This window comes from Muntiacus reevesi, chromosome 2 (assembly GCF_963930625.1).
Source record: "Muntiacus reevesi chromosome 2, mMunRee1.1, whole genome shotgun sequence".
Classification (NCBI taxonomy): Eukaryota; Metazoa; Chordata; class Mammalia; order Artiodactyla; family Cervidae; genus Muntiacus; species Muntiacus reevesi.
In genome coordinates this window covers 170,526,627-170,590,754 of record NC_089250.1, presented here as the reverse complement: position 1 = coordinate 170,590,754, position 64,128 = coordinate 170,526,627, and the positions used below count along the sequence as shown (strand labels likewise).

General features: G+C 50.0%; 1 protein-coding gene across 3 annotated transcripts; it reads left to right on the top strand.

The window, feature by feature from the left end:
• Positions 1 to 8,064: 8,064 nt before the first annotated feature.
• C2H10orf143 (chromosome 2 C10orf143 homolog) lies at positions 8,065 to 36,394 on the top strand. 3 transcript variants are annotated; one of them, XM_065923558.1, is made up of 5 exons: positions 8,065 to 8,354; positions 25,353 to 25,535; positions 25,631 to 25,693; positions 30,391 to 30,473; positions 36,008 to 36,394. In XM_065923558.1, exons 1-5 carry the CDS (start codon positions 8,286 to 8,288, stop codon positions 36,276 to 36,278), a joined length of 669 nt encoding a protein of 222 aa, XP_065779630.1. In that variant the 5' UTR covers positions 8,065 to 8,285; the 3' UTR covers positions 36,279 to 36,394. The 3 variants fall into 3 exon arrangements, with proteins under 3 accessions (XP_065779630.1, XP_065779631.1, XP_065779634.1); XM_065923559.1 differs by lacking the exon at positions 30,391 to 30,473 and having other exon boundaries at positions 36,008 to 36,181; XM_065923562.1 differs by lacking the exon at positions 30,391 to 30,473 and having other exon boundaries at positions 25,631 to 25,747; positions 36,008 to 36,143.
• The last annotated feature ends 27,734 nt before the right edge of the window (positions 36,395 to 64,128 follow it).

Genomic DNA, 64,128 nt, shown 5'->3' with positions numbered 1-64,128 from the left:
CCCCTCCTCATGAGACATACACAGACACACAAGACATGTATGTATGCACACAACCTCCCACCCATTAGAAAGGCTGTAAATGGCATGCTATCAAAGGCAACCCACAGCTACTCCATGAAGCCCTGACATCCCTGAGAGGCTTTACTCCCATTTTACAGACGAGGAGACTGAGGCTGGGGACAAACACTCCTCTCAGCACACCTCACTAGTTAAGCAGAATCTTCCTGGACTCCAAATGATCGAGTGCTTGGCTAGGAAAGACTACGGTGAACTGCAAACGTGCCAAGTACCGCACGTCATGCTGGGCACTATACAGGGTCTCACAGTAAACTCGGAGCGCCCACTACAGAAGGGAGAGCGCACACACACACTCACACACACACACACACACACACACACACACACACACGGTTGCTATGGTTCGGTCACTAAGTCATGTCTGACTCTTTGTGACCTCACAGACTGCAGCACGCCAGGCTCCTCTGTCCTCCACTATCTCCCAGAATTTGCTCAGATTCACGTCCATTGAGTCAGTGATGCCATCCAACCATCTTATCCTCTGTCGCCGCTTCTCCTCCTGCCTTCAGTCTTTCCCAGCATCAGGGTCTTTTCCAACAAGTCGGTTCTTCACATCATGTGGCCAAAGTATTAGAACTTCTGCTTGAGCATCAGTCCCTCCAATGAATATTCAGGGTTGATTTCCTTTAGGATTGACTGGTTTGATCTCCTTGGTGTTCAAGAGACTCTGAAGAGTCTTTTTCAGCACAATTCAAAAGCATCAATTCATTGGCACTCAGCCTTCTTTGCTTCCCTTGTGGCTCAGCTGGTAAAGAATCCGCCTGCAAGGCAGGAGACCTGGGTTGCATCCCTGGGTTGGGAAGATCCCCTGGAGAAGTGAAAAGCTACCCACTCCAGTATTCTGGCCTGGAGAATTCCATGGACTATATAGTTCATGAGGTTGCAAAGAGTTGGACATAACTGAGCGACTTCCACTTGGCTTCAGCTTTCTTTATGGTCCAACTCTCACATTCATATATGACTACTGGAAAAACCATAGCTTTGACTATATGGACATTTTTCAACAAAGTGATGTCTCTGCTTTTTAACCCACTGTCTAGATTTGTCATAGCTTTCCTTCCAAGGAGCAAGCATCTTTTAATTTCATGGCTGCAATCAACATCCACAGTGATTTTGCAGCCCAAGAAAAGAATATCTGTCACTGCTTCCACTTTTTCCCCTTCTATTTGCCGTGCACTGGCAAACACAGACACTCACAGACACACACACACTGCTGCTGCTGCTGCTAAGTCGCTTCAGTCATGTCCAACTCCATGCGACCCCATAGACAGCAGCCCACCAGGCTCCGCTGTCCCTGAGATTCTCCAGGCAAGAACATGGAGTGGGTTGCCATTTCCTTCTCCAATGCATGAAAGTGAAAAGTGAAAGGGAAGTCATTCAGTTGTGTCCGACTCTTAGCGACCCCATGGACTACAGCCTACCAGTCTCCTCTGTCCGTGGGATTTTCCAGGCAAGAGTACTGGAGTGGGGTGCCATTGCCCTTTCCGGACACACACACACACATGCATAAACTGAAGAGTTGATTCGTTGGAAAAGACCCTGATACTGGGAAAGACTGAAGGCAGGAGGAGAAAGGGAGGACAGAGGATGAGATGGTTGGATGGCATCACCGACTTTATGGACATGAGTTTGAGCAAACTCCAGGTCATAGTGGAGGACAGTGAAGCCTGGCGAGTGCAGTCCATGGGGTCGCAAAGAGTCAACACAACTGAGCGACTGAACTGAACTGACACTCTGCCCATTAAACTCTTCATCCCCCTCCCCTGGCCCGAAGAAGCCACCACACTGCTGTCTCTGGGAGTCTGACTACTCTACTACTTCACAGAAGTAGAATTCTTTTGCACTTGACCTTTTGTGATCCACTTATTTCATTTTGCATGATGTCCTTAGGGTTCATTCATGCTGTAACTGGTGCTGGAATTCCTTTCTTTGAAGACTGAATAATATTCCATTGCATGGATGGATCCCATTTGCTCCTGCCTTCACCCACCTGTGGACACCTGGGTTGCTTCCACCCCTTGGCCACTGTGAATAGCACTGCTCCCTGCTTTTCATTATTCAGTGTAGGTACTCAGAAATGGAGTTGCAGGATATGATCATTTTATCTTTCACTTTTTGAGGAAATACTATACTATTTTTAATAGTGTCCGCACCATTTTACATTCTAGCCAACACCTGTTAGTCTATACTAGTCCTCCTAATGGGTATGGAGAGGTAGCTCATTGTGGCTTGGATGTGCATTTTCCGTAGTGATTAGTGGCGTTGAGTATCTTCTCATGACCGTTTGTATATTATCTTCAGAGAAATGTCTATTCCTGTCCTTTGTCCTTTTTTTAATCAAGATGTCTGAGTTGTAGGAGTTCTTTATGTGTTCTGGATATTAACTCCTTATCAAATATATAATTTGCAAATATTTACTCCATTTTGTGGGTTGCCTTTCACTGTGCTAATACCATTTTTTCACAAAAGTTTTACATTTTTATAGAGTTCAATTTACCTAATTTTTCTTTTATTGGCTGCATTTCTGGCATCATATGCAAGAATCCAATGTCACGAAGCTTTCTCCTTTTTAACTCTGTTACTGTATATAATACATTAGGATAATGAATATTCGAACTATCACTATCACTTTATATTATTTTAAAGTCTTAAATTTTAAGATACTAAGAATTTAAATATACTAGGTAAATAACATGAGAGGTTTAATATACCTCTTGTGGTTGGTACCCAAGTGGCCAATGTTTGGGGTAGTGTGCTACACGGAACTGTATCGTTCTAAATATACCAATTGTATTAAAGAAAAAAAGAATCATGACACTTGTTAGAGAATAAGGCAGCCTTAATGCAGGGGAACCAGTGGGACAGGTATAGGGACTGCGGAAATGGAATTCTGAGAGAGCAGAAAGAGTGGGTTCAACTCTAAGTACAAGGGAAAGTGGGAATTTAATGCCAAGGAGCACAGTAGGGAGAGTGGGGTTGGTGGATGGAAAATTTCTAAGAGGAAACATCATGTATAAGGGGAGATTCTGGCTAAATTAACCTAGCAGGATTCTTGCTGAAAGCAGATCACCACAATCAGACATCCCCTGGGGGATGGTGGAGGATGAGGAGCCCCATCAGATACCAAGGGCGAAGGCTTCCGGCTAAGTGGACTCAGCAGAATTTGTGCCGAAACTGGAAAATGCAGGGGTGAACCTGGGAGCCTGAAGGTCACAGCCAAGTTGATAAGAGAATTCAGAGAAGCCTGGCTAGAATTTGGTCAAGGAGACCACCTGTTCCTTCCTCAGGGACTAAGTTTTTGTGCCCCTATTAGCCAATGTTTGGATCAAGCATCTGAGAAAACAGCCCTAGGTACAAAGAGCAGTGAAATTGAAATGGACGACGAAGCAGGTCATTTAATCTCAACTGCAAGACACACATACAAAGCTTTCAAGTACAGGTAGTAATACAGGTCTGCCATAGTACTTTATTTCCAATTCTGAAACACAAAATGTTCTAAGACTTAGGAGTTTTCCCCTAAGTGAAATTGAAGTGAAAGTCGCTTAGACGTGTCCGACTCCTTCCGACCCCATGAACTATACAGTCCATGGAATTCTCCAGGCCAGAATACTGGAGTGGGTTGCCTTTCCCTTCTCCAGGAGATCTTCCCAACCCAGGGATCAAACCCAGGTCTCCTGCATTGCAGGCAGATTCTTCACCAGCTGAGCCACCAGGGAAGCACTAAGTTTGGAGCAGACTCATCTGATCTAACATGAGCTGAGACTGACACTATCTATAGCTTTTATATATCCCACTTCTGGGTAATATTTGTCACTATTGACACATTACTGCTACAGAAATAGTGTCTTTGATTACAAGTCGTTCCAGACCCCACTGAAGGTTTCTTCTAGTATATATACTGCCCTTTCAAACAGAACCCAAAACTTCTGGATTCCAAAACCACATCTGGCCCCAAGGTCCCCCACACTCATATTTGCTGAGCTCTAACTCACATTTATCGTTCTCTTAGTTTACTGTGTACAATGCAATGATTTTGCATACTGCAAAATGATTACTAGATTAAGGTATGTTAACACATCCAGTACCTCACATAGTTACACTTTGTGTGTGTGTGGTGTGAAATGTTTTAAAACCTACTCTTAAGCGTCTTTCAAATATATAATACAGCACTATTAACTATATAATCACCATGCTTTATATTACAAGCCCAGAGCTTAGTTACCTTGCCACTGAAAGGTCCCAACGGTTTTTGATGCAGGATTAACTAGGAGTCCTACAAATATTACCAGTAGTATTGAGTATTTAGATTGCATCAGTCACTGTTCTAAGTACTTTATGTAAGTACCTCATTTAATCCTCCCAACACCATGTGAAAGCGAAAGTGTGAGTGGCTCAGTCGTGCCCAGCTCTTTTCGATTTCATGGACTGCAGCCCACCAGGCTTCTCTGTCCATGGGATTTTCCAGGCAAGGATACTGGGGTGGTTTGCCACTTCTTTCTTCAAGGGATCTTCCCAACCCAGGGATCAAACCTGGGTCTCCTGAACTGCAGGCAGATCCTTTACCGACTCAGCTACCAGAGAAGCCCATCCTCTTTTATAAATGAGAAAATTGAGGTAATTAGCTATTTAATCTGCTGAATATCATGTAGCAAGTAGCCCAGCTGAGTAGGGCTTCATGCATTTCACCACAATGGGTAAGGAAAGGTCTTTGTAACAAAACAGCTTCCAACTTCAGAATAGTACACTTAACAGTGGCTCAAATATCAGAGATGAGGCAAGAAGCCTGAAGATTGGTGGGCTGCGGGTTTTGGTTGGTTCAGAAGCTGCTTTTGAACTATTAAGAAAGCTGAGCGCTGAAGAATTGATGTTTTGAACTGTGATGTTGTAGAAGACTCTTGAGAGTCCCTCAGACTGCAAGGAGATCCAACCAGTCCATCCTAAAGGAAATCAGTCCTGAATATTCATTGGAAGGACTGATGTTGAAGCTGAAACGCCAATACTTTGGCCCCCTGATGTGAAGAACAGACTCATTGGAAAAGACCCTGATGCTGGGAAAGACTGAAGGCAGGAGAAGGGGACGACAGAGGACGAGATGTTTGGATGGCATCACTGACTCAATGGAAAACAGTTTGAGTAAATGCTGGGAGTTGGTGATGGACAGGGAGCCCTGGTGAGCTGCGGTTCATGGGGTCGCAAAGAGTCAGACACGACTGAGTGACTGAACTGAACTGATGGGACCAGATGCCATGATCTTAGTTTTCTGAATGTTGAGTTTTAAGCCAGCTTTTTCACTCTCCTCTTTCACCTTCATCAGTTCAGTTCAGTCACTCAGTCGTGTCTGACTCTTTGCGACCCCATGAGCTGCAGCACACCAGGCCTCCCTGTCCATCACCAACTTCCAGAGTCCACCCAAACCCACGAGTTTTAAGACAGCTTTTTCACTCTCCTCTTTCACTTTCATCAAGAGTCTCTAAATTTAGCTCTTCTTCACTTTCTGCCTATCTGAGGTTATCAATATTTCTCCCAGTAATCTTGATTCCAGCTTGTGCTTCATCCAGCCCAGCGTTTCTCATGATATACTCTGCATATAAGTTAAATAAGCAGGGTGACAATATACAGTCTTGAAGTACTCCTTTCTCAATTTTGAACCAGTCCACTGTTCTATGTCTGGTTCTAACTGTTGCTTCTTGACCTGCATACAGATTTCTCAGGAGGCAGGTCAGGTGGTCTGGTATTCCCATCTCTTGATGAATTTCCCATAGTTTATTGTGATCTACACAGTCAAAGACTTTACGTAATCAATAAAGCAGAAGTAGATGTTTTTCTGGAATTCTCTTGCTTTTTCTATGACCCAACGGATGTTGGCAAGTTGATCTCTGATTCCTCTTCCTTCTCTACATCCAGCTTGAACAACTGGAAGTTCATGGTTCACGTATTGTTGAAGCCTGGCTTGGAGCATTTTGAGCATTACTCTGCTAGCGTGTGAGATGAGTGCAATTGTGTGGTAGTTTGAGCATTCTTTGGCATTGCCTTTCTTTGGGATTGGAATGAAAACTGACCCTTTCCAGTCCTGTGGCCACTGTTGAGTTCTCCAAATTTGCTGACATATTGAGTGTAGCACTTTCACATCATCTTTTAGGATTTGAAATGGCTCAACTGGAATTCTATCACCTCCACTAGCTTTGCTCATAGTGATGCTTCCCAAGACCCACTTGACTTCACACTCCAGGATGTCTGGCTCTAAGTGAGTGAACACACCATTGTGATTATCTGGGTTGTGAAGATTTTTTTTGTACAGTTTTTCTGTGTGTTCTTGCCACCTTTTCTTAATATCTTCTACTTCTGTTAGGTCCATACCATTTCTGTCCTTTATTGTGCCCATCTTTGCATGAAATGTTCCCTTGGTATCTCTAATTTTCTTGAAGAGATCTCTAGTCTTTCCCATTCTATGTTGTCCTCTATTTCTTCGCATTGGTCACTGAGGAAGACTTTCTTATCTCTCCTTGCCATTCTTTGGAACTCTGAACTCAAATGGGTATATCTTTCCTTTTCTCCTTTGCCTTTTGCTTCTCTTCTTTTCACAGTTATTTGTAAGGCCTCCTCAGACAACCATTTTGCCTTTTTTCATTTCTTTTTCTTGGGGGTGGTCTTGATCCCTGCCTCCTGTACAATGTCACAAACCTCTGTCCATAGTTCTTCAGGCACTATCTATCAGATCTAATCCCTTGAATCTATTTCTCACTTCCACTGTGTAATCATAAGGGATTTGATTTAGGTCATACCTGAATGGTCTAGTGGTTTTCCCTACTTTCTTCACTTTAAGTCTGAATTTGGCAATAAAGAGTTCATGATCTGTGCCACACTAAGCTCTCGGTCCTTACAAGGTGATTAAGGTCTGGGTTTTTAATATACAGCATGGTGATTATAGTTAACATTGCCGTATTGTGATTTGAAAGATGCTTAAAAGTAGGTACTAAACCGTTTCACACCACACACACACACACACACACACACACACACAAAATGTAACTATGTGAGGTGTTGGATATGTTAACTGTACCTCATTCTAGTGATCATTTTGCAGTATATACATATATCAGATCATTGCATTGTACACAGTAAACTAACAGAACAGTAAAAGTTAGTTAGAGCTCAGTACATACGACTGTGGGGGACCTTGGCGTACATCCCTCTTTATACAGTAAGGAACATTTGCCCCAGAGACAGCGGTGCCCTAACAGACCCATCAGCCCATCACTGTCAACTTTACCTTGTTACCAACTTTAATTAAGCAGAAAGGATCTTGGGCTTGGCACTTTGGTGCAGAACGGAGCGGGGGCTCCGCGGTGGGGTGCACGGTCCAGCCTGGACTGATTGGTGGACTCTTGAGGCTCGGCCCCCTGAGAAGAGGGCGGCGAAGCTCGGCGCAGGGCTGGGCCGGGGAGCGACGCCAGGGTTCCGGGGGTGGGACGGCAGACGACGCGAATCCCACACCGCCAGACGGCCGCGGGCAGCACGACCTCGCTTGCCCCTTCCGCACGCCCCGAGGGCCGGGCAGCTCAGAGCTGCGGCTTCAGAAAACCGAGGGTGCTCCCAGCGCCTCTGGACGAGAAGACACCACGCACCGGGCAACACCAGGCTGAAGGACACCACGCGCCGGGGCGTGGCTCCCGCCCGGCAGCGAGGCGGACTCTCAAGGAATACAACTCCCAGAGACGCCAGCGCTCCTCCCCTCTGATAGGCCCGCTGCGCCACCTACCAGCCAACCAGAGACGGCAGACGGGCTCAGCGACCAATCACAAGAGGGGAGGCGGGCGCTCCTCCAGCCGACCGCAGGTCCCAAGGCGAATCGTGGCGAAACACTTAACAGGAGATTCTCTGGAGCCCCAAGGCCGACGCAGTGACCGAAGAAGTGACAGAATCAACGACCTAAGGGAGTGACAGTGACTAGAGAAGTGACAGAACTAACGACCTCGGGGGGAAATCCCCTCATGTCTTCAAGGGTCTGGCCTCCGCTACTCCAGCCTGTGGTAGAGCCAGCCAGAGCTCACGGGTTCCCGGCGGCGCCCCGCCCCCAGCCCCTTATTGGCTCCCTTGGGGCACGTGAGATAAGAGGGCGTGGCCTCGGCGGCGCGGGCTGGGCGGGAGGGCGGCACCTGGCCGCGAGAGGGGGCTGAGAGGCCCGGCCGCCTGGGGCCTGTGGCCGCATGGACAGCCTGGCGCTGGGCCGATGGCGACGGCGGAGGCCTGAGGATCTGCAGGTCCCGGGGGACGCGGTGAGTCCCCCGGAGCCCGGGCCCTGCGAAGGGGAAGGCGGCAGCGCTGGGCGCACGCCCACCGGGTCTGGCGACTCCTGGAGCCTGAAGTGGGAGGAGGCCGGGCCGGGGCGGGCGGCGCGCGCCCGCTTGGGCTGAGCGTAGTGGGCGGGGCCTGGGTGGAGCAGGCCGCCCCTCAGGCCGCGCCTGCGCAGAGATGCGGGCCCGGGCGGGCCGAGCACGCCCACTTGGGCGGAGCACAGTGGACGGGGCCTCTGTGAGGCGGACCGCCCCTCAGACCGCGCCTGCGCAGAGATGCGAGTCCAGGCGGGCGGTATGCGCCCGCTTGGGCGGAGCACAGTGGGCGGGGCCTGGATGGGGCGGCCACCCCCTCAGGCTGCGCCTGCGCAGAGATGCGGGGTCCTGGAAACCCAGGGTTGGTCCCATGTGCTTAGGGCTGTTGCGGAGGCCTCGGAGGTTCTGTGTCCAAAGTCAAGGGCTGTCCCACCTTCTGCGCGCAGCTGTTCCTGAGTCAGACCGCCACGTGCAGGCACTGGGCTGGATATGATATGGGTGCCAGGCCAGCAGACACTCCAGTCGTTTGCTGCGAGAGCGCAGGGTAAGAGGTGATGGGTAATGGGAGGGCCCCTAATCAAGTTCGGGGTGGGTGCGTCGTCGAGCCTATGCGAGGCTTGAAGGGAAAATTACTGTGGGCAGGAAGTGCGTAGGTTTTCAGGGAACCGACAGAAGCCCTGTGCGATGGGGAACAGAAGGGCAGAGCCTCTGAGCTGCGCTCTTGTCCAACACCTCTGCCTGCAAATCTCTGGTTCTCACTTCATGTTGTTTACTCCATGGTTCCTTCTAAGAGCAGCAGCCATCGCCGCTGTACCGAGCAACAGACTTATTTATATGCTTCTTCTACACCTCCCGACTCTGTAAGCATGGCGTGTTCCTTTCCAGTCAGTGCAGGCAACGTTTTTCTCCAGTGTTTTGCACAGCCTACGAGGAGTGAGGAGCTTTCTCCCCTGAAGCCTCTTTCCTCGCCACCCACTGCCTCACCATGAGCTAGTGTCACTTATGTTCTTGATGCAGTGCTCATCTCCCTGGTACCACTTCACAGGGCACAGGCTTAGCTTCTGTAACAGGGAGACTTCAGACCACCCTGGCTCAAACCTGAGGGAAGTTTGGTTCTGTGCATAGTAGTACAAAGGTGAGCCCAGGGCAGTGGAACAGTTCAGCTCAGTCGCTCAGTCATGTCCAACTCTTTGTGACCCCATGAACTGCAGCACTCCAGGCCTCCCTGTCCATCACCAACTCCTGGAGTTTACTCAAACTCATATCCATCGAGTAGGTGATGCCATCCAGCCATCTCATCCTCTGTCGTCCCCGTCTCCTTGCACCTTCTAGTGGTACCCAGGTCAGAGACATCCATGCACCCAGTCTCGTTCTGTCCGTGGCTTCAGCAGCCCCTTGTCCTCCAGACACGTGTGTGTTCAACCCCTCAGCTGTGTCTGCTTCTTTGCAAACCTATGCATTGTGACCCGCCAGGCTCCTCTGTCTGTGGGATTTTCCAGGCAAGAGTACTGGAGTAGGTTGCCTGCTTCAGAGGATCTTCCTGACCTAGGGATCGAACCCACGTCTCCCGTGTCTCCTTCGTTGTCTGGTGGATTCTTTACCACTGAGCCACCTGGGAAGCCCCATTCTCTAGACAGTGGAAGTAAATAGGAAAGTGACATGATCATCCTGACATTTAAAGGGCTACGCTTTTCCACAGAGCAGCTTTGTGGGAAATGAAAGGGATGGTGGTCAGAGGGGAGGCACAATATATAGATGGTGAGAGGTGATGGAGGCTCAGACTGAGGGGAGTGGGATGGTGACAGTACACAGACTGTGTGTTTTGGAGGAAAAACTGACTGATCTTGCTGGTGGGGCGGGTGTGGAAGGGAAGGTAGAGGGAGGAGTCCAGATGACCCCAGGCTTGTGACTGGAGCACCTGGGTGTGCAGTGGTGATGTCGCTGCTGGAGAGGACGTCTTGGAGGCATTTCGCTGAGGTGTGGCAGCGTCTGCCAGTCCTCAAGTGGCCACCATGTGGATTACCAATTTCACAACTACCTGCTATGATGCCCATATTACCAGTGAGGAAACCGAAGTGCAGAGAGACAAACCAACTGGCAAGTGGTGGCAGTAGGTCCTAAACCCTTCCAACGCCCTCCAGAACTTGTGTTCTTAACCATTGGGCTCTACAGCTTCCTAAGGGGGCTTGTGGAACTAAAACATGAGACTTCAAAACAGAGTCCTTAGTTGGCCATAAACTGATGAAAGGTGTGATGCGCTGCACTGTCAGGGATGGGGAGCCATAGGCCACTGTTGATCAGAGAGAACAGGAAAGACTTAATAGAAGAAACCTTGAGTGTCTTTCAGATTGGAGTTGGTGGGATGAAGTGCCCAGGCCGAGGCTCCAGCACTCCCAAACTGTTACCAGACACGGATGAGGCTGTGTAGTGCTGGGGGTGTCCTGTCTCCTGATCTGATAAAGTTCTTGTTTACGTCATATTGTGTCCTAGTTTTTGATCTGGTATTCTGGACTGAGCTTCATGAAGGAGCCAAGTTCTTCCTGCCACTTTCCACTCTCTCATTCTCTGTCTGTCTCTCACACACCCATTCAGAATTCGGTTACTCGGGAAGCGGGAGTCCCTTCGTACCTCGATGACAGCCCAGTGGCTCTGCACCCTGTGTGTTAAAACCAGCGGAAGAGACTAGGGGCTGGCGCCACCAGGACCATCTCTGGAATGAGGGTGCTCATGAGTCAGGTCAGAGTCTCTCCTGTCCGCTTGTGAGTGTCCTGCTCGCGGTCAGGCCAGTGAGTGTGCTGGCAGTTAAATAGCTAACACGCAGCAGCGGAATAGCAGTAGCGCTTATCGTTTCTGTGGCAGAGACTTTTTAAAATTATTTCTGCTGAGCACCTGTTGTGGACCAACACTGCTCTAGGCTCTGGACGGAGAGAAGCGAGGCCCTGCTGAGCTTGACCCCATGACTGGGCATCCAGTGCCTGGCTTCTTGCAGTCCACAGCCACCGCACTCACCACACCTTTCAGAATGGAGGTGTCAACCCAGAACGCCCGAAAATTCATGCCTACGCCTCAGCCTTTCATCTCCCTGAAGACTCTTTTCCCAAAAAAGCTCTGTAAAGAGCAGGCCCTCTGGCCAGAGTACAGAGATTTCAGTAACAAGAACAAAAGCCTACTGTTTGCCCACAGAGTTACCATTTCCAGTGCACTTCAGTCTTTTGTATATTCTTATTTCCATCTGGTTTTATTTTTTGGTTTTCTTCCTGAAGGAATACCTTTAACACATTCCCTGGTGGCTCAGATCTGCCTGCAATGCAGGAGACATGAGTTTGATCTCTGTGTTGGGAAGTTCCCCTGGAGAAGAGAATGGTAACCTACTCCAGTATTCTTGCCTGGAGAACTTCCTGGATGTAGGAGCCTGGCGGGCTACGGTTAATGGGCTTGCAGAGTCGGACGCGCGTGAGCGACTGACACGTTCAGTGTTCATGTAGGCTGTGCACTGCAGCGGCAGTGTCGCTGCTGAGTAAAGCCACCAACAGGTCAACACTTCACCACGGAATTTGGCTCATCAGCCCTGATGTGGTTTTGTTTAGCTGTGCTGTGTAGGTTCTTCTGCAGGTCTGGAAGTGGCTAGGTGCACGTTCTTTCGGCAGACATGTTTTTCCTTACGGGTACACTGGTACACAGGTCACGCCTTCAGTTCCAGGGTGAGCACACTTGAGCTTTGCGGGAGGGCAGGTAATTGAGTTGCAATCTGGAATGTTTTTGATTCAGCTGTTGAAATTTAGATGTGAGTAAATTGTAAAATTCCTACCATTTTCACCAATCCTTGATGTTATGAATAGCTGCCCTTAAATTAGAGGGCTGATGATATTTTATATCCACTTTCTCTGGATAACTTATAGATCCATTTTTGCTAACACTTGAAAGGTTGTCCAGTAAAGCTAGGTGTTCTTGTCACCAAAACCACTCAGATGTATTGATGTCTCTAACTCCATCCAAGTAACCTTATGGGGTCTAACTTACAAAGTGAGAAATTCAGAGTTAAATTTGCTTGTTCTGCCTCATAGGACATAGGTTTTCTTGCTCATCTGCTCAGTGAGATCCCCACTGTGAAAAACCTAGTGAATAGTAGCTGATGGTGTGGATCCCTGATGAAACCATTTGGCTCTGTCTTTTGGTGACCACTCTTTTAATTCTAAATAATTGCAACCCACTTTTCAAGAAACTATATATTTCTCTCACCTGTTGTTTTAGTTTAGAAATTATCCATTGAGCTACTTTGTATTGGCTGGTCTACTCAGTTTAATTGTACTCAGCTATCAAAAGCAGAGTCATTACTTTGCCAGCAAAGGTCCGTATGGTCAAAGCTGTAGTTTTTCCAGTAGTCATGTATGGATATGAGAGTTGTACCATAAAGAAGGCTGAGCGCCAAAGAATTGATGCTTTTAAACTGTGGTGCAGGAGAAGACTCTTGAGAATCCCTTGGACTGCATGGAGATCCAACCAGTCAATCTTAAAGGAAATCAATCCTGAATATTCATTGGAAGGACTGATGCTGAAGCTGAAGCTCCAATACTTTTGCCACCTGATGAGAAGAGTAGACTCATTGGAAAAGACCCTAATGCTGGGAAAGATTGAGGGCAGCAGGAGAAGAGGACGACAGAGGATGAGATGGTTGGATGGCCTCACCGACTTGATGGACATGAGTTTGAGCAAGCTCCGGGAGATGGTGAGGGACAGGGAAGCCTGGCGTGCTGCAGTCCATGGGGTCACAAAGAGTCTGACATGACTGAGCAACTGAAGAACAATCCTCCCATCTAGAAAAAAGGAAATTTGTCAATCACTTCATCTTCATTTGTAACTCTAGTCAGATATTCATGCTGCCAGCTACAGCCTTGATCATTTAGTTTTTAGCAGATTTCTCTGTACATGACACAGAAGAGTCAAAATGAGGTTAGGTCAGTTAGGAGGCAGTCCTCCATGGTGTGGGCCCTTTTAGGTGTCTGGTGAGCTCAGCAGTGACCCATGGAGGACTGTGACTAGGCGCCCAGACCAAGCAAGGCACACCAGAGGTGTTCAGCACCTACTCTGTGATCGCTTACCGTGAAGAGTGTGTGTGTGTGTGTTTAACTGAAAAGAAATGGTGGAAGACTCACACTGATGCATAAAATCATTGGTATCTTTTAAGTATATGTCATTTATCTAGGGAAAGTTATAGATTACGTGGTATAGTGTGCCCCTTCAGGTCAGTCCCCATGGCTATGAGTTCTCAGATTTCCCTTTCACACTTACCATCAAGACCACGTGGATTAAAGTTTTAAAATTTTAAGTGTACAGTGAAGTGATTTTTCATGAATTTAGCCGTGCAGCGATCACCATAGTGAAGACTGCTTTCTTCAAAAAGATCGCTTGTGGCCATTCGCAACCCCAGATCCAGTCAATCACCATCTCTACTTTCTGTTTCTCTAGATTTGCCTTTTCCGGACATTTTGTGTAAACAGAAGTATATAATGTGTGATTTTGCCTCTGACTTCTCTCACTTTTATTATGTTTTTGAGATTCATCCACAATGAAGCATATATTAGTAGTTTTTTTATTGTTAAATAATATTCCATTGTATAGATATACCACGTTTTGTTTATTCATTCATCAGTGGATGAACATTGGGGCTGTTTTTCCTTTTTGGCTGTTATAAATAGTGCTGAAAACTCTGAAGGATCACATAGAGGTCATTGTGTGGACATAAGTTTTCATTACTTCTGGATGGACACCCCTACTGGAATGACTGGTTCCAATGTTAAATTTATGTCTAACTTACTAAAAACTGCCAAACTGCTGTTTAAAGTGGTGGCAGCATTTTACACCCCTTTGTTGCTGTTCAGTCACTCAGTCATGTCCGGCTCTCTGACCCCATGGCCTGCAGCACGCCAGGCTTCCCTGTCCATCACCATCTCCCAGAGTTTGCTCAAACTCCTGTTCATTGAACTGGTGATGCCATCCAACCATCTCATCCTCTGTTGTCCCCTTCCCCTCCCGCCTTCTGTCATCCCCAACATTAGGATCTTTTCCAGTCTTTTCACATCAGGTGGCCAGGGTATTGGACCTGAAGCTTCAGCCCTTCCAATGAATATTCAGAGTTGATTTCCCTTAGGATGGGCTGGTTTGATCTCCTTGATGTCAAAGGGCCTCTTAAGAGTCTTCTCCAACACCACAATTCAAAAGCATCCATTCTTCGGTGCTCAGCCTTCTTTATGGTCCAACTTTGCGCCCCTGCTGGCATCCTGAGATGGTTCTGGTTTGTCCACATCTTCCTCACATCTGTCATTTTGATTATAGTCATTCTAGTAGATGTGAAGTTAAGTGTTCTCAGCAATCTAAATTTTTGCTTATTTTTGCTTATTAATCATTCATATCTTTTTGGTGGACTGTCTATTCAAATTTTTTGCCCATTGAAAAACAGCTTTCAGTTCATTCGCTCAGTCATGTCTGACTCTGTGTGACCCCATGAACTAGAGCACACCAGCCTTCCCTGTCCATTACCAACTCCCAGTAATGGAGCTTGCTCAAACTCATGTCCATCAAGTCTGTTATACCATCGAACCATCTCGTCCTCTGTCGTCCCCTTCTCCTCCTGCCTTCAATCTTTCCCAGATAAAAAACAGCTTTATTTATGTGTAGTTTTAAATGGGTTTCTGAACTCAGTGCCAGTGTGTGTGGTGGAGGCTTCCCCCAGCAGCTCTTGGACACCAGCAGGATGTCTTGGAGTTCAACTCAGTCCTGACACTGACTGCCCAGAGACGGCCTCCGAGCCCATGGGTAGAGGGCCCAGGCCCCCAAGGCCACCCTCCACTCCAGACGCCGAAGCTCAGGTTGTTACCACTGGCTGTAGGCCAGAGGTTCCCTCCACCCGCCCCTTAGATCCAGTTACCTCTGGAGCAGAACTCCAGCCGCCCGTTGACTCACCAGATTACTAATTGTCTATAAAAGGGTATCAAAAGACGTGAATCCACAGCCGTAGGAGCCACACACAAGACAAGATTCGGCACAAAGAAGGTCTGTCCTCCTGCAGCCCCGGCCCGCACACCACACCAGCTCGGGGCTCCCCGTCCCGAAAGTGCTCGGAACCCCTCCTCTTTGATTGTCCGGCGGCTTCGTTTTGTGGGCGTGAGTGATAGTGGCCTCTGTGACTCAGCTTCTGTCCCCTTCCCACTCCCCAGAAATCAGAGGGTGGGACTGAAAGTCCCAAGCATCTCTTCTTGGGTGGTTCCTCAGGCAGCCAGTCCCCCCCCCCCCCCCAGGTGCTTTCCAAAAGTCACTTCGTTAACGTGAGGAACAGGACACCCATTTCACCTTTATGGCTCTGAAGTGACCTCAGGAACCGAGGACTAGAGACCACATGTTATGCCCTGGTCGCTTAGAAATTCCAAGGGTTTTGGGAGCTGCAGTCCCGGAACCAAATATATCTTAAAAATACATTTTGGTCACCTGAATGACTATATACGTGTGTGTGTGTATATAATAAATATGTGTTTATTATATGCATACATAAATAATATATATGATAAATGACAGTCTTGCAGATTTGTATCCTAGTGCAGTTCACTCTGAGAGTGCACAGATGAGTGGTTTTAGTGTAGTACGGAGTTGTGTAAATATCATCACAACCTGATTTCAGGACATTTTCATCACCCCTGAAAGAAACCTGGTCCCCTGTCCCACTCCCCCAGCTCTAAGCAACCTCCAGTTTACTTTCTGTCTCTGCTGACTTGCCTGTTCTGGCCATTTCATATAAATGGAATCACACAATATTTCGTCTCTTGTGACCGGCTTCTTTCACTTAACATAAGTGGTTCATCCGTACTGAAATAAATATCAGTATTTTATTTCTTCTTGTCGCTAAATATTACATCGTATGAATAATACCGCATTTTATTTAAGCGTTTCTCAGTTGGTGGGCATTCAGGTTGTGTGTTCTTCGGGGATTTTCTGAGGAATGCTGCTGTGAACACTCAGGTACAGGTTTTTTGTGTGGACGTATGTTTTTATCTCCCTTGGGTAGGTGCCTCACTGTGGAATTGCTGAGTTATTAGGTAATTCTGTGCTTAACATTTTGAGAAATCACCAAACTGTTCTGCAAAACAGCTGCACTGTTTAAATTCCCACCAGCAACAAATGGGGGTTCTATTTTCTCCACATCCTTGCCAACACTTGTTTGGATTATAACCATTCCAGTGGGTAGGACATGGTATCCCGTTGTGGTTTTGATTTGCATTTTTCTAATGATGTTGAACATCTTTTCATGTACTTATTGACCATATGTAAATCTTTTTCAGCAGAATTCCTGTTCATATCCTTTGCCTGTTTAAAAAATTGTGCTGTTTGCCATCTTGTTGAGTTGAAAGACTTCTTTCTTTTTTCTGGAGACAAGTCTGTTAGCGTGCATATGGTAAGCAGTTTTGGATATTGATGAAATCCAGTTTACGAATTTGTTTCTTTTATGAGTCATGCTTTTTGTGATGTATCTAAAAAATCTTTGCCAAGCCCAAGATCACAGAGATTTTCTCTTATGTTCTCCTCTAAAAATTTAATGCTCTTTGCTCTTACATTTAGCTCTCTGATCCATCCCAAGTTCATCTCTGTGTGTGGTATATGTTAGGGCCCTGAGTTCCTCTTTCTGCATGTGGACAGAGAGTTAGGCCAGCACCACTTCTTATGAAGACTCTTCTTTCTCCATTGAGTTGTCTCAGCACCCGTGTCAAAAGTTAGTTCACCATAAGCGAGGGTTTATCCTGTACTCTCAGTTCTGTTCTATTGATTTCCGTGTGTTTCCTGTGCCATTACCACACTATCTTGATTACTGTAGCTTTATGTTAAGCTTTACTATATTTTTCATACATTATTAAGTTTTTAGTACTTCTTTAATATATGTTTCAGTCTTGTCTGCCCAGTTCGACTGAACGCACGCTAAGCCCCAGCTCTGGCATTTCCAGTTATTGGACTTCAGGCAAGTTAGCTGGGGTTTGTGGACTTCATTTTCTTCACATGCAAAATAGAAATAAAATGCCCTACCATTCTGACAGCACAGGATTTTGGTTTGTTACTGAAATAAAAAATATAGAAACACTCCATGCTGTAGTTTTTTTTTTTTTTTTTTTTAATCATTGCAAGGATAGTTTCTAGGTTCTGCCTGTGGTAAGTAGATTTTTTATAATTTAGGTTTATACTGTCCTTGGTGAATTATGCAAGCAAAATTAATGCTCAGTCTAGAGTGTGTGTTTATGTCCTTTCATTTTCATTGGAAGTAAGAGAGTGGTTTTTCTTCTCTCTCCTCCACCACCTTCCTCTGGGGAGCCAGCTTTCATGGAATCATGGTGGTGCCCACGGCTTGCCTCACTCGTCTCCTCATCGGTTGCTTTCCCTTTCCTGAGTGGGACTTGGTCCAGGGTGTGGATGCAAGTCCATGCCCAGGACGGGGAGGAGTCTTCTGGAAAGGGCAGCTGATGGTGCCCACATTCCGATGTTACATTCACCGTGGCTGAAGCCCCAGGGCACCTGACCACATTGGGTTGAGAGCAGGCGTCCTTGCTTCTGCTGGTTTCTGTCGTTCAGTCTGTGCTGCAGAAATTAACACCCCCGAGGGCGCAAGGTTGTTTCCAAGTGACTGTCCCTGAGGGGATGATCTCTGCACGCTTTCTCTCTCAGCGACAGTCTGCAGGCCTCATCAGTCCTGCTCCTCGGCGCTCGAGGTTCTGTTTCAGAGCTGGTGGATGGCCGCGTCAGCTGCTCCAGCAAAAGTGAACTTTCTTTACTGTGACAGATATTAAACTAGACTAGAATACCTCACGCAGCAACTTTCTGATAACTGGGACTCAGTCAGCATCACACAATTATGATACAGGTGATCTTTAGAATAAATTCCACTGGTCAATAAAAATCCTTAAAATACCTTCAAATGAAAGATGAGATTATTGTGCGTGTATGTGTATAGTTGGAGAATTACCTTTAATTGCATTACCAACTTCTGACAATTTACATTGGTATTCTAACTTAGAGTATATGTGCTTAACATATATTAGCATATATATTACATGTGCTTGACTTAAGGCTTTTCAAGAACCTGCCACTTTCTTGCTGTGCTGATTGAAGAGAATTCACAGGGTGTTTCTGTTAAAGCATTCTAGGAAGTTGACATCTTCTTTCTTTATCCTCCACATTCTGTTTGAGTGCAAAGTCGAGAAATGGGTTTCCAGAGGTGGCATCCTGTCAAATGTCTTCTCTTACTCAACTGTGTTTCTTTTTCAACTCTTCTCTGGCAGGATTGCTGCTTGATAGATCTTCTATAGTTATTAAGTAATGGGGTCTTTGTGTCTATTCAAGATTTGAATTTTGTTTACACAGTGCCAGAGTCATTTGTTGTTGTTCAGTCATGTCTGACTCTTTGTGACCCCATGGACTGCAGCACACCAGGCTTCCCTGTCCTTCACCATCTCCCAGAGTTTGCTCAAACTCATGTCCATAGAGTTGATGATGCCATTCAATGATCTCATTCTCTGTTGTCCCCTTCTCTTCCTATCCTCAGGCTTTCCCAGCATCATGGTCTTTTCCAGTGAGTTGCCTCTTCACATCAGGTGGCCAAAGTATTGGAGCTTCAGCTTCAGCATCCGTCCTTCCAATGAATATTCAGGGTTGATTTCCTTTAGGATTGACTGGTTTCATCTCCTAGTAGTCCAAGGGACTCTCAAGAGTCATCTCCAGCACCACAATTCAAAAGGATCAATTTTTTGGTGCTCAGCCTTCTCTATGGCCCAACTCTCACATCCTTGCATGACTACTGGAAAAATCATAGCTTTGACTATATAAACCTTTGTTGGTAAAGTAATGTCTCTGCTTTTTAATATGCTGTCTAGGTTGGTCATAGCTTTTCTTCCAAGGAGCAAGCATCTTCTAATTTCATGGCTGCAGTCATTGTCTGCAGTTGGGTGGTAAACCTTCACGTGCCTTGATGAAGACTGGCCGAAGCCTCTCTAGAAGGGAGTGGGAGAGAGCAAGGCATGTAACGCGCGCGTCCTGGACTTCGGTGCCTCTCAGTCTTCCTTTTCCCTTGATCCAGGCCTATCTGTGGCCATTGGAGTATTTGCCAAGTGAATACATGAGTCAGTGTCACGTACAGCCAGCTTTCACTAATCCCTGTTAAAAGCAGAAAACATGAATGATTTAATCCCGTCGGCCAGCCGAGGGCCACCACGTTCCCTGGAGGAGCCCAGCCCTTGATGACCGACTTGGGGTCAGTGTGGCTCCCCTTCCCCCTGCCACGTGGGGACCCAGCCCCCGCCACCGGAGCTTCTTGAGGAGTGTCCACAGTGGGTGGTCACAGATCGGCTGACCCGTCGTGCCAGGCCTTGTTTGACCCCACAGAGAAGGAGTTAGAATCCTTCTAACTCATTGAAAAACACAAGAGTATGTAGACCTCATCGAGAAGCATGCTTCCTGCTCACTGTCACCCGTCCACACGTGTCTGCTCTCCTTTCTGGCAAGCGACGTCCCTCAGAAAGGAGTGCGGGGCTGGGGTGTGACTACAGGAGGAGAGTCACATCCTGCGTGTGGATGACGTGGGGCATGTTCAGTATCCCCACTTCCCTTTGCCTGGATGTTCTGTGGTCGTGCCGCATGGCATGCAGGATCTTTGCTCCCCAACCCGCCATCGAACTCAGGCCCCCTGTGGTGGTCGCAAAGGGGCTTATGCGCTGGGCCACCAGGCAAGTCCCGCCCAGCTAGGTGGGAGTTGGCAGGAAACCCCTTTACACAGCTTGCCTCTTTCTGCAATGTGAAGGCTGAGCAGATCCTGAGTAACCGGAGATTGCGGTCCTTGGTCTTTTCTTCCTCAACCCTTCCATCCGACTCAGGCGGAACACGGAAGGTGGCACCATTTCCAATCACCAAGGTGGTTCGTATGATTATGGCAGTATTTGGCAGTACTTTGATGCACTGGAAAATAGCAAGGAAATCAGATTAGTCTTGGAAACTAAACTTAAGGCTTACGTAGCAGAGCCTGGCGTTAAATTTAAAGCAGAAGGACCCTCAGCAGTCCCCAGGACCGGGTGGTGCTTCCTGAGGGGGAGACGTAAGCTGGGGGGTGTGCCAGCCTCGTGTGGACCCGGGTGGCGGGTCGCCGGGGCCCCTCAGCCGGGGTGTTTTCCCTGCAGACTCGGGACCACGCCGTGGAGGTGGGGGCAGGGGCTCTGCTCTCTTCCGTGGTGGTGACCGCGTGTTGGGAGTATTTTACATGGTTCATTTCAGGAAGAATAATGACAATTCAGAAATTCTAGGACATGGTGTCTAGAAGAGGAAGATTCTGGAAAGCCTCTCAGATATGGGAGAGTGAAAGAGAGCAGGAATGCTTGGTCAGAGGGCAGCCTCAGAGGTATCCGAGAGCTGTCTTCACGCATGGGAGAGGACTTTTGTCTTACACGCGTCACTCTTTATGTCGCACAAGAGGGAAAAATTAGGATCATGGGAAGGTGATTTGGCTTCCATTGTATTTCTAGACGGTGGTATACACCAGAGCAAGTGCAGGAGGTTTTTTAATTTTCATTTTTAAAACTTCATTTCCAAGTAGTTCTAGACTTACAGAAAGGTTGGGAAAAAGCCACTGTAATATAGAGAATTCACCTGAACAATGTACATGGTCATAGTACGATCAGCAGACTCCCAGGCTCACCTCGTGCACGATCATCGCCCAAGCTCCAGCCTTACTCCAGCCTCACCTGTTTTCCCACCAGCACCCTTTTTCTGTCCTGGATCTCTTCCAGGACCCCACACTGCGCTGAGTCCCGCTCACCCCTCTAGTCACTGAGGCGTCCTTCCGGGACCCCACACTGCGCTGAGTCCCGCTCACCCCTCCAGTCACTGAGGCGTCCTTCCGGGACCCCACACTGCGCTGAGTCCTGTCCACCCCTCCAGTCACTGAGGCGTCCTTCCGGGACCCCACACTGCGCTGAGTCCCGCTCACCCCTCTAGTCACTGAGGCGTCCTTCCGGGACCCCACACTGCGCTAAGTCCTGTCTATCCCTCTAGTCACTGAGGCGTCCTTCCGGGACCCCACACTGCGCTGAGTCCCGCTCATCCCTCCAGTCACTGAGGCGTCCTTCCAGGACCCCACACTGCGCTGAGTCCTGTCCACCCCTCCAGTCACTGAGGCGTCCTTCCGGGACCCCACACTGCGCTGAGTCCCGTCCATCCCTCCAGTCACTGAGGCGTCCTTCCGGGACCCCACACTGCGCTGAGTCCCGTCCACCCCTCCAGTCACTGAGGCGTCCTTCCGGGACCCCACACTGCGCTGAGTCCCGTCCATCCCTCCAGTCACTGAGGCGTCCTTCCGGGACCCCACACTGCGCTGAGTCCCGTCCACCCCTCCAGTCACTGAGGCGTCCTTCCGGGACCCCACACTGCGCTGAGTCCCGCTCACCCCTCCAGTCACTGAGGCGTCCTTCCGGGACCCCACACTGCGCTGAGTCCCGCTCACCCCTCTAGTCACTGAGGCGTCCTTCCGGGACCCCACACTGCGCTGAGTCCCTCTCACCCCTCTAGTCACTGAGGCGTCCTTGGTTTCCTGACCCTGGAACTTCTACAGAGCAGCGGTCGGCTATCTGGCAGAAGACTGTCAGTCCATTTGGGTTGTCCAGCATCTTCTGTGATGAGGTTTAGACCACGCCCTTTCTGGCATGAGTATCACGAGGTGATGTTATGCTTTCTTAGTGCATCTTATGGGGGCTGTGATGTCAAGATGGCTCATTACTGTGATGCTGACCTTGTCTCTGGATGAAGATGGTTTCATACTCTGTGAAGTTACTGGTCTTTTCTTTATAATTAATAAATACCTTGGGGAAGACATGTTGAAACTGCACTTAAATTATATTTAATTTATAAATTAAATTATAACTATTATAATTATTTATTATGATTAATAAATACCTTGGGGGAGATATGTTGAAACATGAAAATATACGTTGAAACTATATGTAAAACCATTTTATGTATAAAACTGAAACTTTATAAGTTAATAAATACCTTGGGGGAGAAAGCATATTTCTCCTTAAGCCTTTGCCTTCTGAGTTAGCATCTATTAGTAAATCTTGCCTAAAATATTTTTCACTGTGTGTTCGCCTCATGCTGATTTTGTCTTCCCTCATTCATTTAGCACTCACTAATCTTTTTCCTGCTGCCCTTTGATACACAACTGTCACATGTACAGTATTGACCTGTGCTAAAGAATTTTTCCACTTTCCCTCTCCCTTCGTCTCTCGTGTTTTAGTAGAATTATTTCCACCATGTCAGAGGAGGTAATATTTGCACATTTGTCTGTCAGCCTAATTCCACTTTATTTTAAATTTAGTCTGAGATGTACATCTTAATACCTTCAGATGCTTACGAAAAATCCTTATGCTGGAATTTTCCCGGTCATCACTGGTTAGTTAGATGAAGCTTACCCTCACATAGACTCCTCTGGAAGGGCTCATGGGTGTGGTCATCTCTGAGTTCAGGTATGTTGAAATTCTGTTTCTATAATCTTGATCTTTGAAGGACAGCCTGGTGGGGTTAAATGTTTGGCTCATGTTTCTGTCGCTGAGCTTTAAAAGCATGGTTCTCCATTGTCTCCCTTATGTGTTGGTTTTGAAAAGCCTGGTGCCTGTCCAGTTCCTTCTCACTCTCTCTCATTGATCTGCGCGCCCAGGGGCTTTGAGGATTTTGTCTTCATCTTTGAAGCTTCCTGGTTTTATTAGGATGTCTCAGTGTTGATCATTCTGGGTTAATTTTCCCAGGTACCCTGAGAGCCTTGTCAATTGAGGCTTCAGTCAGTTTTCCCTTTCCGTGAAGTTTTCTCGGTTGTGGTTTTGAGTCAGCTTTGCTGTGTTACTTTGTTTTACTCTTTCCAGAGCTCTGACTTAGCGAACATTTCTTCCTTCTTTGTCTTCCCTTCCTGCTGCTTCATTTTTTTAACCCCCGTTTTTTCTTTATGTCGTTTTCCTTCCCTTGGTTATGCTCCTGCCCTTCTTCGGTATCCTCTATTAGTTTTCACTTGAATTTATTCTCTTCAGTGCATTTTATAATTTATTCCTCATTTCCCTCATTACATCGCTGAACTCATTCAAGTCTCTTCTTGGTTTCTCCCCATTTCTGTCCTATTTTTACATTGCTAATTCATGGTGGTTTTTCGTGTCCTCAGATTTTGTCTGAGTGTTTAATTATGTTTTTAAGAGTGTTAGACTTACAATCTCCTTTTGACTCTTGTCTCTTTCAGGAGGAATTTTTATGTTTTGGGGTGTTTTTTAAAGATTGCCATCAAGCACCCCTGCTGCTGGTGTGGCCGAGCGCAGGTGGAGGAGGTGTCTGTCTGGTGGCGGACGGGGTGGCTGTGAGCCCCCTGGTATGATGGGCATCCTCACTTGCTGGACCCCAAGCTTGCCCTCTCTCTCCTTCTCGCCACCACCCGGCCTGGGTCACCCGCCCGCCCCTTTGCCCGTGTCCCTCCAGGAGCCGGGTTCGGAGGGGCACCTCTGTAAGCGCTTTGTCCGTTTCTGCGGTGCGGACTTGGAGCCCCCGCTGGCGTCTCCGCTCTGGAGCTCGGGCTCCTCCTCGCTGCGGGCCCGGGCGCGCTTCCCTCGCTGGCGTCCCTGGCCTGTCCCGCTCACAGCGTCTCATCCTGCCCTTCTCAGGGCAGGGCCATGTTGCAGGGTGCGGGCTGGCGCGGAGGGGACCCGCACCCGCGTTTGGCGGCTTTCTCTCCCCCTGGCCGTGTTCTCAGATGTCTGCGTTCTCCGATTCAGGTTGCACCCGGGCTGTGGCTCTGCACAGTGACTGACCTTTCTGGACTTCCTGTGTTCAGAAGGACTGCGGCTTTGGGGGCGGGGCTGGCTACCTCTGCCCTTGTCTCAGCCTCCCGGAGTCTGCACTGTATTCACCCCAGGGCATTATTCTCTTGTTTAGGGGCTCAGAGGTAGAATTTGCCATTTTCCTCCTCAGGTGTCTATTCTAAGACGTGTTAGTTAGGGAAGAGTAAAACTAGCACTTGCTACCGGGTTTCCCTATTGGATAAACCCATAAAATAAAAGGTCCATTTAGAAAATAATGAATGAATAATGGAATGGATCGTGAACAGATTTGGCACAAGTCATAACGATGGTTTGCCGGTGACTGTGGAGGGTGTGGGACCACCCGAGAACCAGGGGTGTTTCCTGACTCTGGCGGACAGCGTCCAGCAGCGGGGACCCAGGGCAGCGTGGACCTTCTGTCCCTGCAGAGGCCGCCTGCCCATCAGCTCTGTCACTGAGCACATCCTTACCCCGCGGAGCACAGACTCGGAACTTGGAGAGTCAACCGTTTCCTTCAGCTTTGGAAGACTGCTTTTGTAATTCATCTATAGGTCATGGGAATGCCAAAGCCAAATGCTGCCTTTCCAGAAGGTTATCCCTTATGGGCTGTGTGTGCAGTTTGTGAAATAAATAAAATCAGTCCACTCTTAAGTGTCAGGAAGACAAAGAATTGTCCACGTGGAATTATTCATATCATATTAAGAAAGTACCTACTTGGGCAAAAGTATCGACGTGCATAACTAGTTTCTTGAACAAAAATTTATAGGTTTTGTACATTCTCGATATCGATAAACCAGTCACAACAGTTTATTATAAGAATTTTGGCCAAAATTGCTTGAAATGACTATTTTAAACTTGTAAAGCTAAGTAAATATCAGACTGTGCTGGAAGTAATGAGGTTAAATGTAACTGATGGTGGTTATTCCCGGAAGATAAAGTTGGAAGTTGCCTCTCCCAATGTCCTGTAAGCTTTCCGAGCCCCTCGGGGCTCTGTTTTTGCAGCGAGGTGCTCAGAGGCCGATTCAGTCAGAGCGCCGCGTGCTTTCTGAGGCCATCTGAAGTGAAACTGTCGTTGCAGAAGCGGGCGTGCAGGAGGCTGGACGCCACGGCGCCCGAGCGGGACTGCCCCCAGGTGAGGGTGCGCATCGCCGCGTCCGGGGGCAACGAGGACCGCGAGGAGCCCGAGTCCCCAGATGCCCAGCGCAGAGGCCGCCCGCCCTCACCACAGCCCACCAGCGGCCAGGGCCAGCCAGGCATGGCGGTAGGTTCCTGTTCCCACCAGACCAGCCTTGACCTGTTCAGTGAAAGTGAATAACTGCTGCCCTGGCTCATCCGCGGCTGTGATTTGTTGGACAGGGTCCCCCGGATGGCGGAAGGAGCCGGGCCCGGCCTTGCCCGAGGTGCATCGCAGGAGAGTCTGTAAGTGCGTTCCCCTGCTTGCTGTGACAAGAAAGACTTGTCCTTAAATCCTGGGTATGTAGAACAAGGGTGGTAGAAACGGCCGTTTCGTTCCTAAGGAACTAGGGATGTAAATTAAAAGGTGCAGGTTGATTTTCTTAGCATTCTACTCAGCTGCAAACTGATTTGCTTCCAGCTTAAGACTGAGACTACACATTGAATATACATTTTAAATTCTTTCTAAAAACAGGCTTTAGAGAAGGGAACAGGTCCTGGAAATGGTTAAAATAGGGCTAATCTGAGGGCATCTTAGACAAATGACCTTAGCTCATTTACTTAGCCAAATAGGAATCAGTGTTGCTTTTTCTTTTCCCTCCTTAAGCTTTTCTTTCCTATTTGCATACACTTCACATAAATCACAAGTTCCAGAAGGAGAAACACAGCATTCACACCATTAATTCCAAGGAATGGGACGTCTTAATGTTGCCAGAGTCAGTCTCAGTCCCCTGCGCTGGGCAGAAAATCATGAAGTGTCGTTGTTGTTGCTGTTCAGTCGCTAAGTCGTCTCCGATTCTGCAACTCCGTGAACCCCAAGCACGCGAGGCTTCCCTGTCCTTCACATTAGCATCATGATATCTTTATTCCTAAATTTGGGCTTGTTCTAAAAGTAAGTTAAAGCTTTAAAACCTCTATAATTTTTTTTTTTAATTTCAAGCTTGCAGTCTTCATACTGCAATAAAATAGAATTGTGTATAATTTCCACATAGAAACCAGGAGCGTCTGTGTGTATGTGTGTGAGTATTTTTAGGATTTCCCCGTAAAGATCTTCAGAGGAAACACAGGGCTGCTATTGATAAGCAAAAGTTTGAGTCAGTAAATTGCAGAATCTTCACTTGGTGCATTGTAGGTGACTGTTTTGTAGGGGGAGGCAGTGATTTTGTTTTAAACAAAGGCCAGTCACCATGGGGCTCTCTGATTACCTGAAGTCCTTAGACAAGTACAAAGACCAAGGCCAGGTGGGCCCGCCCGTGGAGACCTGCCTTCCTACTTTGGTCCTCCGTCCTCAGGAGAATTTCTGCAGGTCATGTTGTATTCTGTGGTGTGGAGGTGGTGGTGGTTTAGTTGCTAAGTCATGTCTGACTCTTGAGACCCTGTGGACTGTAGCCCACCAGGCTTCTTTGTCCAGGGGATTCTCCAGGCAAGAAGACTGGAGTGGGTTGCCATGCCCTCCTCCAGGGGAATCTTCCCCACTCAAGGATCGAACCCAGGTCTCCTGCATTACAGGTGATTCTTCAACGACTGAGCCACCAGTAATCCTGAATAATGTTGAAACCAAAGATCCAGCAACTTACTGTATTTCGGTTGATTCATGTAACTGCCAAACGTGCCATGGATTTTGACAATTAATATTATGACCCCACTATGGGTAAAGTGCATTATTGCTGGTGACTAACTCGAAGCCTTCCTAGTTCTCGTCCCATTTCCATGGAATGTGTCTTTCAAATCCCCCATCTGTTGGGCAAACAGTTGGAACGTAATACGGATTCTTAATGCTCCAAGAGGTTGTCTTCTGTCATGAACAGCTTAAAGGAAAAAAAAATTTGGCTCAAGCAGCTGATTGGATCATTTAAGCTAATGTTCTGTTTGAACAACAGCACCTATTTGATTAGGGTTTTCCTTCCCTTGTGGTTCCCCAAGCTTGCCTCTCTATGTTTCCTAGGAGATGAATCTGTGCGTGGAAAACCTATATTGATATGTAAATATATCATTTTTTTCACTAATGCTCAATATTCTTTTCATCTAAATTTTCAGAAAGTGACTTTAAAAAATCAGTTTCCCTTTATTTGTAGTTATTCTCAATAAAATTTCACCCAGGCTTGGGTGATTTAATATTTACACCCACTATTTCTAAAAGTCTTATGTAAATAAAGATTGAAATGTGAATTTGAAAAGTCACACCTCTTGATATTTGAACAGACTATAGCTGCATATATCTTCTTTTTCTAATAATATGGCTAGTTTCTCTCTTAAGCTTTTAAAATAATAAGACACTATTTTTATATTCCAGAACATTAAGAGGCTCAGTGTTAAATAAAAAGCAAATAGTATTTTTAGAAATGCAAGATCCCAGAGAGAAGTGCTTAACAGTAAATCACCTATGGGCAGCAATTCCAAATTTCAGAAGACTTCATTCAGTGCGGGGCTCCACTCACGGATGGGCCCCATTCACACGGAGCGTGCCTGTCCAGGCCCACAGTTCCTGGGGCTGACCCCGGGTGGCGGGCTTGGCTCAAAGCGCAGCAGGGGTCACGCGGGGGACTGTGTGGGAACCCTGTGTGTGTGTGCGTGCTCAGTCATGTCCGACTCTGTGACCCCAGGGAGTGTAGCCCGCCAGGCTCCTTTGTCCATGGGATTCTCCAGGCAGAAATTCTGGAGTGGGTTGCCGTTTCCTTCCCCAGGGAATCTTCCTGACCCAGAGATTGCACCCACGTTTCCTGCATTGGCAGGCAGATTCTTCACCACGATGCCCCTTGAGAAACCCGCAGGGAGTCGCTGATGGGAAGCTTACCTTGGTGTCTCGGCTAGCTGGATGCTTTTCCCTGAGAACCTCCTCGGGTCCCCCTTCTCTGCTGTGTTTCTGACCTCAGCAGGTATCATCTGACCCAGTTGGTTCTGCTTGGAATTCTCACGTGGCTGTCTCAGCTCACTGCCTGGATCTGTTGTCTTTCTCCCACGAAGCTTTTCCTGATTGTTATCGTGAGTCCTTGCTTATGTATGCAAGGACTTCTTCCGTAGACCTTCTCAAACTCACTCCCCAGGCTGGCACACGAACCTCCTCTTTGGCCCATTGCAGCTCACTGATGTGTCTTAGGGTGATCAGTGTTCAGCTTCAGCTCCTCAGTTCAGTTCAGTTGTTCAGTCGTGTCCGACTCTTTGCAACCCCATGGACTATAGGACTCCAGGCCTCCCTGTCTATCACCAACTCCTGCAGTTTACTCAAACTCATGTCCATTGTGTCGATGATGCCATCCAACCATCTCATCCTCTGTCGTCCCCTTCTCCTCCTGCCTTCAATCTTTCCCAGCATCAGGGTCTTTTCAAATGAGTCAGCTCTTCACATCCAGTGGCCAAAGTATTGGAGTTTCAGCTTCAGCATCAGTCCTTCCAATGAATATTCAGGATTGATTTCCTTTAGGATGGACTTGTTGGATATCCTTGCTGTCCAAGAGACTCTTAAGAGTCTTCTCCAACACCACAGTTCAAAAGCATCAATTCTTCGGCGCTCAGCTTTCTTTATAGTCCAACTCTCACATCCATACATGACTACTGGAAAAACCATAGCCTTGACTAGACAGATCTTTGTTGGCAAAGTAATGTCTCTGCTTTTTAATAAGCTATCTAGGTTGGTCATAGCTTTTCTAGTACAGCTCCTCATCACCCCGCTTATGGTACAGCCAGCTGGGGTGAAGCTACCCCTGATTCTTGGGACGTGGTGTTACGTCACTCAGGGTGTCTGTCGTGCCCCCTGGGTGGGCGGCCCTCTCTGCTGTGCACCATCCATGCTGCCGGGCCAGGGCGATGGTCTCCGCCTGCAGGAGGCTCGTTTCCTTCCTTGAGTGGTCCCAAGGCTGGGCCTGCTGTGCAGCTGGCTCCCTTCCTTACTCAGCTCAGTGTTCTTGGCCCAGGGTCTCATGGTAGCCAAGTATGCCATAAAATCATGACCTTCTTAGAAATTCTTCCCATTAAATCAAATGAGTCCTAGCGAGGCTGTGAGAGGTCTCCATGATGACCACATGAAGATGCATGAAGGGGGCATTATCAGGCCGGAAGGCACAGGAAGAGTGGATTCAGGATGTTGACTGAGGGGGAATGCTGTTGTCAGCACCCCTTTTTCTGAGTGGCACCTGCTGCAGCTCATCAGGGAGGGGGCCATCCCCAAACTTCATGGGTCAGCATGGCAGTCACCCTCAGCGCCTTCCCCTCCCCTCGTCTCCCCCACCCCAGGCAGCCTCCCCGCCCCTCCTTCCAGGGTCCCAGCTCCTGCTGGGTGGCAGCCCTCGGGCTCTGCGGTCACCTCATCTCTTCCCTTTATGCCCCCAGCTGCCCCCCGCCCCGGAGGGGGGCCCCTCCTGGGGTAACACGTGCCTCCCTTCCCCCTGTGGATCCTCTTCTCTTCCGTCATCTGTGACCTTGAAGCCCGTATTCCTCTCGTGAGATGCTTCACCTGAGTCTCTGTTCTGACTGGACCTCACCTGGGCTAACCGGCTAAGGGGTGGACGGATCCTCCTGAGAACAGAAAGCCTGCGGTCTTTAACTAGACCTGGGGTCTTGGTCCCCCACAGGCTCAGCATTTGGGAGCCAGTCCCCTTTGCTAGTGTCTGTCTCAGGTGATTGAGTTTTTACGCAAGCTGATAGTGAGTTACTACATATGAGCCTACATGCAAAACAATGTTTTGGTTTTGGGGACCCCGCTGCTCCCAATCCCCAACAAACTGATTTGGCTAACAGCCTGTTCATTAGTGTTGAGAGCAAAAACTAAGGGAGCATCTCAACGAGCTGCTGCGTTATTCCCTTTCTGACATTGAAGCCCGTTGCCTGACAGCAGCGTCCGGGGCTGGGAGGAGAGAGGTGGGCGATGTGGGGACAGACGTGGAGGGCGGGGGTGGGAGGGGTGGTCCCCAGCCTACCGTCTGGTCTGGGTTTGCTTTTCCCTGCAGGGTGGAGGGAGGCGCCCCAGGATGGCCATTCCGATTCTAAATGGATGCATGTTTCCCGTGTATGACTACTTACCTCCAAACAGGTGACCTTTAGAGTATTTGCTCTATTTTATTTACCTGCCTGTCTTATTAGCAACTGCTCCCTGCACCCGCAGCGTCTATGAATACTGCCGTGACCCAGGGGCGGGGGAGAGGCCGGTGCAGACAGGACTCTGTCCCCCTGCCCGTGGTGATGCGGGCAGTGCTGCCTGGCCCGGGGGTCAGGCCCGGGGGTCAGGCCCGGAGCCAGGGCCGGGGCGGGCATGGCAGGCTCTGACGTGGATTAACACGGACGCGTGTGCGGCGGGTCACTTTCTGGGTTTCAGCAGCAGCTGCACCTTATCCGTCCTTTATCCATACGTTCTGAGAGAGACAGCAGTCACAGAGGGGTCACCGGGAACGGAACTGCTCCTTCCTCAGGAATCAGAGTGCCCCGTGCACTTCCTGGAGGTTCGGCAGGGACCCCAGAGGTCAGCGCGGTCCGTGGGGCTAGGTGACCGGCCCGCCCGCCCCGCGGTCGGTGGGGGGCGCCTCTCCTGTGCCCGCAGTCCTGGCTGGCCTGGCCCCGTCACTCCCGCACCGGGCCCGGCGGTGGCCCGCTCTCACGCGCTCAGAAGCACAGCCGTGAGGCTGCGAGGCGTCGTGGGCGTCCTTCCCCGACCCGTGAGGGCGTCGTGGGTGTCCTTCCCCGACCCGTGAGGGCATTGTGGGTGTCCTTCCCCGATCCGTGAGGGCGTCGTGGGCGTCCTTCCCCGAGCCATGAGGGCGTCGTGGGCGTCCAAGACAGCGCTGAGTCCTCCAGACACTGGGAGAGGCAGCTGGCCAAGGAAGGGTCTGGCTGTGTAGGTGTAGCCAAATAGACGAGTTTGTGTAGACTTCCTCACAGAATCTTCTGGTGTAATCTCTGACAGTAAACGTTTCCTCCAAATATGGATGCCAGAGAATTAGTTAAAAAAAATTTTTTTTTTACTGTGTTGTTGAGATCATTTCAGGTTCTGAAGGAATAGAGAGCTTTCAGGTGATAAAGAATAAAACTAAAACGTCTTTCTCTGGGGATAAAATGTTATACCATGAGGAGACAGTGAAACGGATTTTCGCAGTAAAGCTAATTTAAAAGAAAAAGAAAAAGGAGTTTAGATTTCCTACAAGCATGTTGGACTAAACTAGTGTATGGTACAGAAAAAGACATTAAATGCATTGTTAATCACATTACAAGTGAAGGGAGAGGCAGAACAGTAGGTAGAGACATGCTCTGCTGTGGCTGGTGTCAGGATCTGGCTCTTGCTGGGTTCGGTCCTCGAGTGGGCCCGCAGAGATGTGCGCAGAGCACCGCAGCACTGCTTGCTTAGCAGGAAGCCAGAGACCACCTGCAGGAGAACGGGCCCGTGGCCCAGTCGCCCAGTCGCCCAGTCCTGTCTGAGTCTGCGACCCCGTGGACCATGGCCCGCCAGGCTCCTCTGTCCATGGGATTCTCCAGGAAGGAATACTGGGGTGGGTTGCCATTTCCTTCTCCAGGGAGTCTTCCCCATCCAGGGATCAAACCTGGGTCTCTTGCATTGCAGGCAGATTCTTTACCCACTGAGCCACCATAAGTGGATCGGCATGTATTTATTCAGTAAATATACACTTCAGTGAGAATGGATGATGTTTTACCTGTGGCATTTTGTCTCGAAAGCTATGTAATAGTTTGTGGATATTTGTTATATTGCTGTCTATACTTTTTTGTATTCCTGAAAAGTCCTGGTGAGTCTTGGACCTGATGTATCTGTACGTCTGACGTATCATGGTGAAACTGAACAGTGTGAAAGAGAATTCTGGAGAGCTGCCGGAGAGGAACCACTGATAGCCATGAAGGAACAGTGCTTTGAGTAACAGCAGAGCCCCCATTAGTTACAGACACCAAGGACCGTGGAATAACGCTCTGCAACGCTAAGGGGACTGTCCTGTGTGAACGTGCATCTGTGGCACGCTCAGAGCTGGGGAGACCAGTGCAGTGGGAATTCCCTTGTCCTCATAGTAATTCAGTTGCCAGAACTAACTCCAGAAGAGAGAATCCCAATGGAATAATTTGGGAACGTTCTCAAAAGCTACCATCCCAGATGGTTTTATAGGTTAAAAGAAATTCTACACAAAGGAACATACAGATGACTTTCTTTAGAAAAAGAACTACATTATTTGATCAAAGGAGGAAAAAAAGAAATCAAACTGTCATCTTAATAGAGGCAGAAACTGCTCAGTTACTCCAAATCCCACTCAAGATAAAACCAGAAATGAGGGTTTATCCTGGTGAGGTTGAAAGGTCTCCACACTTAGGGGGAGCATTTCTTTGGATGAAGAGAGAAACAAATTTGTTTGCCATCACCACTTCTGCTTGGCAGGATTTCTAACTCAGACAATTAAACAAGGAAGAAGAAACAATGGCTGTAAGAATTAGAAGGGGAAGAAAACTAAATTGTTATTTCCTGATATCATCTGCATAGAAAATCCAAGCAAATATGCAGATAAACTGCTAAGACTAATACTCAGCAAGATTGTTGACCATAAGATGAGCTAGCAAAAATAGGATGGAGGAGGAGATAAAGAAATTGTGCTCTCTATCCAGTGAAATATTATTCAGCCATAAAAGATGGAGATGCCGCCATTTCCAGCAACATGGTTAGCATCTGGGGGCATTGTGCTAAATGAAATGGGTCAGACAGAAAAAGACAGATTCTGTCTTATACATGGAGCCCTAAAAAACAAGAAAAGCTCATAGAACAGATTGGTGGTTGCCAGAGATGGTGCGTGAGAGGTGGGAGAAATTGGTGAAGGGAGTCAAAAGGTAAAAATTAAAACAGCAACAAGAATCTGTTTTAAAAGCAGTAGCAGCAGCAGTGGGTAGGTGGGCCCTTTAAGCTCCTCAGACTGTGCAGAGCAGGTTCCTCAGACCTCTTAAGGGTCAGCATCCCTGCTGAGGAGCCAGACAGTCCCTCCCTTGTAGCCCTCGGTAGTGAGTTTGAGATAACGCAAATTTATGTATGAGAACAGCCTGAGTGGATTTTGGAGAGTGTCCTCCATGCCTGCTTTGGAAGTCCAGGAAAGCTGTGCGTACAATTTTTTTTTAGTTTTAAACTCAAGGCTTTTCCTGGAATATACATGCATCCTTACACCCTATTTTTAGAGTTGCTGTTTGTCCACAGCTCCTCTGTGAAGCTCTTGATCCTTGCGAGTCTGGGGCAGGAGCGTTGTCCGTCACATCACTGTGGTGGGGGGCCTGCCCCTCAGAAGCCTGGGCCAGGCCTGCGTCTTCCCTCCCAGCGTGAGCCCCTGACTCAGCCTCTGAGGAGCAGAGACGGTCACGGGGTGTCACCTTGCTTTCGCCCACCTCCCCCTGGCTCCCGTGCCACCCACGTGTCCTGTCCCTGGTCGAGATGCATCGGTTCCTGGGCTTGATCCCTTTGGACATGCTCGGGAGGAGACCGACTGGAAACAGCGTGCTGGCTGCTGTGCTGAGCTGCTCACCAGAAGCTGCTGCTGGGCGCCGATGAGTACTAAGCTTTGTCCCCACCTTCTACTTCCGCCCCGGAAGGCTGTCTGTGCTGGGCTGGGACAGGGTCCAGCACCAGGGAGCGTCAGGACCGTCTGGGCCGGGGGCAGAACCTGACCTCGGGAGTCCAGTCTTCTTTTTCCCTGGTGTGTGCTCTGCGCTCCTCCACCGCTGCAGGCTTGCACTGACGAACAGTCCTTCATGACAAGGTGGAAGGCCAGGTTCAAATAGAGGGTGTGGACTCTCTCGGAGCTCCATGCTGGGACCTGGTGCAGTGAGGGAAAGCTGGCCCCTGGCCCACCCTGCTCCCAGCCCAGGCCCTGTCCTGACTGCCAGGAGGCCTTAAGCTCAAGCACACAGACGCGTCCTTTCCCGTCCACGTTCCCGCTCCCACCTGCCCACGGTGCACCTTTCAGCCTGCAGCAAGTGTGCCAGAGCTGGGCTGTGATCTCAGGAGCAGGCCCCTGGCGGGGAGGCGCTCCCAGCCAGGGGACAGGACCTACTGAGGGGGGCATCCACGGAGAGGTGCAGCCAGAGGGCGTCCTTCAGAAGCTGTGACCCAAGGCAGAGAGGGTGCTGTTGAAGTAAGGCAGCTTGAGTGGAGGAGGGACTCATAGGTAATAATTAGGGGGAAAATGCCGTTTTCATGGATTCTTGTGGACTTGAGCTACTATCTAAGGTCCTTTAATTTTAACCTGAGAGTCTCATCAGTATTTCTTGTAGGGTAGGTCTGCTAGCGACAGATTTTTTTCTGTTTTTGTTCATCTGGGAGTGTCTTAATTTCTCATTTTTGAAGGATAATTCTGTTGGATACAAAATTCTTGGTTGACTTTCAGCACTCTGAATTGGGCTGAGAAATCAGCTGTTAATTTATGGAAGATCTCTTTAACTTGATGTAGCATTTCTTTCTTTCTGCTTTCAAGACTATTTGGTTTTTGGCAATATTATTCTGATGTACCTAGGTGTCTCTTTGGACCTGAGTCTCTTTTGATCCCAGTATTAGAAACAAAACTCTCTTGAAAAGAAACACTCTTCTCTTGGTTGGTGGAAAAATAGTGAAATTGTGTTTTATCAAAAGTGTTGTATTTCCCACTATTGCTTTTGGTATCACTTTTCCAGCCTACTCAGACAGGCAATGGGCATTCTGATTGTCAACAGTGAGACTAACGTTTAAGGCACAGCTGTCCTCTTCCTTCATGACTTTATTGAATCAGGGGCTTGGTGCCCAGACCCCCCATAAGACACGCCTCCAGTGGCTGGTCCGTGCCAGTGACCGCCTCAGAGTCTGAGGACATCAGACCTCACTTCTGCATCAGGGACAGATGTCTGAGCTTTGAGAGGGACGTCAACAAATGACCCTGGGGAGAAAAACGTGATAATTTGGAAACTTGAAGCCGTGTCAGGGAACAGAGATTGGTGAGAGGTTTAAGTGAGTGATTCCTGCAGGTCTTTTGTGTAGGAGATTTGAGGTTTTGGTCCTCTTTTGGAGGTGTCTGTGTGCCTAGTTGTCCCCTGTCTTATTTGTTCTGCCTCCAGTGTGTCTCCAGCTAAACCCCATCCAGACGGGGGTGCAGTGGGGTGGCACAGTGGCACACCTCAGTCACTTCTGCGTGAAGCTGAGGAGCCAGGAGGTCTGCTCCAGGGGCAGGGAGGCCGGGCCCGAGTGGGATCCTCGTGAAGCTGGGTTACTTCCAGCCCTGGGCCCCCCGCGAGGAGCCTGCTACAGCGCACTTGTGCTGGATCCATGTTCAGTGTTCAGACATCACTAAAAAACTAAACTGTGAGTTTATAAATGATACTTTGATTCTCTTTTTTCCTCTCTCATAGATCTGTAGGAGAGAAGAGAAATAACATTTATGGAGAACATTCTATGTGCCAAGCACTGTAGGAAGTGCTTTAAATATCTTAATTATAGTATTTTATATATGCTCTGTAAACACGTGCTTAGCTCAGAATGTGTGTTAGCTCAGCCATTTGAAAGGCAGAGCTCTGTGTTGTGAACCTGAAGCCAAGGTAGGTTCATTCCCACAATGCACCGTTTTCTCGTTATAGGGACATTTTAACCACACGGAAGATCGGTAGAAGAACGCCCTGGGAGAGGAAGGTCCCAGTCATGGTTTCGAGCCCTCGTGCACCAGAGATGTACTCCCCAGTCGGACCTGGCGCCTCCTGTTCCAAGGTCCCACCTCCTTACTCCAGAGCCAAAGAGCCTCCAGACCTCACTCCTCGCGAAGCTGCCTTTCCAGTGCAGCCTGCTGGGGAAGATCAACGGCTTTCTTTAAAAGTTGAAAGTGTCCAGCATCAAGCTTCGTGTGAGGTTTGAGAGTCCGCATCCAGATGTAAAGCCCTGCTCCGTACTTTGCTATTGTTTCAAGGGTGTATCCAGAGCTGCTTATGTGCTCTTTTTTAATTAAAAGTCTTATTTTTATATTTAAAATGTTTTGTAAGCGTACACTGAATTTTACTAAATGTTAGCATCGAGTCTGTTCTGTGTGATTTCCCCAACTGAAGTTACCAGGCGCAAGACCACTTTTATATTAAAGTGGGCGTTTCTCATCTTCTCCCGGGTTTCCAGTGTCTGATCTGACTGTGGAGACTGGCGTGTTCCCAGGATGCCCTTGTTACCTCGAGGCGGGTCCCAGCAAAACCCCAGGTGGCGGCTTGTTCACAGGTCCTCTCCCCTACCAGGGCCGCGGCGGACAAAGGCCCAGCTCTCCGTGTTTCCCTGGGCCGTCCACGTGGCCGTGTCCTCCGCCAGCAGCCGGCCCGCAGCATCCACATTCAGAAGAGCCTGAGCCGTAGGCAATCGTGGTGTGCAGTCATGGGTGAGAGGTTCAGGCTGGACGGACGAGGCCAGAAGACAGGGTGCAGAAAGGAAATGAGCACAACAGCGTCTATAGGATGGATTACCCGCAGTCACAGGGCGCTGCCGGGCCGCAGGACGGAAAGCATCTTCTGCCCCCAGCGTTATTGGAGCCACTGGACAGTGAACCCCAAATAAGCTCGCAGAGCTGTGACTGGATGGAGAAACGTCCAGGCCGCAGGAGAGAAGGAGCTGAGGTTTGAGACCATAAAAAGATGGTTTTTTAAGAGTGTTAATTTACTTCTCTCTTCTCAAAATGAGATCGACACCTTCATTTGTCTGGAAAGCATGAAGATGCTTAGATCCCAACCTGGTGTTTGTGTATAAGCTCTTCCTTTCCCCCCAGATCCATGGGGAGAAGGGGTGTCTAGGTAGGCACAGCGAGTGTTTGGTCACTGAGGCGGCACACGGGTCGTCCCGGCCATTTACGTGGACTGAAAGCTTTTGGAAGAGAAGAAGCCCTCTGCAGCCCCCGGCCTGGTGCACGACAGCCACCACCGTGGCGGGGTCAGGCGGACAGGGGTCAGGACTCACCTCCCCACGCCCACCAGTGTCTCCGCCTCACTCACGAGTATGCAAGGGTCTGAGGACACAGGGGCTGTCATTAGTGTAAGACCTGAGTACACGAGGCCTGGTCACCCTAGGCGCCTGCTCCCCGCCCGTGTGTCACTATGTGAGACCTGAGTACACAAGGCCTGGTCATCGCTGGGTGCCTGCTCCCCGCCCGTGTGTCACTATGTGACCTGAGTACACGAGGCCTGGTCACCCTAGGCGCCTGCTCCCCGCCCGTGTGTCACTATGTGACCTGAGTACACAAGGCCTGGTCACCCTGGGTGCCTGCTCCCCGCCCGTGTGTCACTATGTGACCTGAGCACACGCGGCCTGGTCACCCTGGGCGCCTGCTCCCCGCCCGTGTGTCATTATGAGACCTGAGCACACGAGGCCTGGTCACCCTGGGCGTCTGCTCCCCGCCCATGTGTCACTATGTGACCTGAGCACACGCGGCCTGGTCACCGCTGGGCGCCTGCTCCCCGCCCGTGTGTCACTATGTGAGACCTGAGCACACGCGGCCTGGTCACCCTGGGCGCCTGCTCCCCGCCCGTGTGTCACTATGTGAGACCTGAGCACACGCGGCCTGGTCACCCTGGGCGCCTGCTCCCCGCCCGTGTGTCATTATGAGACCTGAGCACACGAGGCCTGGTCACCCTGGGCGCCTGCTCCCCGCCCATGTGTCACTATGTGACCTGAGCACACGCAGCCTGGTCACCGCTGGGCGCCTGCTCCCCGCCCGTGTGTCACTATGTGAGACCTGAGCACACGCGGCCTGGTCACCCTGGGCGCCTGCTCCCCGCCCGTGTGTCACTATGAGACCTGAGCACACGCGGCCTGGTCACCCTGGGCGCTCCTCCCCGGCCATGTGTCACTGTGTGAGACCTGAGTACACAGGGCCTGCCCACTGCTGGGAATCCGACCCCTGCCCACAGCCCTTCTGAGGCCAGAGCAGTTGGTCTTCTATGACAAGCCGCGCACGAGAAGACCTGGCAGTGTGAATCAGGCGAGAGGGTGGATTAAAGCCAGTCGGCCTGTGGGAGCCAGCAGCTTTATCCCGAACTCCTGCAGTTCTCAGGAGGGAGGGAGAGCGTGGCAGAGCTGGTGGGGCCTTTGTGACATGGCCTCCATTCTCTGTCAATTCAGAAGAGGCCCGCATCGGAGCGCACCAAGGGTCTAGGCTCCCAGAACCTTCCCTGTGCCCCTCGCAGCCCGCCATCTGGCCTTCCAGCCCGTAGAGATCCCAGGCACAGGAAGCCGGGCAGGGTGACCTGTGGGCATTCCACTTTCCTGACCTGGCCTTCGCCCGGCTCCAGATTAGCCCCCTAATCATCCCCATCTCTCCCAACGGCCCGCTTCCTTCTGGGCCCTGCAGCCTGAAATGGATCGGGGGAGAGGATGTTTTGGCAAAACTTTCTTAATTGGCATTTTTATCATTATAAAATATACCTGTTCATGTAGTAGAGAAGGGAGGAAATCAGCCCATCCCACCCCGCCTGTCCACGCTGGGCTTGCTGGGGGCGCCTCCTCCGGATCCGGACTTCTTTATTTCCGCCAGTGTTACGGAGCGAGCAGGCTCCCGCGTCCCTGTGGGAAGCCGCAGTTTTAAAGGGTGGCGGGGCCCCTGGTGGGCCAGTGTTTAGTCTCCCCCTTCCAGCGCAGTGGCTGTGGATCTGGTCCCTGGTCGGGGAACAAGGCTTCCACATGCTGAAGGGTGCAGCCAACAAATGTTTAAAAGTAAGTAAAACTTGTAAAACATGTTATTTCAAAAAAGTGCGTTATCTTCACGGCTCTAACTGCCGTCGGTCGGTAAGGGCTGGCTCTAAGGGTGTAGGTAAGCATCGGGGAGCCGCTCTGTCCTGCGTGGACGTGAGGGGCTGCGAGAGGCAGGAGCGGACCCACAGCCCGGAGACCTCACACACGGACCCCCTCTCTCGGCATCTCAATCTGTCAGCCCCCAGGTACCGAAACAGATCAGGCAACACGCAAAACCTGCACAGATTCCATGAAACTGGGTTTTGACACACCCGGGACAAGTGTGAAATGTGATTATACCTTTAAAGTGCTCCATCTCTGTGTTCTTGCCAAAAAAGAGGAACACCCTGAGGAAACAGACCAGGCATTTGTGTGTGTGTGTATTAAATACACTTACGCGTAAGTTGATACCCATTAAGCTTTCCATGCATTCTTTAGACATGATCTGTTGTTGCTTTTTGTATAGAAATGAAAATATCAATACATACCTTTTATCATTTCACAAAATAAATATATAATGGTTTCTAAACCTTGAAACTTACAAAACTCTCAGGAAATTCAGAAGCATGGTAAATGGTTATCACAGACAGATTAGCATCACTTGAAATGTTTTGCCTCCTTTTAAAATGTAGTTTAATCTTCAAATTTGTTTTTTACGTGTATTCCACAAATGTTACCATGGGACTTACCTGGCAGCCCAGCGGTTAACACTCCACGCTTCCAGTGCAGGGGGTGTGGGTTTGATTCCTGGTCAAGGAACTAAGATCCCACATGCCATGCAGCTCAGCCAAAAAAAAAGAAAAGGCACAAAGATACCTCAAATTCCCATAGATAAGTAGAAATGAAATATGAATATAAAAGTATAAAAATATTACACAATATATAACTGATGCTCACTTTTCACTGTGTATCTTAACAAAACTTCTTCTGTGTGAGCGTACACATCTACCAGCCTGTCCTCTGGATGTTACCGTCATGGATGTCTTCTCACGTCAGCGCGTGTTTAAGCTGTCGTTCTAAAGGTCAGCCTGGGGAGTTCCGTAGTTAGGATTTGGTGCTCTGACTGCCGTGGCCTGTCCCTGATCGGGGAGCTGAGGTCCTGTAGGCCATGTATCGGGGCAAAGAAGGAGAAAAAAGGGTTGGGTTAGGATGCTGTGCAGTATTAATTCCACTGACTGGAAACACAGTGTGTTTGCCCACGCACTCCCTAGTGTGAATTTATGTTCTTTTCATTCATTCATTCTGTTTTTCATCTACCTGTTAAAAAAATTCCTGGGTAAATAGTCCTACATATACAGTTTTATAAGGTCTTTCAATTATATTCGTGAGAGAAGATTCTAGAAGTTCTGCTGCTGGGTCCGCGGGAATACTCAGATTTCCTGCCATCTGGAAAGGTGGTCCCATGTCCCTTCCCATTCAACACCGAATAGAACCCACACTTTTTATTATTATTACTAACTTGGAACATCTTGAACACACAGGCAAGTAGGCAGAACCAATAGTACAAAGACCCTGTAGCCTTTGACCTTCTCCAACAAAGGTCACCGTGGCCAGTCCTGCCCGCCTCCTCCGCCAACCTGTGCCCTGGGAGCAGATTCTAGCCATAATACTAGTTCCGCTATAATTATTTCCATCTGTCCTCCCAAAGAAGCTGCATAAAAAGCATAACCACAATACAATAGTCAGCCCTCAAACAAAATTTACAATAATTCCTTATTTATGAAATCTCTAGTCTTTGATCAGATCCCTCTGCCTCTTCAATTTCATAGATGGTTGTTTTCATTTTGTTTGGTTTTTCACGACGTGTTTGAGTTGGATGCAGGCAGGGTCCATGTGCCAGACTGGCTGATCCGTCCTGCATCTCTGATCTAGGGGTCTCCTTCCTCCCCCTTTACTCCTATGCAGTGAATTTTCAAGAAGCTTGTTTGTTCACACAGTCTGTGTCAAAATGTTCCTCTTTGCATCTCCCAAGTTTTGCCTACTGCTCTCATCTCTGTCTAGGTTGTCTAGGTTTGTCCTTGCTCCTTTCCTTCCAAAGAGCGTCTTCTAATTTCATGGCTGCAGTCACCATCCACAGTGATTTTGGACACAAAAGAAAACCTGTCACCACTAGACAGCGTATTAAAAAGCAGAGACATCACTTTGCCAACAAAGGTCTGTATAGTCAAAGCTATGGTTTTTCCAGAAGTCATGTACAGATGTGCTAATTGGACCATGAGAAAGCTGAGCACCAAAGAACTGATGCTTTCGAGCTGTGGTGCTGGAAAAGACTCTTTAGACTCCTTTGGACACCAAGGAGATCAAAAAAGTCAGTCCTAAAGGAAATCAACCTTGAATATTCATTGGAAGGACTGATGCTGAAGCTGAAGCTCCAATGCTTTGTTCACCTGATGCGAGGAGCCGACTCATTGGAAAAGACCCTGATGCTGGGGAAGATTGAAGGCAGGAGGAGAAGCGGGGACAGAGGATGAGATGGCTGGATGGCATCGCTGATTCAGTGGGCCTGGCGGTGGTGAAGGACAGGGGTGCTGGTGAGCTGCAGTTCATGGGGTGGCAAAGAGTCAACGCGACTTAGCAACTGAGCAGCAACAGCAGCTTGCCTCGGGTCCCGGTCGGGGAACTGAGATCTTGGTATTTACTATAATTGCTGTTGATCCAGAAGCTTGGTCAGATTCACTTTTAATTTTTTGGCAAAAGTTCTTTCTTAATCCCTGCCAGTCTGACCTTTCCACTGACTTTGTGGTTTTAATGTGTGGGTCCCATATTGTGTTTCTAATGTGTATTATTGGCCACGTTTGTCCTTCGTGAATGATCCGTCTTTGGATGTTTTTCTGTTGGGGTACTTCTCTTTGTTATTTATTTTTAGGAGTTCTTTAAATATTAAGGCTGTTATGTCTGTTTTCCTCTTATTTGTTGCCCATATTTTTTCTCCATTTATAGTTTTTCACATTCTTTTCCGTGATGTCTACGGCATCATTTACTGGATGATTTTAGCTGTCATAACTCTTGGCCTCCTTTTAGCATGTTTCTAGCCTTGGAGCCATTCAAGAAAGACCTTCCTTTCCCCCAGATCATGTACATTACATGAACTGATATGTAAATTATGGCCTACATTTTTGCATGATTCTGATTTCAGTTTTTTAATTTATGTTTTATGTTTGGCTGCATGGGGTCTTCATTGCTGTGTGCAGGCTCTTCCTGGTTGTGGCATCGGGGGCTTCTCTTGCGGTGTGTGGCCTTCTCATTGTGGTGGTTTCCTGTGGATCATGGGCTCTCGAGCACAGGCTCAGTCATCGTGGCACTCGGGCTTCGTTGCTCTTGACATGTAGGATCTTTTGGACCGGGACAAACTGGTGTGCCCTGCATTGCAAGGCGGATTCTTAACCACTGGACCCCCAGGGAAGCCCCTGACTTCACTTTTAACACATAAAACTTTGTGCTTTAGCTACAGAGTTTTAGGGCATAAAGGGCGATATATCTAACTTTGTTTTTCTCCAAATATTAACCAATTATTCTTTTTTGGAGGGGAGGTTGTGAAATGTGTTATTGAAACATAACCTATATAAATGGATTTTCTTTATATATGTAGCAAAAACCATAAATGGATTTTCTTTATATATGTAGCAAAACAATGGTGCTGAAAGTAATGTTTTCTCTTATTATTTTTAAAAATTTTTATTTTATATTGGAGTATAGTTAGTTTACAACATTGTATCGGTTTCAGATGCACACAAAGTGATCTTGTTATATGTACATATGTATCCATCCTCTTTCAGATTCCTTTCCCATTTAGGTTGTTATAGAATTGAGTATAGTTCCTATGCTGTATAGTAGGTCCTTGTTGTCTGTTTATTTTATGTATAGTAGTGTGTATACGTTAACCCCAAACTCTTAATTTATCCTACCCCCCACCACCTTTCCTCTTTGTTTTGTTGTAGACATAGACTTGTTTTCTGTATCTGTAAGTCTTTCTTCCAGATAAGTTTATTTGTATCACTCTTTTAGATCCCGCACAATAGGTGACATCATATGGTGTCTGACTTACTTCACTTCGTATGATCATCTCTAGGCCCACCTGTGTTGCTGTAAATGGTATTATTTCTTTCTTTTTTTTAAATTGACTCTGACGTAGTCCAGCTTGTCTAGTTTTGCTTCTGTTGCCTATGCTTTTGGTTTCATATTATGTGCCATATGGGGCTTCCCTGATAGCTCAGTTGGTAAAGAATCTGCCTGCAATGCAGAAGACCCCAGTTTGATTCCTGGGTCGGGAAGATCCCCTGGAGAAGGGATCGGCTACCCACTCCAGGATTCTTGGGCTTCCCTTGTGGCTCAGCTGGTAAAGAATCCACTTGCAATGCGGGAGACCTGGGTTGATCCCTGGGTTGGGAAGATCCCCTGGAGAAGGGAAAGGCTACCCACTCCAGTATTCTGGCCTGGAGAATCCCATGGACTGTATAGTCCTTGGGGTCACAAAGAGTCGGACATGACTGAGTGACTTTCACTTCGCTACATGCCATGCCATGTCATTGCCAAGATAATATCAAGAAGCTTTTCCCCTATGGTTGCTTCTAGAAGTTTTAGAGGTTTGGATCGTTAATCCATTTTGAGTTGATTGGTGTGTGTGGCATAAGAGTCCAGCTTTATTGTTTTGTGTGGGGACATCCAGTTTTCCAGCACCATCTCTTAAAGAGACGGTCCTTTCCCCATTGTGCACCTGTGTCAAAACTCACTTGATCTTACGTGCATGGATTTACTTCTGAGCTCTCTCTTCTGTTACATGTGTCTGCCCTAATACCAGTATGTAATTTTTTTATTACATAGCTTTGTAATATATTTTGAAATCAGAAAGTGTGATGCCTTCAACTAGCATATAAAGAGATGCTCAACATCACTGACCGTCACAGAGATGTGAAGCAGAACCTCAGTGAGATAGCCTTAAGCTCCTGCTGGGATGGAGCAATAGATGCTAAGGGTTCACAAAGATGTGGAGAAATTTGAAACTTGCACACTGTTGGTAAGAGTGCAAAATGGTGCAGCTACTGTGGAAAATAGGACGGAGGTTCATCCAGAAGTTAAAAATAGAGGGACTTCTCTGGCAGTCCAGTGGCTGGGAGTCTACACCTCCACTGTTGGGGGTGAGAGTTTGATTCCTGGCTGGGGAACTAGGATCACGCATGCCACACAGTGTGGCCAAAAAATAAATTAAAAAAAAAATTTAATTGATGCAAAAAAAAAAATCCATGATGAACCAAAAAAATCAAAATTAAAAAAATTAAAAATAGGACCATCAGATGATCCAGCAATTCCAGTCCTGGGTATACAGCCAAAGGAATGGAGGTCAGGATCTCGAAATGATAGCAGCCCCGTGATCACTGCAGCACTGTTCACAACAGCAAGGCATGGAGGCCAGCTAAATGGCTGTGCGTGGGTGCTCGGTCACTCAAGTCATGTCTGACTCTGTGATGCCCCATGGACCGTAGCCCTCCAGGCTCCTCTGTCTGTGAGATTCTCCTGGCAAGAATACTGGAGAGGCTTGCCATTTCCTCCTCCAGGAGATCTTCCAGACCCAGGAGTCACACCCACGTTTCCTGCGGCTCCTGCATCGCAGGCAGCCTCTTTGCCACTTGAGCCACGGGGGAAGCCCAGTTAAATGGCCATCAACTGGGGAATAGATAGAGAATGTGGTACATGCACACAGTGGAATATTACTCAGCCCTAAGAGAAGGAAGCCCTGCGTTATGTGACCACATGGATGACCCTGGAGGATATTATGCTAAGGGAAATACGCCAGCCACAGAAGAATAAATATTGCCTGATTTCAACCAATACAAGGAAACTAAAGAGTCAAGCTCACAGAAGCCAGGAACAGAATGGTGGTTGCAGGCTGCGGGTAGCATTTCGGAGGCACGGAGCGGCTGAGCCCCGGGGCTCTGCTGCACGACGGAGTGCCTGTGTCCACCACGCTGTGTGTGTTGCACGCGAAAAGCCCTGGCGAGGCTGGATCCCGTGTTACGTGTTCTCCCCACAATAAAGTTAGAAAGAGCGCAGGGCCCTGGGGGGAGGGCTGCCCTCGCTGGTGGTCTCTGCTCTGAGTGCCGGTGCTGCCCCGCCCCACTGCGTCTCTCATTCCGTGGTGGCCGCTGAAGGCCCCCTCCGCCCTCTCCACATGGTCAGCGGCTTCTCCTCGACCGGAGCAGGAGGGGACTTTCCACAAAGCCTCTTTGTCCCCCCAGCTGGTTCCACTTAGGCCGTGGTTTCCCTGGCATCCGGGGTAATTGACAGAGGCGCTCACGACCCCTGGTCCACAAGCCCAGGCTCTGGAGCTGCCTGGCTGGCCCTTGTGCCCGCCTGGTTCACAGAGCATCCCACGGCCAGCGAGCTGGGCCTCTGACCTCACGTCCAAGAGCAGAACCTGACGCGGTGCACATACCCCAGTGAGGGCATCATAGTCTGGGCCCTGTTCTGGGAAAGGCCGGAGGGACCACAGAGCATCCCACAGCCAGCGAGCTGGGCCTCCATCCTCACGTCCAACAGCAGAACCTGACACAGATGCACATACCCCAGTAAGGGCCATCACAGTCTGGGCCCTGTTCTGGGAAAGGCTGGAGGGACCACAGAGCCTCCCACGGCCAGCGAACTGAGCCTCTGACCTCACGTCCAAGAGCAGAACCTAACACAGATGCACATACCCTAGTGAGGGCCATCACAGTCTGGGCCCTGTTCGGAAAAGGCCAGAGGCTCCCCCTGGAAGATCTAACTGTGTCCCCAAGACCATGTGAACAACAGCGACAGGCCCAGCTGGTTCCAGAGGTCCCGAGGCCGCTGAGCCTCATTTACATCCTCTCAAGCTCTGCCTCTCTTAAGAAATGTGGGTCTTAACAGAAAAGATGTACTGACACAATTCGTATAAATGTGTAAGACGGTCCAGGGTGCCGTCCACGTGTTGTTCAGGTTCAGTGTTTCTTGGTCTGTTTATGTGAAGTGAGTTCAATGGCTCTGTCTTCTTTGAGGTAGCAAACGCCATGTGGATTCTCTCATTCCTTTTACAAACCTTATATGTTGAAGTCTTACTGTGGTGACACCTAATTTTCTCTTCCATCTTGCCTGTATTCTGTGGTTTTTTGTTGTTGACCCCACGGACGCCAGGTTTCCCTGTCCTCCACTATCTCCCAGAGTTTGCTCTAACTCGTGCCCGTTGAGTGGGTGATGCCATCTGACCGTCTCATCCCCTGCCGCCCCCTTCTCCTGCTGCCTTTGTGGCTCGGTGATGTTTATAAGTTATGGATGAGGCCACGGTGCCTTTGCCCGCCACTCCATCCATTCCCAGGGTGCCCGGCCACCTCTGGCTACCGGTCCCCTCGCAGAGCCCTGGGGGAGGCTGGCCTTGGAGGGCGAGGGTGGGGTTTGCTCCGGCCGAGTGGAGGCGAGGTTGGGGCTTCGCTCATCGGTGCCCCAGAGCTGGGCAGGGCTCCCGGCACCCAGGCCGCTTCAGTGAGTATCCGCAAAGTCAACAGAAACCAATTTCTTTAAAAACATCACGGATTTATTCTTGGCTGTGCTGGGTCTTGGTTGCTGGGCAGGCGTGTCTCTAGTCGCAGCGAGCGGGGGCTCCTCGTCCCCGTGGTGTGCGGCCTTCTCACTGCGGAGCTCGGCGCGCAGGCTGCAGGCTCGCGGCTCCCGGACCCCAGAGCACAGTGGTGGCTCACGGGACAAGCTGCTCCGAGGGATCTTCACGGATCAGGGGTCGATCCCTGACTGTCCTGCATTGGCAGGTGGTTCTTTACCACTGAGCCGGCAGCGGAGCCCCGGGAACTGATTTCTAATGAGCTACTGAACGTCAGGAGCCCAGGCCGGCCGTGTGTTCAGCTAGCGGGGCTGGGGGCTTGCTGGGAGGGGCCCACCGAGGCCAGTCCAGCTCCTGGTCCTGATACCACAGCTCCGACCTCCTGGCCGAGCCCACCACCTGCTTCCCGTCCCCAGACCCTCCCCGCCTCTGTCCAGGGTGATCCTGTCCTGCTGAGAAAAGCCACACGTGTGCACTGCGGAGGCCGGAAACAGTGCACGGGGGCCAGGGCCAGGTGGTTGGAGGCGGGAGTCCAGGACGCGCCAGGCGCCCGGACGCCTGCTCATCACTGCCCCGAGGGCTGGGATCAAATGCGCTAGGAGAGCGCGAGGCCAGGCTGGGCCTCCTCCCCACCCCGGCTGCCCCCAGGGACTCAGCTGGGACCGCGCTGAGGGTGGAGCCCCAGTTCCAGGGCGCAGAGCGGGGGGCCTCTGCATGAGTGATGCAGTCCAGTGACAGCGCGTGTCCCCGGCTCCCTGTGGCACGCGTGAGCTTTCTCCATGATGCACAGGCTGTGTATGTCCGTGAGAAAATCCCATGGACTCTGGGGACCTGTGTGACTGGGCGGGTCCCAGTGGCCCTCAGAGCCTGAAGCTGACTGAGCTCCCTGCAAGCCTCAGCCTCCCCAGGCCCCCGCGTCTGGAGCAACAGCCAAACCCTCTCACCCTGCACCCCTGTTCGGGGGCCCGCAGATCTGCCCCGGGCCTGCAACCCGAGCAAATGCAAGCGGCTGAGGCGGGCCCAGCAGCGGGCACTGGGGACTCAGCCCACCCAGCCAGGGCAGGACGGGGTGGGGGTGCAGGCGTACTGGTCTCGGGCGGGGCAGGGCGGGGGTCGGGGGGAGAGGCTGCCTGCCCCCAGTCAACCTGCCCGCCTGGCCAGCGGCGGGGTGCCCACAGAGGCAGGCTGCCCCCTCAGCCTTGGTGGGCAGGGCCAGAGAGGGGCCATGGCCAGACCAGCCTTCTCTCCCCTCCCTGCCCGGCAGCCGCCGCAGGGAGCCGGGCAGCCCACCACAGAGCTCGTCTGTGATGAGCCCCGAGGGGAAGGCGGAGAACAACCCGGGCACCAGAGTGGAGACGGGCTGGGGTGCCCGGGCGCCGGACGCGAGCGGGAACTTCTTCTCTGGGCTTCTAGCCCAGAGGGCTTCTAGGTGCCCCACGGGTCCGAAGAGGGGAGGCACACCTGTTCTTCAGAAGAACTGCGTCCTTCCCCTGGAGCTAATTCCGAAGAAACGCTTCCAGTGGATGCTTGTGTAAGTGACGTGGGCGGGAGGCGGGGAGCATCCCCACCTGGGGCACCAGCGCGTGTGTGCTCAGGCATTCAGAAGTGTCCGACTCTTCTGTGACCCCGTGGACTGTAGCCCAGCAGGCTTCTCTGTCTATGGGATTTCCCAGGCAAGAATACTGGAGGGCGCTGCCATGCCCTCCTCCAGGGGGTCTTCCCGATGCAGGGATTGAACCCACGTCTCCTGTGTCTCCTGCGTTGGCAGGCAGATTCTTTACCATTGCATCACATGGGGCACCAGAGGGCTGGGTTAAATATACACACAGGGAAGCGTGGCCAGTCCCAGCGACAGGAGTTAGAGGAAGTGGGTGGGGCCGCTCCCCTCCCCGCATTCCCCCGGCTTTCTGGGGTCTGCTTTGCAATGGCAGCTAGAGCCTGGAAGCCTGGAAGGAGGGCTGGTGTCTGGGTTACTTATAAACGGGAGATCCAGGCAGGTACAGAGCTGTGGGCACTACCTAGGCCAGAGGCAGCCCCCGGGGCGCGTACGGCTGCTGGAGGCCCTGGTCTCCCCCGTTTTCCTGGCTGTGTCCCCACCAGGCACACACCTTGAGAAGAACCTCCAGGGTCCTGTGGGGACACTCAGGAGGAGAGAGAAAGAGCAGACTACCCTTATGCCCCGGGCGGCGGTAAGAGCATGGTCCCTGATGGACACTTGAGCTGGCGACAATGCACGCGCCAGCTTTGTCCCCACCTGGCAGGTGAGAACGTCAAGTCCAGAGAGGCAGCCGAGTGCACGTGTGGGTCATCTGAGGTCACGCAGCAGGTCGCGTGGCTGCTCCTGGAGCCCACCTGGGTATCAGCAGGTGTGCGGGCCACCCGCAAGGTGGCGATGTGACGAGCAGGGTGACCCTCGTGGGTGGAAGAGCCCCCTGGATAAGAGTGTGTGTGCCTTTCTCTGCAGTTGCAGAGTTTTACTGCCTGTCACTTAGAACACAGGGCAAGTATGCACAAGTGTGCATGCACGCACACACACCCCGCCCCTGAGATGTGATTCACATTGCCCACCGCCCTGCCCTGGAAAGGTAAGGGGACTCCCCGTGGGAGACTAACTGGCCTCTCCCCAGAGACCTGAGGCCCCAGGCGGTGCTGAGGGCACTGACTGAACGACCTTCTCGTCTTCGTCTAACGCTCACGCCGGGTTGGCGCAGGTGGAGCTGCCCGCGGCCTCGATGCTCGGGAAACACGCCCAGTGCGTGGCAGGGGCGGCTGGCAGCCGGCGCCGACCGTGACTTATAGGAGGATGGCAGCTTTACATATTTAAAAGGAGCGTGGCCGGCTTCCTATCTGAAGTATGTTTCCCCGGAGAGACCACCACCATTTGATCTATTTTTGATTAAAATGTAAAAATTAAAAATTAAATCAAATGGTAGTGTAAGTCCTCGGGGAAAACACACTTCAGTTATGAAGTATTCCCTACAGTAACCTTGAGACTCTCACGGCAGCATTGTCTCATCTGTAGGTGGTCTTTTTATGTCACACGTAATTAAAATAAATTGCGGTGAGCTCCACCGAACGCCTGCCTTCGGATGTATGGCCTGTAGGCTGGGCCCCTCGGGCACGTCTTGGTGGGGGAGGCACCAGCCAAGGGGCCCGGCAGGGTTGCCCAGTCAGCCCAGGACCCAAGGGTGCCCAGTGCAGTCCCTTCCCTGCTGAACCCCCTCAAGCAGTCTCATCCCACCCCCGTCGGATGAGGGATCACGCCCTTCCCACTCAAAGAGCCGCAGCACAATTCCTGTACCATCACCGACTAACGGATGCCGCCCCAGAAACCAAAGCAGGTGCAATTGGATTTCCTAGGAAAATGTGCTTTGCAGAATCTAATCTACAACTGATTTGTATCAAACTACTTTATCAGTCTGCCTGGGAATATGGGAGCACATCTGATAGGTTTAGGGGATGGTCACCTCGCAAACGAGACACACCAGCGTTTGCATCCGTGATCCCCGCCACTCTTGGACATAGCTTTCTGAGTCATGACTTCACCTCCATCGTGTGGGTGTGACTGGGCACGCTGGGGCCGCCTCATCACACTTCCTTGTCTGCATTCATTTGTTTTGAATCCTCTGCTTTGAATGAAAATTCCCCAGAAGAAAAACGTTTCTGGAATGAAGGTCTTCACGCAGCTCCCATCATTGCTGTGCCGTGGGTTCTAAGCGAACGATCCCGGGTCGGAGCGGGCGGGGTGCTGCAGAAATGCCGAGTCCAGTGCTGGAGCGCAGGAGGGCTGTGGCTGCCCCTGTGGTCCGCGTACTCGGGTGGGGCCTGTGCTGTTTTAATTACTGACTAGTGCCAGACCCCTGACACATGCAGAGTCCCCCTTCTGTTCTCAAACGAGCTGGCAGCACGGCCTGGCCCGTGGGAAGCAGTCACGGCTGTCGTGGTTTGGGAAGGCCCTCTCCTGAGGAACACGGGGTGAGCCTTGCAAGCAGGAAGGGGGACGCCGTTAGTGCAAGTTCTAGGCGAGGTGCCTCCCTCACGGCCTGCCCTGCAGGGAAGGCCGTCAGAGCCCCCAGGGGACAGGCCTGGGCTGATGGAGCTGGCCCCCACCCTCCAGGAAAGCTAAACCTTCCGAATGGGGTCCGAGATTTTCTCCAGGGGGTGGCTTTGTTCACCTGGGCAGGCCCCCTACCCTGCCCACAACCTAAGTACCCCTGGAGCCCATGGAGAAGAGGGGGCAGAGGATGCTAGTTTGGGGGCCTGGCCAGTTGGCATGACCAGCCCTCTGTGGGGCGGGCGCTGGGACGCGGCATGTCCAGCTGAGCCTCGGCCACTGACAGGAGAAATGCACTCATACTTATCCATTTACAGACTCTTGTAAGAACGTACGTTCAATCCAACTGGTGGATTTTGCATTTTCTCGTGCATTTCCTCAGGCAGTTTCCTTGCTTCCTTCCAAACCGCCCTGCCTGGTTAACACTTGCAGGGTGACCTTTGCATCTACCTGGCGACTCCGAGCACTTTTTCTGACTTAACCCCAACACTGGTCCAGCCCTGACTTCCGAGGCGATGGCCTCCCTCATGTTGGGCCACCTCTGTCTCATGTTTACCCCCCTACCCGATGCCCATGGATGCCTCCACCTAGGGCGAGTGTATGAGTGTGCATGTGTGCACACATTAGTGAGTACACTAATGCTATGTCCTGGATGTCCTTTCTGTTGGCATAGCTCATCAGCACAGATCTGGCTTGTTATTTTAAGACCCACATATTATTACATCGATTATATGAGCTATAATTCATGTTGCTGACATCCTGTTGATAAACGCTTGGGTTTTTGCTATAGCTATATCTTGTAAGTTTAAAAATAAAAGTCAGATCTATTAGATATTTTACTATCAAGTTAGCAAGAAGTTTTAAAAAGCAAAACACTCAGTGCTGGTGAAGATGTTGGAAAATAGGCATTCAATCCTGGTTGATAGCAAAGAAAAGTGTTACAATCATTTTGGAAGACAATTTGGCAAAATCTTTTAATGTGTAAAATGCTCCTACTTTTGGCTTAATTCTTCACCCTCCTAAAAAATTGATTCTGTGCACAGGTTTATGCCCAAAGCTGCATTCTGAGCCTTTGGAAGGGACCACTGTCTTCTCTCCCTTCTGGGGTCAAACATCCTATGTGGGGACAGTGACACCTGTCAAGGCCCCTGGAGGTTTCAGTTTGTGAAGCCTCCTGCATTTGAGGTGTCCTGTCTCTGTCTCAAACACAGCATCATCCTGGCAAGATGTCAGCCTGGAAGCCTGCCTCCTTCCAAGTGGAAGAGATTTCCCCAACTCTGCCCTTTGGTGGAAGGAAGGGATGAGAGCATGTAGGCAGGCACAGCACCCCCCACCCACCCCAGGAGGCCTCACGGAGGTCTGACTAAGACCTAAGTATCCCTTTGCATGTCGGCGCGTGCCCAGGAATGGTGCTCTGGACCAGGAGGCCATGCTGTGACCCCCAGCCCCCCACAGCCTCAGGAATCCTCTCTCCGTGGGCCTCCAGCTCATTCCCATGGTCTTTTCTCCTGTTCTTCTGAAGAAGGCCCATTACCATGGGATGCAGGCAGCGTGGGCCAGGCCAAGGGAGAATCAGCGCAGACCTCCATTGCTGTCATTTCTAGTAAGGAGAATTTGATGCCGGTACAGAATTTGAAGTCCATGAACAAAATGACCCACTGCCTGAGATGTTTTGCAAAAGCAGCCTTGTCACGACCTTCACCTTGGAGAAACCCCAGTGTTCACACGTGCCTTGCACTGCAGAGACCAGCAGATGTTAGCACACAGTCATGATAGCTCCTTGTGGACTGCCTGGCCCAGGCTGGCTGGCAAGGGGGCCTTTAGCTCAAAAGGGACTAGGGGCTGATGGTGCAGGGACCTGGGCCTTCTGTGCTGCTGGCAGCTGAGTTTCCCAGCATTCCCTAAAGAAGGAGGCACCCAGGCTCAGACTGCTCATGCCTTCATCTGTGTGTCCACTCTCACCCTCACCCCATGAAGAGGGAGAGAGGCAGAGGACAGGAGGCCATCCTGGGCACGCTGACCGGCTAAGCTGTCGAGAGACTGGAGCTCCCAGGCTGTCTCCTGCTGACCGTGGACTGCTTCCCCAGGCCAGCCAATGTCTCATCCCAAGCTCTGTGCCATCAAGGCTGGTACATCTTGCCCCGTCTCTGAATGAATCATGCTCATTGGCGCTCTGGGGATGGCAAACTGGTGGTAGCCCACTCTCTTCCTTAAAGGCATCCAGAGTGCCCTGAGGAAGGCCATGGACCCAAACGCAGTGTGTGAAAATCCAAGAGATCTCCTTGAGGTAAAAGGCCTCCTTATCGTCCACGGTGTCTGGACTAGGAAACAGGCCCAGGTGGGGAGCTGACATCCAGGGTCCCCCAGACGGGCAGACGGGACACAGCATCACTGAGCTGGGCTCTGGCCGCCAAGGTGGCCAGCTGCGCGGATCTGTCTTCACCCGAGGGTTTCCCGGGGCCTGTGACTCTCAGTGTTAACAGGGATGTTCCAGGCAAAGTGGCCCCAGCTTGTCACTAGGCAGCACCTCCCAAGCTCCTCCCCAGGGGCTGCCTGCCGCGGGGCTGTCCCCACGCGTCCCCCTCCCCCTGAGCTCAGAGGCCCCCAGGGCATCACTTCTTTCTGGGCTGCCATCTCTGCTTCCTCCCTTTGTCAAAGCCTGGCATGGAAGGACACACACGGTCAGGGTGCTCTGAGCCACAGCGGACTGACTTAGGCAGGGCTAGGAGACAGGAATAGGGGGCCACCCAGGCCAGATTCACGAACTGTGCTGTCCAGGGCTAAGGCAGGAGCTCAACTTTGTTTGGCCCAGCGGGGGTGGGAAGGGTACCCTCCAGGGCACCCTGTTACCCTCCCCATTTGCCCTGTGGGCCTTGGTATCCTATCATTTACACTGAGCAAAAAAAAAACAACTAAAAGTGTTAGTTGCTCAGTCCTGTGCCACTCTTTGTGACCCCAAGGACTGTAGCCCACCAGGCTCCTCTGTCCATGGGATTGTCCAGGCAAGAATACTGGAGTGGGTAGCCAACCCCTTCTCTAGGAGACCTTCCCAGCCCAGGGACTGAATCTGCGTCTCCTACATTGCAGGCAGATTCTTTACCATCTGAGCCCAGGTAAAGCCTGGGAAACCCTGAAATGAGCACGCTAGCTTACAAAACAACCCACGCAGATCATCTCCCTCCCAGGCCTCCTGCCTGTGTCCAGAGGCAAAGTCTGGAGGGAAAGTCACTGCAGGTGAAGATGGACCTTGGTAGCGGCCATAGGGACCCTGCTGGCTGGGCTGATAAATGGGCAGGAGCTGGCTGCCAGGACTCACGGGCCAGTGGACTTTTCCGGACCTGCCTTCTTCTCTAACGAACACATTTCTCTTCTGACGAACAACACACGGCTGAAGATTCATTCCTCAAAAACAAATGAGAAGGTCTGAACCAGAAACTTCAGTCTGGACCCCTTCTATCCGGCCCCCCGCCGGCCCGGATGTCTGAGGACCCGGTGCTTCCTCTTCGCCTGGACCCAGTGGAGCTGGCACCCGTGTTTCTCCCTGTCACGAAAGAATTAAAGACAGCATCTTGGGTTGGAAGCAATTGTGGAGGGTGGAAGTTTCTGGCCTGGCAAATAAATTGGATTTAAGTATATTACAGTCCTAATCTTTTTCTGCCTCTCTCCAGACGGTCTCTGTACATGGAAAAATGAGAATGTATTCGCAGACAAAGCGTGACCTGAGGGAGACGCCTGCCGGAATCTGGATTTTCAATAACATAAGACAATAAAGCTTAGACTTCTAACCTGCTGCAATATGGTCCAAGTATAAAGAGCTTAGCTGCTAATAAAAGGGAAGGGGCTCCCCCTCATATCTGCAGATCCAGACCCCCCAGAAGGACACTTCATAAAGATCATAACGGGTTAGCTGGGATCATGCAGACACGGGCCCCTTGTTGACCGATTGTCTGACAGTTGTCACCTACGGGTCTGATATTAATAAGTCCCGCGATGATTTCCTTGGGGTATTTTTGTCCCTTTAATTGCACATCCTCCTGTTGTGACCTACACTGGGCAACACGCTGGGCTACAGTTACCTGGTGCCAAGATACATGTGAACATGCAGCAGCCCCTCCTCAGTGAGGGTGACTCGGCAGCAGCCAGACCGTGGGGAGGCCAGGCTCTCGGGACACAGGACAAAGCTGACTGCCTCCTCCCAGAAGGTCAAGCACTCTGACTCCTTTTTTTAGAAAATGGGAGCTGGTGAAATTCAGGATTTTAAGTGATCTGTCTCTGATTTTGTTTATCAAATATTTTACCAGGGGATGAATGGGTTGCCAAGCTGGCCCCTAGACAGTGTAATTGAGGCAAATTGCATAAATATGCTGCATCAATATGGTTGCATGAATCAAGCCTGGTTGAAAGTGTTCTTTGACTTTAAAATGAGCCAGCAACACGGCTGCAGAGAATTGTAACAGCCAGCAGGCTTTCTGCCTGTCCATCCCCTCCCGCCCATTCACTGGACTCTCTGGAGGCTCAGGGCTGGCCCGTGCTCCTCAACATTGTTTGCACTTTAAAACCTCTGATGGCTCAGATGCTAAAGAATCTGCCTGCAATGCAGGAGACCCAGGTTTGATCCCTGGGTGGGGAAGATCCCCTGGAGAAGGAAACGACATTGAAGCCCAGTTTTCCAAAGCATTCCAATTCTGTTCATTCCAGGTGTTGCTTCTTCCCTCCACCTGCCCCTCAGAAGAGCCAACCCCATTCCATAGACGGCACAGCCCTCGAAGTTTTCATTTCTGTGGCTGTTCCCTGAGGTGGGCTGTTTAGCTGTCTTAAAGCCAGGCTATCCTCTGGGGACTCAGACACTGTATAGCGACTCGCACCCACATGGAGTCACAGCTGCTTCTCTTCTTGCCATCAAATATAGACCACTGAGACGTGGTGGAGACAGCTGCTGATGAGCAAGGAGCCCCCTCTCAGGTGAGGTGCCAGGCAGGGCTTTTAAACAGGCTCCAGCCCTGGTGCTGGGCGCCTCAAAGGGAGCCGCCTGCCTCTGAGTCAGGCTCTTGGGGCTCCCAGGAGGCAGTGCTGAGCTACAGACGGAGCCCGCAGAGTCCTCTGGACCCCTCTCTCCAACACAGGAACTGTCCCACTTGGCACTTTTGGATCTGTGATGGGAGCTTATGAGATCTGGTGGTGTTCGTGACCTACTGGGCTTAGAGGATCAGAGCCCAACACCTAAACTGGGCTCCTGGTCAGACAGGCTGACGTGGGAAGTGGGCACCAGATGCGCCATTCAGTAGCCCCGTGGCTGCATCTCCCAGAGCCTGCTTCCTTACCAGAATATGGGGGGTAGCATGGGACCGCTGAGTGGATCAACTGAATTAACTACAGTCTTTAAAAAGAGGGTGGTCCTTAGCCTTTGAAGGGTGGTGTAACAGGATGAATTCCTTCCTTCTCAGAATGTATATATTGAAGTCATAACTACCAGTAATTCAGAATGTGATTCTATTTGGAGAAAGAATCTTTAAAGGTATTTCAGATTCAGTTCTGTTCAGTTCAGTCGCTCAGTTGTGTCGGATTAAATGAGGTTAATTAGGGCGGGTCCCCATCCAATGCAACTGCTGTCCTTATAAGAAGAGGTTAGGACACAGACATACACAGAGGGAAAAGACACACACGGGGAGAAGATGGCCATCTATTGAGTTGGACAAAAAGTTGTTTTAGATTTTTCTGTTAGGTGTTACGGAAAAACCCAAATAAAATTTTTTGGCTAACCCAATACATGCCAAGGAAGAGAGACCTCAGAAAAAAACCAAACCTGTTGACACCTTACTTTTGGACTTTGAGCTTCTAGAACCGTGAGAACATAATTTTCTGTTGTTTAAGCCACAAAGTGGTGGCAGCCTGAGCAGACCAAAAAAGGCAGGTTTGCTCACAGCTGGCTCTGCCCTTGGCCTAGAGAGTTGAATTTTATTCCTTAATCTCTTCTGAAGGTGTTTCTACCCATCACTAAGTTACCTGCTTAGAGACCTCCCAGCTTTGTGACAGGTGTACAAAACACCTCTGCTTTAGAAACAAGCATACAGGTATAGCCAAGTAAACTCCTACTGGACCTAACCCTCTTGCACATAAAGACTAAAAATTCTGCAAAATAAGAAAAACCTCTACCCAAATCTCTGACTGACCCCTGAACCACACATGTTTGTGGCAGACTCAAGGCAGTTTACCTAAAATAAGATATCTGCACTGTGATTTGAGCTGATGCTAAAGACACAAAGTTTGCAGTTTGAGTCCAATCATGTTAATTGCATACCAAAACAAACAAACAGAAAAATCAACATTCTCTGGAGGATTAGAATAGACTCCAGGATTTCTGCAACATAACAGTCCCAACACATGGCATTCAGGATACAATCTAAAATCACTTGATATATGAAAAAAAAACAAAACAGGAAATGTGACCCAATCTCAAGATAAAGTCAACCAACTGAGAATAATTCTGAGATGATCCTAAGATGTTGGAATTAGGAGATGACTGTTAAGTTATTAAGTTATTCAATTAAGTAAAGAAAAATATGCTGTCAGTGAAAGAAGAGATAAGAAATCTCAACTAAGGAATAGAAATGTAAAAATCAGAACCACAAAGAAATTCTAGAACTAAAAAATTACAATATTTGAAATTAAAAATGGAGGAGATTGGCTCATTACCAGAATGGAGATAACAGACTCAAGCATCAGTGAACTGCACTATAGATGAATATCAGTGATCTAATCTGAAGAAGAGAGAAAATAGGTTGAAAATAATGAAGGAATTATTATTGGAAACCTCTAGAACAGAATCAAAAGGTCTAACACATGAAATTTGAGTCCCAAGAGAAGACAAAACATGGACATGTAGGAGAAAAAGTATTCAAAGTTATAGTGGCCAAGAAATTTCCTAAATTAGGTGAAAGACATAAATTTGAGTTTCGGATAGCTCATTGAACCCCAAACAGGAAAAATACAAATAAAATCATGTCTAAACTGAAAACCAAAAGAAAGAGGAGATTGCTGAAGCAGCCAAAGAAAACTATACACAGATACCATCTGAGCCACTAGGGAAGACCAAACTACAGGCATTTATGTGTGTATGTACATAAACTATGGAAAATGTGATTTGAGTGACTGCAGACTTCCCATCGGAAACTATGGAAGCCAGAAGGCAGTGGAATGACGTGTCTGATGCCGAAGGACAAACCCATCAACCTGGGAGTCTGTAACCAGGGACAGCGTCCTTCAAAAAGGAAAACATTTTCAGATTAAATAACACCTGGAGAATTTGTTGCTACTTATGAGAAATACTAAAAGAAGTTCTTTAACGGGAAAGATACCAGTTAGGAATTTGGATTTTAGGGCAGTAACAAAGAATGTCAAAACTGGCAAATACATGGGTAAATGTAAATGAATTTTGAAATCTTCATTTCTTTAAAGTATATGACTGTTTAAAGCAAAGAATTATAACATTGTCTTCTGCAGTTTATTATGTCTATGAATATAATACACATGACAACTATAGATTAAACGTCTGGGGGCACATATGGACCTATTAAGTTATAAGGTGTCTACATTTTACATAGGCTGGCACAGTATTAACTCTAACTAGACTGAAATTCAAGGAGGTATCGTGTGTATTTTAATTCCCAAGCAACGACTAATAGTCTAAGGTATAGTGTTAGTTGCTCAGTCGTGTCTGACTCTTTGTGACCCCTGGACTGCAGCCAGGGCTCCTCTGTCCATGAGATTCTCCAGGCAAGAATACTGACGTGGGTTGCCATTTCCTTCTCCAGGGGATCTTCCTGACCTAGGGATCAAATGCAGGTCTCCTGCATTACAGGCAGATTCTTTACCAGCTGAGCCACCAGGGTAAGGTACGGAGGTACAGGTGAAACTCATAGATAATTGAAATAGGCTTTTTAAAAAATATTCAAATAATCCAGAAGAAGGCAGAAAATGAGGAACAGAGGAGCACAAAAGAAAGGCAACAAAGAGAAAATAAATAATAAACTAGTAAACTTAAATGCAACCACATCAAAAATTACATTAAATTTTAGCAAACTAATCATGCCAGTTTTTCCAGTGGTCATGTATGGATGTGAGAGTTGGACTGTGAAGAAAGCTGAGCACCGAAAAATTGATGCTTCTGAACTGTGGTGTTGGAGAAGAGTCTTGAGAGTCCCTTGGACTGCAAGGAGATCCAACCAGTTCATCCTGAGGGAGATCAGTCCTGGGTATTCATTGGAAGGACTGATGCTGAAGCTGAAACTCCAATATTTTGGCCACCTTATGTGAAGAGTTGACTCATTGGAAAAGACCCTGATGCTGGGAGGGATTGGGGGCAGGAGGAGAAGGGGACGACAGAGGATGAAATGGCTGGATGGCATCACCGACTCGATGGACATGGGTTTGAGCAAACTCTGCGAGTTGGTGATTGACAGGGAGGCCTGGTGTGCTGTGATTCATGGGGTCACAAAGAATCGGACACAACTGAGTGACTAAACTGAATCATGCCAATTAAAAGCCAGGAGTTGTCAGAATGGACTTTAAAAAGCAAGACCCACACCTTATACTCACTAGGGTGCTATAGTCAAAAACCCAGAAAGTGACAGGTTGCAATGATGTGAAGAAATTAGAATCCTTGTGCACCATTAGTGGGCAGCTGTTTACAATGTAAAACTTTGTGATTACTCAAAACTTAAAAATAGAGTTACCATATGATCCAGCAATTCCACTTCTGCATATATACTGGAAAGGACAGAAGTCGAGGGCGTGAACAGATACTTGTGCTATATTCACAGCACCATTATTCACGGCAGCCAAATGAGGGTGATGGCCCGTCTGTCCATCGGTGGAGGAAGGGAGAGAAATGAAACATGGAGGAAGGGAGAAACGAAACATGGTAGGTTTGACACGTACATGGTACGTTACTTATAAGGAAACACTCTTCAGCCTTAAAAAGAAAAGAAATCCTGACACAAATTACAACACAGATGAACCTTGAAGACCTTATGCTGTTTCCCTTACAGCCCCGAGTACTGAGTGAGGGGCGTGCCCACCCCTCCACCACGCTCGGAGCCCCGAGGGGCAGACACATCAGGCCGAGTCCACTTCTCACGTGCCGTTACCTGCCTTGGCTAAAGACAGGAAGGAAAACCCCAGGCTGAGGACTGGGGCTCTCCCCTTCACCCCATCACTCTGTGTCCCAGGGCACAGCCCCCAGGAGCTCCCTGGCCTGGGCAGGCCTGGCCCCTGCTGCGAGCTGCACCCGGGATGCTGTCTGTGAGCCTGGGGTGCTGGGCCCGAGCAAGCCGGCTGGGGGGCGATCCTGGGAGCAGGGCCAGCTCCCGTGATGTTGCCAGGCATCCGTCCCCGATACATGGCCAGAGCTTGTCTCCCAGGGAGGGGGTTGCAGGGGTCAGCCCACCACTCTGCCTGACCTGGGGCACAGGGGTCAGAGCAGGAAAGCGGGCAGAGACACTTCCTGTGGACAGGCGGTGATCGGGGTGCAAACTCAGAGTCCGTGTGCCTGCGAGCCCAGAGTCCAGAGTTCTGGGGATGTTCCTCCTCTCTTGTAAGGCTGTCTTGAGTTCTATTTTGTGTGATGTTAGTGTAACCACGCCAGCTCTCTTTGCATCCTGGTTTCAGGGTGGGTCTTTTTCCATCGCTTTATGCTCAGCCCAAGTTTTCATATTTCAAGTAACTATTTTAAAGGAACATATTTAAGATGACTGTTACAGCTGGGTCTTGCTGTTTTAAATTTATTTTTAATTATGGGGAAATACACTTAACATCCTGGAAGAGGGCATGGCAGCCCAGTCCACTGTTCTTGCCTGGGGAATCCCGTGGACAGAGGAGCCTGGTGGTCTACAGTCCATGGGGTTGCAAAGAGTCGGACACGACTGAGCTACTGAGCCCACACACACACTTAACCTCAAAGTCCAGCATCTTCGGTGTAATTTACCAGGCCTGAGTATATTCACATGACTCTGCAGTCAGTCTCCAAAAGTGCTCATCTTGCAAAAGGAAAACTCTGTTCCCACGAATAAACCCCTCCTTTCTCCATCGCCCTGCAGCCCCCCAGACCACCATTCCACGATCATCTCACAACCCCGAGGGATGTGAGCGTGGTGGACGATACGAAGGAACTGGGGGTGAGAGCGCGTGGCTCTCCCCTCACTCAGGACTCCTTAGTCCTGTGAGCGGTCAGGACGCTGGGAATCACCATGTCCCGCTGTTCTGTGTGGTCGGCTGATGTCACACGGGAACCTGCCTCCTGTGACAGACAGCGGTGGTCTCCGGCGCATCCTGGGCCTGGAGTCCTTGTCACGGGCGCTTGTTCACACTCGGTGGTCTGGGGCTTCACGGGACCTCCCTTATGGCCAGTGAGTGTCAGGTGTGGGCAAGTCCCCAGACAAGCCCTCCCCTGGCCAGGAACATCGCTGGAGGAGGAGGTAAGCCCGGAGGACCCCAGCACGCGGTCCTGGCTCACTGGGGTCCCCTTCATGCATCCATGGGACCAGCGGGCCTGTTTCTCGTTAAGGCCCACAGGCAATGTTTCAGCTGCTGACTGCCGGTTCCCTGCTCCATTTCTGTATTTCTATGTGCGCGGGGAGGTCTTTATCATCTTAACAGAACGCTGAATTACCTGCTCCGCCTCCCACCAGCATCCGAACCTGAACGCTGGGAACGTTTGCACAAATCCTTGGGAGCTTGAGGGGGAAATATTTCAAATTAGGGGAATGTTCCAGTAATTGGGAGCATTTGGACTCCCCAGCCTCATCCACACAACCCTTTCCAAGTGCGTTTCCAAAGAGAGAGGAAGAATCTTCCTCATGAACATCCCTTGGAATTGCCTGACAGAGAATTCTCTGCAAGAGTGTGGGGGTGCCTCCTAGGTTTTGTGGGCGAAAGACTCGAAGCGCTCAGAGATCAGAACCCTCTGCTGTGAACCAGGCAAACAGTGTGAAGCCTGAGGAGCACTGCCAACACCCTAGACACGACACCCGTGACCTGTCCACGTGGGGTCATGACATCTTCTCCCCGGCGACCCACCGTCAGGGCTGTGAACAGATACTGTTCTCCCGTGAGACCGCCGGGCACATCTTGGGCACCTGAGCCACGTGCTGGAGAGAGACAGCCTCGTTCTCACGCCCGGGGAGGCGGGGGGCGGGGGGGGGCTTCCAAAAACGTCCACAGCATCCCTCGACCTGTCGACATCGATTTTGAAACACTTATACCCATCTTGGAAGATGGCAGAAAGTCAGCGAATCTATTTAAAAAACTGAATGTTAAGGACAAATAAAATCAGGGAGGCTTGGGTATTTGTTTGCTAGGGCAGCTGGAACAAAGGGCCACAGGCTGGAGGTTTAAACAACATGAAATGGGTCTTCTCACAGTGCAAGCGGCAGGAAGGTCAAGGTCAAGTTGGCGGCAGGGCTGGGACCCCGAGACCTCTCTCCCTGCCTTGTGGACGCTGCCTTCTCCTGCGTCCTCACGTGTCTCTTCTCTCTGTTCCTGATGACCCCATGACCTCCTGTAACCTCAGTCACCCCCTTGAAAGTCCCGGCTCCTGGCAGGGATGCCAGGGCCACCTTGGACAGGCCCGGCCTCCATCACCTGACCCAGCAAATGGGGATCAGAGCAGGAGAGATGAACCCACCCAGGCCACAGGAGTCTGCAGCACGGCTGACGTACATCAAGCACGTGATCAACAGGAACAGTTCAGATCCTGGCTTTGCCAGCGAAGCCCCACCTGCTGTTTCCTTAAGTGCGCCCGAGGTTTGCTCCACCCGTGAGAGGACTTGGCCACCCACTCAGGAGATGCCTCTCCGGCCAGGCGTGGAGGTGGCGGGGGCCAGGGTCACCACCAGGTGCTCAGCGGGCAAGGGATGCAGATGTGGACTCGGGCGCTGACATCCTCTGAGGCTGTCACTGAAGTGGCCTCGGCACAAGGCAAGGGGAATCCAGAGGAAGAAGCTTTCCTTAAAACAACAATCTCTTCTCTCTCGGTCTGGAGGGCAGAAGTCCCGGGTTGGCAGGGCCGGGGCCCTCTGGACGCTGCTCGGGCCCTTCCTGCCGCCCCTGTTTCCGCGGGTCACGGCTGCCTCCGCCGTCGCGCGGCCGTCTCCTCTGTGTTCTGTCCCTTTGTGTGCCTGTCTTCTCCTTACAAAGACACGAGTCACTGGATTTGGGGCCCCCCAAATCCACTCTGGGTCCAGAATGACGACATCTTAACGAGTTACACCTGCAGAGATCTGTGTCTGAGCATCATCACCCCCAAGGTGCTGGGTAGATGTGAGAGGTTTGGGGAGACTGTTCAGTCTGTGCAGGGAGTTTGTTGTGAAGAGCAGCCCCCTTTGCCCCAGCGTGGGGGGGACTTTGTTTCTCACTCCGCTGTTCACCCCTGAAATGCCCCAAAGCTGCATGTGATATTAAGGAAGTCACATGTTTTCTGAAGGTGTTTCTTTTCTTGCTTCTTTCCCTAAGGACAGAAGGCGAGCAGGCGCTTTCTCCCCCGGGCAGGGGAGGCGAAACCAAGCCCGGGACGGCGGGCCCGCAGATCAGAAGGGAGGCTCCTGAGGCTGCCGGCCCCCAGCCGTTCCTGGCCCCTTCTTGCCTCTGCATTTACTGTGCCTTCGGCCACTCAGGTTAGATCGCGCTTATTTATCAGGACTTAATAGGACTCGTTTGTCTGCAAGTGGTTGGAATGAAATGGGAGCTGGCTGAGCAGCCAGGCGCTTATCGCAAGGACCTGGAGCCGTCTCTAAGAGCCACTTGGCCCTGGAAGAGCAAGAACGAGCCAGGCCTGGAAGCAACATCCACGGCCACCAGTGCCTCTGGGCCCTCCGGATGCCTCTCTGCGCCTGCACTTGGCTTCCTTCACCCTTGCTTCCCATCAGCCTTCCCCACATGACGGCCAGCGGCCCCGAGTGGGTCTACAGCGCTCATAGTCCAAAGCCACAGGGCAAAGAGTCATTAGCCAGGTCCCCCAGGACCCCCCACCCTGTCACTGGAGGACAGTTGAGGACAAGGAATTGCCCGTGGAAAGGTGAGGGACTGGCAGGTAAATCTGGAAGGACTGCTTCCCACCACTGTCACTCAGGGCTGGCTTGGCTCCGGGATAGCACTTGGAAGCCATCAGGCTAATGTTTGGGCTTCACTGGTGGCTCAGACGGTAAGGAATCTGCCTGCAGTGCAGGAGACCCGGGTTCGATCCCTGGGTTGGGAAGATCCCCTGGAGAAGGGACAGGCTACCCACTCCAGTATTCTGGCCTGGAGAATTCCATGGACTATACATACAGTCGCAAAGAGTCGGACTTGACGGGGTGACTTTCACTTTCACTCACTAGGCCAACAGTAAACGAGGG

Excerpts from the sequence above, each read along its gene's own strand:
- C2H10orf143 (XM_065923558.1), top strand. The coding sequence starts at position 8,286 with ATGGACAGCCTGGCGCTGGGCCGATGGCGACGGCGGAGGCCTGAGGAT. Across the intron at positions 25,694-30,390 it reads GGTGCATCGCAGGAGAGTCT|GGTGGAGGGAGGCGCCCCAG; the intron begins GTAAGTGCGTTC and ends TTTTCCCTGCAG. Across the intron at positions 30,474-36,007 it reads GACTACTTACCTCCAAACAG|GGACATTTTAACCACACGGA; the intron begins GTGACCTTTAGA and ends TTCTCGTTATAG.